This window comes from Felis catus, chromosome A3 (assembly GCF_018350175.1).
Source record: "Felis catus isolate Fca126 chromosome A3, F.catus_Fca126_mat1.0, whole genome shotgun sequence".
Classification (NCBI taxonomy): domain Eukaryota; kingdom Metazoa; phylum Chordata; class Mammalia; order Carnivora; family Felidae; genus Felis; species Felis catus.
In genome coordinates, this window is record NC_058370.1 from 27,117,583 (window position 1) to 27,184,692 (window position 67,110).

A 67,110-nucleotide genomic window follows, 5' to 3' on the forward strand; every position below is an offset into this window, starting at 1 on the left:
TTCACCTGGCTCAAATTTTTAAAAATACAAAATATACAAAAGAATACCAATACAACAGAATTTTCCTCCCAAGCTGACCAATTCCTTTTTATCTTTCTGGCCCTCAAATTTACCCCAATAATATCTCTTTTTACACATCTGGTAAATATCATCTATGGAGGACCTGTTACGTGTGCTTCCCGTGATGATTTCACTTAATCCTCACAGCCACGCACGAGGTAGATGGGGAAACAGGCTCAGAGACAAGAAGCCACTTGCTTGAAGCTATACCTCTGGTAAGCGGTGGACTCAAGGTAACGTGTGTTCGTTTATGAAGTGCCTACTATGTGTCAGGCCCCTAGGGCACTGAGTGTCCTCATCTTTCGGTTATTGGGCCAGGTTCAAATGGTGGCGAGGGCGGCTCAGCCCTCTCAGAGTTGGTATTCTAGTGGAGATGGCCCATCACCGTCAGCCCATTTCCCGGGTAAGGGAACAAAGGAACAGAAGGGCAAGAAACTGCCCCGTGTCATGTGGTGCTGAGAAAAGAGCTAGGGAAAGCAGACCCGTTCCACTGGTGGGGAAACTGAGGGCCAGAGAAAGGGAGAGGTTTGCCCAAGGGAGTTCAGGGACCACACCCGCTGACCCGACACCACGCTGGGCCGCTTGGCCCCTCCCCACAGGGGGCGGCCCCAGACCGGGCCCCGCCCCCGGCGCTCGCGGCCGCGTCCCTGGCAGCCCGGGCGGCCGTTTCCTGCCTGCGTCGCTGGGCGGGCGGCCGGCCCATCTGGCGGCCCCCAAGAGGCGGCGCGGGGAGGCGGCCCAGACTCGCTGGAGCCAGGCGCCGGCCCGCGCCCCCCGCCCGCCCGGAGAGCCCAGGTGTGGCCGCGGCGGGGGTGGGGGTGGTGCCTTCCTTCCCGCTCGGCCCTTCCTGACGCACCCGCGGGCAGGATGCGTCCGCCTCCCAAGACCCGGCCTGGAATCGCGGAGGGAATCCCAGCGGTGGGAAAGCCGGCTGGGGTCGGAGCACCCCTCCCCAGTATCCACTCCTTGTGAGACCCCGGGTAAGGCTTGCCCTTCCTTGGCGGGGTGGGGCCCAGTCTTCCCACGTGTGCAAGGACAGATGAACTCTGACCTCTTGGATCTCGAAAGCTCTCGCCTTGCCTCTAAGGGACCCCGGACAAGATTGTGGAAACCGGAGGCACCACTCCTGCCGCGTGTTGACATTATTCACTTTTTCAGCCGTTTCAAGTCTATTTCCCCATCACAGTTTCAGCTCGGGGCGGGGGGGGTGGGGGGGGGCTGACCTGTGTTCCCTGCTGTGCCCACTGACTTGACCGGTGCCCAGCTCATTCCTGGTGCTGAGCTCTGACAGGGTTATCTCAAGGCTTTAGCCCCAGAGGTTGGAGCGGCCCTGGGAGGGTCTTACCCATTTCACAGCTGAGGAAACAGGACAGAGCGGGCAGGCCCCTCCAGGCACAGGGTGGCAGCCAGCCCTGCTCCGCCAGATGCTGACCCTCTTCTCCAGCGCTGCTCCCAAGGAAGGGAACCCGGAATCCGGTATCCTGATTTATGTCAAACAGCACCTGTGGTGAACACCGTGGTCTTGGAAGCCAGACATCCTGGGTTCAGATTCCCCCCTGAGCACTTAATGTCTCTTTGCTTCAGTTCCCTTTATCTGTAAAAATGATGGTACTACCTTACAGGGTTGTTATAACGATCACATAAATGTTTTTAAAATACATAATATCTTGCTAGAAACATGTTAAGTACAAAGGAAATCGTATCAGGGCTCTCAGCAGGGCTGGTCCTCCCCATTGGAGCCCCCTGCTGCCTACTGTAGTCAGGGGAAATGGGAGGCCAGAGAGGAACACTTCCTCTATCAGGGACAGAACTTGGGGGTTTTGGAGCAGTTTGTTTCCCAAGAGTCCACCCCTACCCCAGGGTGAGGCTGGCACCAGGCCCACCCAGAGCCCTGCCCAGCCACCCGCCCACCCCCACCTCTCCCGCGTGCAGGCCCAATCCGTGCCCGGCCTGGTGCCATTTTTCCATGGGACTCTGGCGGTGGCGGTTCACATCTGGAGTCTAGACTCGGAGGCTCTGCGGGCCGGGCCTACCGCCCGGGCTGGGCCACCGCTGCCCGCTGTTTGCTCAGCTGAAGCTGGTTAATTGGAATTAGAGTGGCCTCTGCGGTGCCGGCTGGCCGGGCGGGCCCTGGATGGCCGCTGCCGAGGTCTGTGGAACATCTGGCCGGGCCAGGACGGTCATTAGGTGGCAGGCGCCCGGCGCCACTGCCACCTCAGCCTCCGCCGGGGGCCGGCGGTGACTCAATGAAGCCTTTGTGGGCCCTGGGCCGCAGAGCCAACCATGCTGTGTGCCTGGGCTGCCTGCCCCATCTGCTGCCCTCAGAGGGGCCTTGTTCCAGGACCACACGGCCTCCCCTCTGGAGGCGGCAGGAGCCGGCAGAGATCCGAGAAGCCCCTGAAAGGGACCCCATGGCTGGGAGAAACCTTTGAGATTTCCTACCCTTCCTTTCCTTCTCTGTAGGCCCAGAGAAATTGGGCGGCCGTCTCAAAGGTGCCCAGAACAGCAGTCAGTGACGCAGGCCCAGGGTCTAGAGGGGAGCTGCACAGTCCTTAGGAACTTTGGAATTCAGCGTGGATTGCTTGAGGTCATATCCACCTCCGTGGGCAACCCACCTCAATTGTCTCATTTGCACAAGGGGACTAATACTAACTAGCACCTGGAGCCTAAGACGGAAATGAAGTGAAATCCCGTATGGAGGTGTGATTATTATAGAGGTACTTCCTATTCTCTGCTCATACTTGTCTTCTGGCCACCTCCAAACTGTCTGAAAGCCACTGTTATTTCCAGCCTTTGAACCCGAAGCTTGGGCAGGAGAGCTCTGGAATGGGAGTTGGAGGCCTGAGTCTCAGACTGGTGGTCACCCCCTCCCACTTGTTTCTCCACCCAGTGACCCCGCACCAGGCAGGTGGAGAAGGGCGGTGCCCATGCCTCGCCTGGTCCACTGGAGATTCTCCTACAGGTCTGGGCTGCTTGCTGTCTTCAGCAAACTTTGGAGAAACGCTGGCTCTGAGATCTCCAGCTCTCGGGCCTGGATCACCTCCCAAAAGCACTGGGCCTCCTGGCCTCCCACTCCAGCCTCAGGGGCCCTGGCCCCTGTGCTGTGAGTGGCGTCAATGTGGGGGTGGGGTGGGGTGGGTGGCTTCTAGCAACAGCATCTTCCTGGCCTTGCACGGTCATTGTGGGAACAACCCTGGGAATGAGCAGAATAGGAATGATGGGGGCTTGATCTCCAGGGTGACCTAGAGTCCAAGTGCTCTCCAGCTGAAGCCATATGGACATCAGGCCCAGAGAAGCAGGCTCCTGCCAGCCTGGGAATAAAATTTAAACTCATCCCTGGGGTCCGTGAGGCCCTGCACATTTCACTAGCTTTGCAGATACTGGTCCCCTTGCAGAGTCAGGTCGGCTTTTTGGTACTTTCCTTGTGGACTTGCTGGGATGGGTGGGTGACACATAGAGCACCTGTCCCACAGCCTCATAGCCCCCAAATGTTGGAGGAAGTGGCAAGGAGAACTGAAAGGGTGGGGGTGGGGCGGGGGGGAAATGAAGGCAGGCTCGTGGGCCCCCTCTGCTGGCTAGAGGGTATCCATGGGAGGCTGAGCTAGCCAGGCACTGGGTGGGCATCCAGGAGTATGGAAGGACCTGGAGGTCGGGGCCTCTCCCCCAGGTTGTGAGAGTTCACAGTCCCCAGGAAGGGGCTTGCAGGGAAGTTTCTGGGTGGGAGGGTGAGAGCTAGTAAAGTCAATGCAAGATGCTGGGTGCAGAGAACCCCTCCAGGGGCACAGTGGCCTGCCCGGGCAATGGGATGAATTTTTAATGTAAGGCAAAGTCAGTCCACAATACAAAAGTCTAAAAATCAGACCCACTTTTCCCACCTGGCCTCCGGGAGGGTGGGGGAGTTTGGGGGCTTCCTTTGCCTGCAGGGGATGTGAAGGGGCAGAAGAAGGCCAGAGAAGGGGGGAAAAGGGAATCAGGCCATGGGAGGCCCTGCTGGAGGGATCCTGCTGCCCCCGCCCCTCTCCCGGAGCTGCCAGGCCTCCTGCGCCCTCTGCCCGTGCAGGCCTATGCTGGTCCGTCCCCGCCTGCCTGGTCTGGCCCTCAGAGGGTCAGGCACCAGCCGCATCATTTCTCCTTCTTCTCCAGCCCCTTCGATGCCGAGGCCTCTGTTCCCTCTTTGGATCCCTCTGTCACTGCTGCTGGATCCTTAGGATTTGACTCTTCATAACTGACCAAAAAACAAAACAATAAAAAACAACACCTTTAGAGGAGGCGGAGGGCAGAATCTCTGGACCCCGCCTCCCCACCATCCCAGGAAAATCCCTGGGCACACGAGGAACACCAGCCTGGCATCCATGGCCCAGCATCTTCCAGTACTTGGCCCTGGCCCCACTGTATGCCCTCCTCAGACAGGCTGCTCTCTCCTTTCTCTGTGCCTGGTGGTGCCACGAGGTGGCAAGGGCAGTGGCAGATGGAAGAAGGGCTGATTGGGCTTGGGTGGACTAACTTTAAGCTTCTTGAACTTTCCACTGGAGAGAGTGGGGAAAAAATGGGGCAACCAGGACGAGGCTATGGAGATGGGCTGCTTCCCAGAGCACATGGCAAGGGTCAAACAACTCAGCCCCAGGGGTGCAGGCAGGTAGGGGATTGCTCTACTGGCAAGTAGCAAGGTGCCACTCTCGAAGGCCACCACCCTGGCTTAGCTCTTGCTATGGGCCCCATTTATTGAACTGAGTTCACACCAAGGATAGTACCTGTATCTCTTTCCCAGGTGAACCCCATGAGGCAGGAATGTGCCCACTTACAGATGAACAGAGCGAGGCTCCGGGAGAGGAAAGTGATCTGCCCAGGGTTACATGTAAGAATATTTACTCCTGGACGACAAGGGCTATACTGTCCGCTCTCTCGCATGAGCCCCACGCTACCGGTGAGGACAGTGAGGTTCTAGAGCCCTGTTCTCGGCCCTAAGGCTGGGTGTAGTGACTGCCTCATGGCTGTGGAGGTGCCACTTGCTGCCTGCCCCTGGCAATGCTCCCTGCCCCGTACACTGGAGCTGGGATGTCTGCCCTACCTTGGGCCCCGGGGCAGTGGGGGGAAGCGGGCAGGTGGACACCCGCCGGGCATTACATGGCGCTGGGATTCTGCGGGCGCCGGCGGCGAGGGCCAGCTAGCTTCTGCTGCATGGAGTCGGCCAGGCTGGCTGGGGAGCCCGAGACTGTGGGGAAGTGGGTGAGTCTCGGGGTGTGAGGCAGGATTTCCGCCGAGGACTCGTAGCTGTGTGAGAGACAGAGAAGACAGAAAAAAGAGATGGAGAGGAAAAGACGGGGGAGGACAGAGACTTCTCTTGCAATGAGCAGGGAGCAGAGCCGTGTCTTAATTTTGTCTTCCTCTGCACTTTTGGACTCCGTGGAAAGAAGCCGGAATTACTAGGAGAATAAAATGATGCACCCGTACAAGGGGACACTATGCAGCTGTGCAAAAGAGCAAGGACGCTCTAGATGTGCACGTGCTGCTGCAGAAACGTCTCTGAGATCTACCGTGGTGTGAAAAACCCAGATGCAGAATGCTCGGAGAGGGCCACTGGCTGTGCAGGGGCGTGCACGCGCACACGTGCTGTTAGGAGCAAAGTGTTCTCGGAACGTCTATGCGACAGAGCTCTGAGATGGCTGGGGTGTCAGGGGGTTTTCCTTTCCATGGCTATGAAATTTGGAGCCATGTGACTGTGTTACCTATTTAAAAATAAACAAGTGAATAAAAAAAGAGAGAGCCTCGTAAGGGAAAAGTAAAATAAAAGGTAAGGTGGAGAATTAGGGAGAGATGGAGAAAGAGAGAGACCACCTGCTTTTTCACCTTAACCAGAGGATATCCTGGGGGTGGGGGCAGAAGGGGTGTAGAGTACCTAAGTGGTAGAATATTCAGGGGAGCCCAGCACCGAACAGGTGCCCTGGCTGTGGATATTCAGAGCTTGGCCCAGTGTGGACACAACAGGACTGGGACTGGCGGGAGGGGGTTACCCCAAGGCAGGCGGGTGGCTGAGAATGGATGGGCCAGAGGGTGAGGGCAGGTGCTAAGCTCAGACATCAGATCCCACTCCTGCCCCCAGATCTGCCTCCAAGTTCATCCCCCAGCCTTGCGTGAGTCCACAGGGCTTTGCCCGGCCAGGAGATTCGGGCAGGCAGGTTGGGAGCCTGGGGCTTCTAGGCAAGACAGGGAGGGCAGAGGCAGGTACGGGGGAGGGGGTGAGTCACAGGTTCCCCTGCAGGCAGCCAGGTGCACAGATGGCCCTGGCAGGCACTCGAGGGACAACTTGGAGGCCAGGCAGGTGGAGCTGGGTGGAAGGCCCCCGAGTGGGCAGCTTCAGTCGCAGCTGGCAGCTATTTCTGGGTCCCTGGCAGGCGGGGTCAGTGGTGCTGGGGAACAGACACCTGTCAGAGTCACGCAGGCCTTGGGGTATGGGTGGGGCTGTGCACAGGGCGTGGCAGGTGTGCGTATGGCCACAGGGAAGGGGTATGTGTGTGAGTGAGACATTGGCTGAGACAGAGCTGTGGGTCAGAGCCATTGAGGCGGCTCAACAGGGACTGACATTTGATTTCCAACCTGGGGCACCTCCCACCACACTAGGATCCTCCCTATTACTCACATGGGAAAGCTGAGGTCGGGGAAAGGAAGGACATGCCTGAAGTCATGTGGCAGAGTCAGGCTGGGAACCCAGGGCTCCTGACAGTGGGGCAGCCTGGGGGGAAACTCTCCCAGCCAGTCCCTTCTCAAGACCCAGCAGGCATCTGGATGTGGGGGCTGCCTTCCCCTGGCTCTCGGCCCGAGGAAAGGTGCCCGCTGGCGCCACAGGCCAGGCACCCACATGCTGGCAGAAAGGACAAGAGGTGGGCTGGTGGCAGGAACAATGTTCCCCTGGAGACGTGTACAAGCAGCCCCGGCAGGCCCCACTAGCTGCCTGCAGGTGCACCTGGGCCAATGCGGACGTCCGCCCCCTGCCCTGCCTTACCTGAACATCTCTGTCACTTCTCCCTTGGCCAGTGCCACCAGGACGGGAAAGCCGATGCAGGCGGGGACCAGGTATAGAAGGGCAGGCTATGAGAGAATAGAGGCTGGTGACAAAATGCTGTATAGGGTACCTGCTCAGGGCCACGCCCATCACTCCAACCCTCTTCTGGGAGCAACTGAGGGACAGTGACTGCCCAGGTTCCCAGAGCAAGTCAGTGGCTGGGCCCTTACCTGGGGCTCCTGGCTCTCTGACCAGGCTGCTCCTCCTTGGGAGGGAATGCAAGGAACCCAAAGAAACTCAAGCATGCAGGGCTTTAAGGGTCCCCAGGAGTCTGGCTGGCAGTATCCTAATCACCTGGGACATCAGGTTCAAACAAACAACCTCCTGGGTGGGTCCTAGTCCCAGAGACTAGGGGGGTGGCTGAGAACAGATGAGCCAGAGGGTGAGGGCAGGTGCCGAGCTCAGGCTTCGGATCTCACCCCTGCTTCCCGAGTCTGAGGGTGGAAGTCTGCGTCCTTAACAAACACTCCAGGAGCTGTTGTTACAATAACATGACCCAGGCAGTCTGGCTCCAGAGCCTGTGTGTGGAGACTCCTGCTGAAGCTGGGTTTGGAGGGCAGGATGGAGCATGTGCTGGACACACTATGCCGAGCTCAGCCTCCCAAGGAACACTTCAGCCCATCTCCAATTCCCTATGACCGTCCTCTTGTTCACAGGAGGAAGGCTGAGGCTTCGGGAGGACAGGGGACAGCACAGGCCTCAGCTATTAAATGGTAAACTGGGGACTGAACCTATTCTTTTCCCCACAGCATCCGAAAGTTGGACATTACTGCCCAGCCCTCCGTGACCACCAATGCTCCCAAGGGCCTGAAGACCCCGTGAGACGTGACCCCACTTCCTTCTCCAATGTCACCTGACCTGCCCTACTCTGGCCACAATGACCTGATTTTGGTCCTCCTTGTCCCCTCCAGCCACAGGACCTCTGCACCGGCAGTTTCTGCTGCCTGCGATGCTCTTCCCACCTTTGCCTAGACTCCTCCTCCTTGGACCTCTGCTCAGTTTTATTTCTCCGGGGAAGCCTTCCCTGGCACGGAGCCAGGCCCCCTTGTTATCCACTCTCAAGGCCCCCTGCCATGCCCTGCAGCATTCTCTGGCAATGTGGAGTGGAACACTGCTGTATCATTGCAGACTTCAGCCTCTCTGCTGCTAGGCTGTGAACTTCATGAGGGCTGGGTCCACGGCCGTCTTGGTCACTGCTCTATTCCTGGCATTTCGGGAGGAGGCCTGGTAAATCCTAAGCAAGCGGCTTCTTCATGGGTGCTCGCAAAGTTAAGAGGGTGTCTTGTAGATGTAAGGTGAGACCTCACTCCGAAGGGGGAAGCCAGCCCCTGCTCAGAGGACAGGACTCCAGAGCCCCCCAAGCCTGACCTTCAGACCATTTCTTGGCACCTGCCATGCATGGGTCATGAACCACACCGCTTCCTATGTGTTACTCTTGGAGCTAGTAACACAATCTGAGTTCTACAGACGATGCTACTGAGGTTTAGATAAGGAGAAATGACTCACCCGAGGCCACACGAGGTGTGTAAATGGCTGAGCTTTTCTCACTATATTAGGTGTTTGCTGAGTCAGGACTTGGGTGAGTTAGGCTTTAGGCCTTTTGGAGAGCGATAGAAATGACAATGACTAAAGTCCACACCAAAACCTGTGAAAGGCAGCCACAGCAGTACTCAGAGGAAAATCTGTAACTCTAGGTGCATTTATTAGAAAACACCAAAGACTTGAAATAATTTTAACTTTCAAGTCAAGAAGCCGGAAAAAGAATAAAACACCAAAAAGTAGAAAGCAAATAGTGAAGGCAAAAAGCAGAAATTTGTGAAACAGAAAATGAAATACAAACTTAATAGAATTTAATTCCTGAAAAGATCTCCTTATACTTTACAGATGAAGAGACTGAGGCTCAGAGGAGGGAAAGGACTGCCCTAATCACACAGCTGGCCAGGATGTGGCTCCAGGGGCCTCTGTCTCTAAGTCACCAGCACCAGGCTGGGCAAAGTACAGGGCTTCCCGGGGGAGGGTGGAAGAAGTGTGGCTCCCTCCAGGCCTGCCTCACTGGAGGGCCGGGGGCCACTGAGGCTCCTCTGAGAGGTGGCGACTTTGCTATCATCACAGGAATACACGCCTACTATTTTCCTTCCTCTCAAGGCACCGAGGAACCTCTCCAAAATTGGCGCTGAGGAGAGGCTAGGATGTATAGCTTGGGATGGTGAACTGGGTGCTGGGTGTCAGGCTCCCGGCTTTCCATCTGGCCTCTGCTCTACTGTGTGACCACAGCTAAACCGCTTCCCTCTCTCTGTACAATGAGGACACTTGATCATCTTGGAGGGGGCTTTTCTAGGAGGCTGCCAGACCCCTGGCTTGGAGTGGGTTTTTGGTAGAGGCTTCATGGGTTGAAAACCACTTAAGCAGCACCACTGGGACTTCCACCTAGGGAATTACTGGCACTGGGATTGCCTGTGTCATGGAGAGGAAGAGGGTCTTCAGGAAACAGGCTGCCCTTGTGTCCTGGATCCCCTTCCCAAGATTTCCGGGGGGAGGCCCACGTGGATGATGGGGCAATGGCTGGGCTGCTGCTTAGGGGGCAGCACAGGCCTAGGGCCAGGGGTCAGGAGTCCGGGGCTCCAGCCAGGGCCCAGCTTAACTTGCTGTGTAACCCAGGAAGTCTCCTTTTCTCTTTGGCCTACAGTGTCCCTGCCACAGAGGACCACCTCTCCAGCCAGTATGGGAGCTCCCAACCGGATCCTCGAGTCTAGCCCAGGCAGCAGGCTAGGCTGCCACCTGGTGGCCTCTGGGGGAATGGCTCCGGGCTTGGAATCTGGACTCTGAGTTCGTCCCCCAAGCCAGGCCCAGTCATTCTCAGAGACCTTCTTGTCAGGTGTGTGTCACTCTCGGCTTGCAGGCCATTTGGGGTAGAAGTGAATAAGACATGGCTCCTCACTGGTTCTTGGTTTCTCTACCTATAGGCTAGGGGACTCTGGTCCTTGGACATTCTGTAGAAAGAGACTACTATTGGGGCACCTGGGTGGCTCAGTCGGTTAAGCGTCCGACTTCAGCTCAGGTCACGATCTCGCGGTCCGGTCCGTGAGTTCGAGCCCCGCGTCGGGCTCTGGGCTGATGGCTCAGAGCCTGGAGCCTGCTTCCGATTCTGTGGCTCCCTCTCTCTCTGACCCTCCCCCATTCATGCTCTGTCTCTCTCTGTCTCAAAAATAAATAAACTTAAAAAAAAAAAAAAAAAGAAAGAGACTACTATTTGGTTCATAAACATCATAGGTAGTGTAGGAACTAAATGAGCTAATGAGCAAAAGGGTTTAGCACAGCGCCTGGCACAGAGTAACTGCTCAACAAACAGCTCTTATGATTAATTCAAAGGTGGCTTCTCTGTGGCTGGTGCCCTGGGGAGGGGAGAAACGGGGGAGCAGAGGGAGTGGAGGATGGAGGGGACAGTGACAACAATGACAGCTACTACTACCTGGGCCAGGCACAACTGTGAGCACTTTCCTTACGCTAACTCATTTCGTCCTCAAAAAACTCCAAGCTAGCTACAATTAACTAATCTCACTTTTTTTTTCTTAATTAACTACCACAGGAAATCAAGCAGGACTTCTGCAACCTGCCCACAGTCCTGCCCTGAACAGATGGGGGAGTCTGGACTTCCTCCCCCGAGTCCCCTTGCCCTTCATTTCACCCAGCCTCTCCCACTGCCAGGGGTTCAGAGCCTGGGCTTGGTTTCCACATGTCACAATCTGGGATCCTTGCTCTAGCACATGCTTGCCATGTGGCACCTGACTTCCAATTCCCTTACCTGCTCGTGAGGACCCTCGGGAAGAACTGAATGGAGACTGGTGTATGGGAAGGGACCTGCTTTCCAGTACTCAGCAAGCCCATCTGCTGGCGGTCTCCTCCTTGTCGCCCCCTCCTCAGGTCTCAATAAAAGCTCTCAGCCCTCATCCACCCTGCTTCACTCTGCGGCGGCTCAGTACCCATCTTGGTGGGAGGAGGAAGCAGAGGCTGGATGCTTGGGGAGTCAGGGAGGGCCCCGAACAGCTTCTCCCTCATCCGGTAGGGTGGGCACCGGGCTGAAACACTCAACACCCACCCGACACTGTTCCACTGGCCCCACTCCTGAGGCTCATAAGCTGCAGCCTCTCTTTCCCAGGCTCCCTGCAGTAGGGGCCATGTGACCCTGATCTGGCCCATGAGATTCGAGCAAAAATCTGACAAGTGTTCCGGGAGAGGTTCTGCCTTCCTGATGAAGGCCACAGGCGTGGCTGGTATCCGTGCTCCTCTCCCTTGCCACTCATGTGCCTGTGCTCCCTGGAGAAGCAGCAGCATCCTGCCATGGGGGAAAGGCCAAGGGTCACAGGCGTGCGCACTCTGACATCGCTGGGGAGCACCTACCTCTGGGTTGCTTGTGTATGCGACAGACAAGCCCCAGGTATGTAAGTCCCTACTACCTGCAGTGAGAACATTCCTGAGGCACCGAGCACGGTCCTACTCACCTGAGCGTGCTTGAAGATGTGCATGATGAAGATGGTAAGGCCCAGGCCGAAGATGTAAGCCGCGAAGCTGGTGTAGAAGTACGTGTGGGTGTTCTTCTTTAAGCTTCAAGAAGGTGCGGGGAGAAAGAGGAGGAGGGTTAGTTACAGGCATGGGAGCAGCGCCACCTCTTCCGCGGGGAGAGCCTCCATGGAGGCTGGCTGGGACGGCTGAGAGTTTGGCACTGGCTGTGTATTCAGGTGCTGCCCCAGCCGTATGTCTTTGGACAAGTCACTTTCCTTCTTTAGGCCTCAGTTTACTCATCTGCAAAACGGGAAAACCACGACCCATCTGCTCAGTGGTTGCGAATATCAAGCGCCATGACCTGTAACAGTGGCTTTAAGACTTCAGCCAACATACAAGTTCCCTAGAAAGCTTGTAAAAAATCCCTCAAAACCAAAAAAACAGCAGACTTTCAGGTCCAAATCCCAGGGAATCTGATTAAATAGGTCTAGGGCAAGGACCAGGAATCGCATTTTTATTTATTAAAAAAAATTTTTTTAATGTTTTATTTATTTTTGAGACAGAGACAGACCATGAGCGGCAGAGAGAGAAAGAGGAAACAATCCAAAGCAGCCTCCAGGCTCTGAGCTGTCAGCACAGAGCCCAATGCGGGGCTCAAACCCACTAACTGTGAGATCATGACCTGAGTCGAAGTTGGACACTTAACCAACTGAGCCACCCAGGCGCCCCCAGGAATCTGCATTTTTAAAAATTATTTTTCATATATTTTTTAAAGTTTATTTTTGAGAGAGAGAGGGAAGGAATGCGAGTGGGGGGGAGGGGCAGAGAGAGAGGGAGACATCTGATCCAAAGTGGGCTCCACACTGACAGCAGAGAGCCCCATGTAGGGCTTAAGCCCATGAACCAGGAGATCGTGACCTGAGCTGAAGTCAGGCCCTCAACCAACTGGACCACCCAGGCGCCCCTACATTAAAAAATATATATTTATTTTGAGAAAGTGAAAGCACATGCAGACGAGTCGGGGAGGGGCAGAGAGAGGAGAGAGAGAATTCCAAGCAGGTACTGTGCTGTCAGCACATAGCCCGGATGCAGGGCTCGAACTCACGAACCATGAGATCATGACCTGAGCTGAAATCAAGAGTCAGATTGCTTAACCGGCTGAGCCACCCAGGTGCCCAGGAATGTGCACTTTGAAAAACCACCCAGGAGAATCTCACATGGGGGAGTCATGCTTTGAGAAACACTGATGCAGAAGCTGCAAAGCTGAGTTATTACTTTTCAGTACAGTGGATGTAACAGTTCAGCAACCTGTTCTGTACGCTAAATAGACCCTGACTACCTTGGATAAAGTGCCAGTAGCTTCCTGGAGGCAATTCATCCAAGATCAGCCTCAGAAGGGCTGGATACATTGCCGTGACGGGACTTCCCTTTCAAATCAGCTCTATGACCTCCGTGTGTTCCCAGCACCATCTGTGGAGTGAATGAGTCCTTCCAGTCCTTTTCCTCCCTGTCCTGGCTGCTGCTGAGCCCAGAGCTGCAAGTGCTCTCGAAGCTATGCTGCCGTGGACCCTGGGGTGAAGCCGACCACTTCGGGCATGCCGCCCGGATTCTGGAACCAGCTCTGAAGGGCTAGCTGATCCTGCAAATCTAGGCTAGGAAGGAGATCCCGCCTCTGAGGGTGCTGGCAGCCGAATGTGAATCTGTGTCCCTAGCCAGTGGCCCAGGGACTCTCCTGGGGTTCTCTCTGTATTGCCTCTGAACAGCCAGGACTACAGCCAGTTGGCACAGATGTGCCTCTACTCACAAACTGGCCAGGTCCCTTCCAAAGGCCGTCTGTAAGCCCATGTTCGTGAGCTCCGAGTGGTACCACACAAATAACCCGGATGTACGTCGGCAGGGTCAAGTTTCACAGGCCAATTCGATTTCAGTGACACTAGTACAGAGTTTCTTGCTATCACTGTCAACACCATTACTGCTTTTGCAACTACTGGGCACGAGGAGATTAAGAAAAGTTCATGAACCACCTCGAAATTCAGCATACATGCTGCCAGCCTTACACAGGGAAGACCGGGCGCCACCTGCTGGTGGGAGGCCCAGGGGCCCAAGTGCTTAGTTAACAGTGCAACCTCTTCTGTTGGAAGTGGGGACTCAAGTTGGCCCCCTTCCCTCTCCCTGTGCTCACTTCCTACAATGGACTGAAAAAATCTGAGTAAAGAGAGGGCGGGAGCAGCTAGAGCAGCTGGGATGCAGTGACCCGACCCTCGGTTGATAATACATGGTGACGGCTCACTGGGCTGCAGCTGGGTTGCCCTGAGGCCCTGTGCTTACTCCCTCCAGATTTTCTTGGTGATACGCTACATTCAGAATGCGAAACCTTAGCACAGAAAGGTCAGCTCACTTGGCAAGGACGCACAGTGAAAGCACTGTGAGTACCACTAGGACCTTTCGCGTTTAAATCTCTCGGACCGTGATCCTTTTTTCTTTCTGGCCGTAGGCTCTCCGAACACTCAGACGTCAAGTGCAGACAAAATCAGAATTGCACTGGCTGCCGTGGAGGTGGAGGGTCTGATCTCCAAGTGACTCTTCTGGGCGTCTGAAAGCCTCTGGGAAGCCCCTGGAGTACCTTGCCCAGAGAAGGCCCCCCACTCATGGAGCTTGAGGGCTAGAATTTCCAGGTAGCTTACCTGATGTCAAAACGTAGCAGCAAGGCAATGAAGATCCCTGTGGGCAGAGAGCCAGGGTTAGACGGTGGCAGGGAAACTGGCACTCAGGAAGGCTCGGGGATGGAGTCCCCTGCCTGGGATGGGGAGGAGTGGGGGGTAGTAAACTAACACGCAACCGGGTCCCCAACCTCGTGTTCCCAGTCATGCAGCAATCACTGGGGAACAAGGGTGTGGCCAACACTGCCAACTGCCAGCAGAAATCCCGCTTCTCTGCCATCAGGCCACCTAGAACAATGAGAAGGTCCCAGGGGTTTGCTTTGGTCTGGGACCACACTGACCCGGCACCTCAGAGCACCACACTGTGTCACACTGGGCCCATCCACCCGTATGTGTCTTGAGGCCTCCTAAGTACCAGGCACTGTAGGCAACAGTAAGCAAGACCACTGCGCACACAGAGCTCAGCTGCAGTGGCGGGAGGTAGACAAGCTGATCAAACAGTAACAAAATGCAATGTAAGATCATACCGTGAAAGGGTGCTTTCTGTGTCATGGGAAGGTCTATCAGGAGATATGCCAGGCTAGGGGGAGTGGAGGGAAAGAGGAAGGCAGGCTTCTTTGAGGAAGTGACACTTGCCAGGGAGAGGGAACGGCACGTGCAAAGGTCCCGAGGAAAGAGGGGCTGGAGTTGTGGCAGGGGTCAAGGCGCCAGCTGAGATTGCACGCAGCCCAGAGCAGGAGATCCAGGGGCTGGACCAGCCATGCAGGGAGGGCCATGGGGCACAAGGAGGAACTGGGTCTCCATCCTGACTAAGGGACCACGTGGAAGCATTAAATTACAAGCAGGGGAAAAACCTAAACAGATTCTGAAAACAAATCATGTGGCAATTGCTTGCTTGGAGGGAGTAGGAGCAAGAAGACCACCCGGAGGCCCTGGGGGGAGCGCAGGAGAGGATTAACTCTGTCTACCCGCTGCACTCCTATTCGCACTTCAAAACCCAGCCCAGACACCCCCAAAAGCCAGAGTCCCCGAGACACAGCAGGCTAGCCCAGACTCTGTATGCTGTTCACATACCAATGTCTGTCCCCCTTACTGGTCTTTGGGCTCAGACAGGGCAAGGGTTGAATCTCGTTGAGCTGAGAGTAGGCTCTCAAGAAACAAAACATTCTGTACTGATCAGAAGCACCGAATGGCAACATACGACTCTTTTTTATTTTATTATCTTATTTTTTACTTATATTTTTAAAAGATTCTATCCTTAAGCAATCTCTACACCCAATGTGGGGCTCGAACCTACAACCCCGAGATCAAGAGTCACGTGCTCTGCTGACTGAGCCCGCCAGGCGCCCTGACACAGGACTTATTTTAAATTGGGAAATCAATTAATCCTCCCTGAAGACCATGAGGCTGTGTGTGAGAAGGAGTGGGCGGGTGCAACGAGAAGATACATGCTGCCTTTCTGGAAACAAAGCTGGGAACCCAGTGCCCTCCCCCCCCCCCCCGCCCCCCACGGCCGAATTCTACATCTGCTCTCCTACCAATCCAGGGGCCAGAGTTCTGCTAAGAGCTTTCACTCCTAGTAATGCATCTGGTCCTCAAAACAACGGTCTGCAGCAACCCGTTATCCTCTGAAGAGCATCACTGGGGCGCTGTGAGGGTGCCATCAACCTCCACCTACAGAAATTGCTCAAAGACTTAGATACACAGGGACGTGCAGTGACGCCCCGTGCACGCCTCAAGTCCAGAACTATAGCCAACAAGGATACCGGGGAAGTCTGTGGGGGTGCCTGGGGAGGTCGGTGTCCTGCACAGTGGGTTGACTGCTTTCCAGGATTTTCTTCTGTCTGACGGAACTGCGTCTCCCTGCCTCCCAGCACTGCAAATTATGGAAACTCCTGAGTTCAAGACCATACCCCCACGTGCCCAGGAACGTGAGCAAGTCTCTGAATCTCAGTTAACTCATCTGTAAAATGGAAATACCCTTTAGCTCCCTGGGCTGCTAGGAGCAGCAAAGACACTGCATGAAAAGCATCCGGCACGGTGGTGGGCACGAAACAGGTGCCTGGCGAATGGTAGCTGTGCTCATCATCCTCTTCTCACTGTAACTGCTCGTTGAGGGCAGTTCTGACAGTGAAGCCCTTCTCTGCGGACAGACAACTTGACCTGAGTCCTGGCCCTGGCCCTGAGCCAGTGTGTGAAGGTGTGCTAAGTCCATTTACTTCTGAGCCTCAGTTCCCTCACTGGTAAAAGAGAAAACCGCCGCCTTACCGCACACAAAATCCAAGTGTCACGACGGAAGTGCCTGTGCCACCTCAGGTTATTAGAACTGCTGTTACTTCTTCGAGTGAAGAATAGGTTGGCTTTTCATTTGTTCTTTCTTTCAAGCAAGCACCAGGGGTGCTTCTGATCCTTTGAGTCTGAGCCTCTGGACTACAGGAACAAGTGTCCCCTTTGGACCCCTGTCACCAGGATGTGCGTATCCCGGGCACAGTCGCTGCAGCTACGCGCAGAGCAGCAGCTCTGAGTCTTCTGACTGGTGGTTCAGGCTGCCGGCACCCCAAGGCAAGGCTGTGGGCCCCCAGAGATGCATGCCCACGGCCACAGGTGCACTGGCGCCCACATGCAGACGGTTCAAAGGTCAGCTCACGTGGACGAGCAGGCGCGTGCCACACGTCCCTCTGCCCAGAGTACAGGAGCCCACGCTCACGGCGCCGGTGTCCACACACCCGGGCACATTCTCCTGGGAGCTGGGGGAGGAGGACCACAGGGGCCTTGGCAGTTCTAGCATATTGGTAATACCTATAAACACTGGCAAGGGAAGCGTACGTGTGTAGGTGTGAGAAGGGTCATGAACTGTGTTTGCCACAGAACATGGTTCGGTCGGCCACAGACACTTTTGCAGCTCTTGAGTAAGGTGTGTTCCGTCAGATCAGAAGCTCTGTGGGGACAGTCTCACTCACTGCCGTCCCTCCAGTACCCGGCTCAGGGCCAGGCATGTGATTGGCGCTGTACAATGTGTGCTGAGACCCTGGGCTGAGCCACGGGGTGGGTGTCTGGAATCGCCCGGCCTCACCCTTCCAGGTTCCCGGCGGGCGAGACTGTCTCACAGTGCTCCTGCCCCACCTTTCAGTCCCTCCACCACTCGCCCTGCGGCCCCCACCCCATCCCCGTCACCTGGAATGACGATATCTCCAAGTCCCAGCATGGCAAAGTTGTCTGCCTCGAGGCCCTTCTCCAGCAGGTCCTGGGGAAACACCACTGTGGGGGGGGGGAGGCGGGGATGTAAGGAATCGGCGAAAGCCCAGCTCAGACCACCTCCCAGCCTCCCCACCTCTGTGACACAAAACTTGCACACCTGCGGTCAAGGGGGCAGGGGAAGTAAGAGGATGCTGACAGGTTGAACGGCAAAGCCTCCACCTGGAATCACGGCCGGTTAGAAGAGGAAGAATCGAAGCTAAGACTCACACACCATACCCTTTCGGTGACCTCTGATAGCTCTGGAACCCTTTGGTTAAGTGGGATTGACCCTAAAGCCACATGTACAAAAGAGACCAAAGAGCCCATGCGGTGCTGACATCTCAAAAGGCTTTCCGTCTCACTACAGCAGGGGTAGAGACAGGTGGTGGGCCTGGTCCGCAGCAGGGAGCGCCCCGGCTATGGGCTCCTTCTGGATATGCTGAATGGAAAAGGCCACATTCCTACACTCTCTGTACTTAAAGCCCCCCACTTGAAAACCACGCTGACCCACCTGCTTATTTATATAAACACACACTGAGATAAATGCCTCCTTCTGTGTCCAGTTACGGCAAGAGGTGGCTGTCACCGGACTTCACCCACAGCATCTTGCAAGCTATGCAGGAGAGCAATTAGGTGTGGGCTTCAGGGTCAGACTGAGAGGGTCTGAATCCTGGCTCTGCTTGTGACTTTGCACAGGTTACTTAACTGCTCTGTGCCTTAATTTTCTCATCTGTGAAACAGGTATAACAGAACTGACCCCATTGAGCTGTGTGAGGATCAGATGATTTGTACACATTGTTAACCGTCACCCCATGCCTTCTTTTTTTAAATTTAACTTTGGTATGTTTTTATTTATTTTTGAGAGAGAGAGCGAGCGAGTGAGCGAGCAGGGGAGGGGCAGAGAGAGGGAGTCACAGAATCTGGAGCAGGCCCCGGGCTCTGAGCTGGTAGCACAGACCCTGCTGTGGGGTCTAGCTCTGACCAATGATATGTAAGCAGAGGTAAACTGGGGGAGGCTTGTGCCTCCCTAGTGAACACCCAGATGCCCTTCCCCTCCTACTTCTTCCCACATTGAATGCACAGTCAGTGATTTACAGATCTCATTCAATCTTCCCAATCCTGCTACCATCCACTTCGAAGTGGCGGATGTGGAAACCAGGCCCCAGAGAGGCAAAGTCTCTTGCCTAAGGCCACACAGCCAGCAAGTGTCAGATCTGGGATTCTAGACCAGGCAGCCTGACGTAACCACTGTGCTATCCTTCCTGAGCTCTACGCGTAGCAGTGGAGGGCAATGGGGCTTCTCCCCACGCTGGAACCCAAGTATGATAGTGTCACTTCCCCCTTCAGAGTCTTCCAGTAATTCACTCACCGCCCACTGGGCAGCCCAGGCTTCCTGGCACGATACTCTTGACTTCCCCAACCTGGCCTCTTTTCTGCTGCTCCCCTAAACTCAGCCATGAGAATCCCTCCCCGATTCTCTGCTCCCGGGGCCCTCCATGCATTTCTGTGCCTCTGCCCTTCGCATACTGCTCCCGCCTGCTCCGCAAACATGTGTTCATCCTTCATGAAAGCTTTCCTGGCACCCTGGCTGGCTTCATCTATCACAGCACGTGGGGAATAGCTGCTGTTTCGGCTGGCCCAGCATCTGTTCTTCCGCTGGAGAACTGCCTTGCTTTACATCCTTAGTTCTGGGGGACGGCCAATTCAAATACTGTGCTCCCAGACACTGAGGAGGGCAGTGACCCAGGCCTGTCCATTGTGATACCCCATCTTGCCAGTGGGAGGGCCTGGCTCATGGGCTGGGTTGGGCCCCATCAGTTTATTCAAGCCCAAGCTGGCAGAAACTCCTTTCCTCGGGGTCTCTGAGCCGGGACCATAGCATCTGGGAGCAGCGTTGGCCAGGAGCCCGTCTAGCTCGTGGAGGCCAGTCTGCAGCAGTGGTGGGTATGACTGTGAGAAGGACAGTTATTTCTTGCTTCTCCAAGGCTGGCTTCACCCTGGCTGCCAAGTGCCCATGGCGCTCACTTCTCAATGACGATGCCTTCCCAACAGGACGCTATCCTCTTCCTTGCGATCGGCCTGACTCATCCCATCTTCTTCTTTGGGTCTCGTGATCCCAGGAGGTGACTGAGTGGTTTGAGCCTTAAACGTAAAGCTAATCATACTTTTCCCACCTCCTTGCTGATGACCAGTTTGGATTTGGGCCTGTGGGGGAAAAATTTCTCTCTGATGAGAGAGACACAAAGTTCCCTCTCTGCCCCTGGACACGGGCAGTTAGTGCTAGGAACTGCGGCAGCCAGCTTGGGACCACGGAGTGATGAGCTGAAGGGACAGGGGAACGTGTTGAAGACGGTGGTGTGGACACTGGAGCAAGCCAGCTCTTGGGGCCTCCACCCTGTGAGGGTCATTAACTCACTCCTGAGACGCTCTGCCATGGGCCTGCTATAGCGTGAGATAAAATTTCCACACTGCTTGGGGCGCCTGGGTGGCTCAGTCGGTCGAGCGTCTGACTTCGGCTCAGGTCATGATCTCACGGTTGACGAGTTCGGGCCCCGTGTCAGGCTCTGTGCTGACAGCTCGGAGCCTGGAGCCTGCTTCGGATTCTGTGTCTCCCTCTCTCTCTGCCCCTCCCCTGCACATGCTCTGTCTCTCTCTGTCTCAAAAATAAATAAATATTAAAAAAAAAAAATTAAAAAAAAATTTCCGCACTGCTCACTGACGCCTAGGTGCCTACAGCTAGACTTTCTCATATTTATACAACGGGTAGCTACACCAAAGAACAAAACCTGAGCAGTGGGAGGGGTCTGGGACAGACGGCGCCCATAGCTAGGCATCTAGTGAGGCTTCAGGTCTCAGCGTGGAATCTCCTTTCCTGGAGAGTCCTCGCACGCCCCACCACAGGCTGTGTCAGATGCCCCCTCTGTACGGGCTCCCCTCCAGCTCATCCCGTGTCACACTCCACTGGGCCCGAGCGGCCGGACGCCAGGACCTGGGCAGAGGGTGGCTGCGCACGAACACAGCCAGATGAGTCTAAGAGGGGAAAGAAACCAACCTGAGACACAGGGAAGCCTGGGGGAGGAGGAGGTGCGTGGGGAAGAGCCAAAGGAGAGGTACTGACCAAAACAGGACCATGAGGGGAAGGGCCATGAGGCAGAAGCAGAGGGGCTCCCCACAAGGATGTGGTCACTTACGTTTTATTGGTGCCTCAAAGGACTTGGCCACTGTCACCATCACGTTGGTGCCAAATACCTAGGAGGAGAAGACAGGAGTCTGGAGGGAGGTGAGGGCCAGGTGGGAAAGAATGGCTGTCCTAGGGGTTCTGGATGCGATGCTGCCTGAGATCCGCAGGGAGGGGCAGGGAGTGAGGAGGCGCTCCAGAGCAGATGTGAAGCTGAGATTAGGTGGCCACCGATACTGGTCACATGGACACCTCATGGGGCTCCTGGTTCTGGGCAACAAACGGACGATTCGAAGGAGCTGGAAGAGGGCCTCTGATGGCCACAGCCAGGCCTCCTGCTTGCCCAGGGCTCTGCCCCTCCCAAGAGATAAAGTCCTTCAGTACCACCCACTTAAGGTGGAGAGAGGCTGCATGAGGCCAGGGAAAGGGGGCCTAAGTCAGGCTGACCTTGATGCCTCGGCAATGCCTGTCGGGAGTGTGTGCGGCAGGTCCCTCGGCCCAGGGCTGGTGTGTGCCAGGGCGTGCTGCCAACAGCAGCCTCTGTCCTCGGATCAGTGCCCTCACTGGGCCCATTCATCATCATTAACCGCCCCTGCCTGAACTCTGAGTCTCAGTTCGCTTGCTGGGAAGACATGGGAAAGGAAGTGCCCTGCCAGGGCCACCAGCGGGAAGAGGCGAGAGTGGCTGGAAGGCACCGGGCACACCGTGGGCTCGTAGCCGAGGGGGGAGTCCGGTCCTCTCATCGTTTCACAGATGAGGGCAAGCGGACCCAGAGAGGACCCGCTCCGGGGTCTTGCCTTCCACCAGATGACTGCCACCGGGGCCAGAGAGACAGGGAGGAGGCAGCGAGGGGCCCTCTGTGTCCCTGCCCGACTCACCCAGAAGACATCGTAGATGAAGAGTCCGCCCAGCAGGATGCAGCCGGTGCTGACATTGTTCAGGTGTAGGAGCTCCACCCCGTTAAGGGAGAAGGCCAGGCCGAAGAGGTTGTTGGCAATCCAGTGCTGGGGAAAGGGGGGAGTGAGATCAGCTATCTGCCCCCTCTGCCCCCACGTCCCCTCCCCCGGGCCCTGGCTCCTTACCTTCCTCAGCAGGTACCAGACGCCCACAATGCTGCTCAGGCCCAGGCACACCAGGTCCTTGGCGTCAAACTCATAATTGATGATCTCTGGGCAGAGAGGCCGGGTAAGTCCACTCCCCGGGGCGGGGCTGCCCCTCCCACCTGTCAGCCCCTGGACGGAGGAGGGCATGGCTGTGGGCACCGTCAGAGCCTCCCCAGCACTCCCCCCCCGCCCCCCCCGATTTCCTAGCAGAGGGACTGGAGGCCCAGAGAGAACTCAGGCCTGGCACAGGGTCAGTGGGAGGTGGTCCGAGGTGCCGGAAGCACAGACACAGCACTTGTAGCTGGGTGACCTTGGGGGAGGCAGTTCCCTCTCTGAGCTTCAGTTTCCTCCTCTGTAACAAGGGGGTTGCAGCACCTCCCCGATAGAGCCGCCACGGGGACCAAGTGAGATGGTCCCTAGAAATCACTCAGCACAGTGCCTGGCACCCAGTGGGTGCTCAATGAATACTAGCTGCCACTGAGCCCCAGTCTTTAGCTAGGTCCCAGTTCATTCAGGAGTCTCTCTACTTTGCCACCAAAGGAAACCAAGAAGGTTGCTGGCAGCCCTACCTCACCAGCAAAGGAGGAAGAAGAAGTAGGTAAGAGTGGGAGGCCTGGAGAGAAAGCAGGAGGGAGTCCGAGTCTGCTCCCGTGGGGAGCCCTACGGTAGACGTCCCTTTACAGCCAATCTCTGTCACTTTCAAGTTTCCTAGTGAGGAAGCCTAGGGAGGTGGTGGGGCTTGCCCACGATCACGGAGTGCAGCCATTTCTTTCAGATTCTGGAGTGGAGTGGACTGCTGGTTGGCCCCAATTTCTGTTCTCTCCTCTGCGGTAATAGCACCCTGGCGATTTTTTTTTTTTTTAATTTTTTTTTTTAACGTTTATTTATTTTTGAGACAGAGAGAGACAGAGCATGAACGGGAGAGGGTCAGAGAGAGGGAGACACAGAATCTGAAACAGCCTCCAGGCTCTGAGCTGTCAGCACAGAGCCCGACGTGGGGCTCGAACTCACGGACCGCGAAATCATGACCTGAGCTGAAGTCAGCCGCTTAACCGACTGAGCCACCCAGGCGCCCCAGCACCCTGGCGATTTTTAACTGGACATGAGGTCAGTTAGCTCACGGCCACATCTTCTGGCTTGCCCTGTAGCTAAAACGGGCCCATGATACAGCTGCCTCTCCCTCCCTGTGAAGGGACGGTACATCATCCTGGGCCTAAGGGCCACCCGAGTGTGGCAGAGTACAAGACAGATGAAACCTGGGACCCCAAAGACTCTGTGGTGTAAGCTTAGCCTTTTTTTTTTTTTAATTTTTAAAAAATGTTTATTTATTATTAAGAGACAGAGCATGAGCATGGGAGGGACAGAGAGAGGGGGAGACAGCAGAATCCCAAGCGGGCTCCAGGCTCTGAGCTGTCAGCACAGAGCCCGAGGTGGGGCATGAACTCACGGAGTGTGAGATCACGACCTGAGCTGCAGTCGGTCGCTCAACCGACTGAGCCGCCCAGGCGCCCCTCATAGTTCTCAATTTTTTTTCAAGCCAAAGAACCCCTTTTCCAAGTCTTGGTGGGAGAGTAATCACACTAAAAGTAGGTATGACACAAGGAGCCATGACAGCCAGCTTGACTGAGTGCTCCTGTGAGCCAGGCAGGGTGCTGAGTGCTCCCCTCATCACGTACTCACAGTCCCAACAACATGCCTATGAGGGAGGTACTAGACTATCATTTTCATTTTACAGATGAAAAAAAAAAACAAAACCCAACGAAACACCCAAGGCTCGGAGAGGTAAAGGCGTTCACCCAGAGTCCTATGTGTAGGTAGCAGCAGAGTGGGGACGGGAGCCCAGGCGGTGTAATTCGAGAGCCCACCTTTTCCATCACTCGCTTTGTTGGAGAGCCCCGAATTTGGAGACAAAGGGGAACGGAGGTGGGAGATCCCCAAGGCAAGGGAAAGCGGGCAGCACTGACCTTCCTTGTTCTCCCCAGAGCCCTGTGTGAAGAGCAGCTGGTACTGTCGATTCGGGAAGTTGGCTGGAAAAAACTTATTCATGAAGGGGCTGGAAGGAAAGACAAAGCAGGTTGGCAAACTGGGCCCCCACGGGCAGTCACAGCCCCAACACCACCCCGGAGGCACCCACTCACAGCTCTTGCCCTCTGGCACCCTCACGGCTGCCCCGGAGGGGAAGAGTCATTGTCTCTATTTTACAGATGGAAACAGAGACCCTCAGAGAGTTAGTGACCGCCCGGGGTCAACAGCCGAGGGTCTCTGAGCTGAGACGCGAACCTAGGCCTCTGGACTCCTAGTGCTTCCACACTGCCTCTTGGTTATCGTCCAAGAAGCACGAAGCAGGGGCAGACTTCCATGTAAAAGGCACTTTGAGGACAGCAAGAGAGGCCAAAGCCCGGTCCGCTTACTGTCTCTGTGAGAGTCCTTTGTCAAGAATGCCTATTCTTGGACTCCCTTCCAGACCTATCAAGTCAGATGACCTGATGGCTACTGCCTACCTCTGACTCCATGACTTGTCAGGCCTGGATTTTTATAAACTCAGCTGGACTCAATTAGCTGGATGAATCACAGCCCCAAGGTGGGGGGTGGGGGGTGGGGGGAAGCACCTCACATTCACTTCTTCCATGAGGCCTCTGTTGCTCAGGATGGGCTTAGCTTCATCTCTGGAAAAACTGTCTCTGATTATCCAGTGTACTCTATGCCTTGGCCAGGCAGGCAACGGAAATTCTTTTCCGGATCACCTTCAGAGAAAGATGAGCAGATAAGGACCTCTTGGCCCAGCCTGGCCCTGGGGGTAGCCCAGCCCGGAAGACTATTCTGTCATATACCAGGCTGTGTGGCCTTGGGCGACTCACTTGAGTGGCTCATCTCCTCAGCTGTATGTCAGGGTAATAATGCCACTGTCTGAAAGGGTTGCTGTAAAGATAGAGAGAAGGCGGGGAAGAGGCTTTAGTCCAGCTCTGGACCCACAGCAGGGAGGTAAGAACTGTGAGTGTCCATCAGCGTTGGCACTTGTCCAGAGCATGAGCTCAAAAGCATTTGGCAACACCGGATCAGACTGACAATGGCAGATGAGGTGGGCAAATCCAGGATGGTGCTCCCGACTGGTAGGTAAATGGAGGCAGGCCAAGAGGTACCCAGGGCACAGCAGTAAAGGCAGGGAAAGAGAGCTCCCTTTCTAAGACCCTGGAGGTTAGAGAAAGAAGATGTGGAGTTAAGAACTATTTTAGGGCCTCAGTTTCCCCACTCATCACACAGCCAACGCCTGTCTGCAGGGCTGTGCCACGAACGAGAAGGCTTTGTGAACAGAAGCGTAGTGGGCACAAGGACGGAACCGGGAGCAGGCTTCCACAGGAGGGCTCTGAAGAGGTGGGGGGCAGAGGCTGGGACAGGTAAGGCTGGAAACTACTTTCAGCTCCGTTTGCTGAATCATTTTTGGGAGACGCTGGGCCAGAGCTTGAAGCAGAGGCCGAGAAAAGGCTGAGAAGCTAAGCCCTTCACCGCAGCTCGGTCTCTTCCTGAGGAGCTTGATGCTGAACTTGGGAACCAGCAGGGTGCAGTGGCTGAGAACACAGACTCTGGGAGCCAGACTTCCTGGCTTCAAATCCTGACCCGGCCACTGATTAATTGCGTGACCTTGGGAAAGCTACTTAACTGTTCTGTACAACGGTCTCTTCACCTGGATCATTTGGAACACTACGATAATATCTTTCTCTTAGTTATTAAGGGTATTAAATGAATGCTCGACACCCTGTAAGCTCGACTGCAGCTTCGACTTAAAGTAGGAAGTCTCTAGACTGACGACTGGGTTATCCCTAGAAAAGAAGGGCTGCTGGAGGACATGGGACAGGAGTCAAGCAACCTGGCTGGTGAGGCTGAACCTGAGAGTAGGGGTCCTGTCTCATCACCTTCACCCCCACCCACCACAGGCCTGGTGCCTGGGAGGCAGGTGGTAAGCAAACGCTTGCTGAATGCCTCTGAATGCAGACTTTGTAGCAGGCAGATTCTTTCTGGCCCTTGATGGTTCACATCAAACCTAAATAAAGGTCACCGCTTCCTGCTGGGAAACCACATCCTGGTGCCCTTCTCCCCTGGGAGTGGAAAGCAAGGGGCAGTGAAACTGGCCTTTTCCTCCCGGGGTGGCAGATTTTTGCCTTGTGGGCCCTTTTCCCTCTAAAGGTCAGCGCAGATATGATAAAAATAAGCTGAGGTTCCCTTGGCAGGAAGGGTGCTGGCAGGGGCTCGAGTTTCGGTGGCTGTACGAGGTGAAGGCAGGTGGCCGGCCAGGCGATGGCAGCGGGGGTGGAAGGATCCATGAGAATCTCCTCCCGGGGCTGACCTGGCTCGGGGCGGGCTCTTCCAGCCCTTCAGCAGGTCTGTTCCCCACCCCAGTCCTCTGGGGACCGCAGGACTGCTCCAAGGGGACAGCCAGTCACCCCCTCCAAGCTCTGCTTCCCCTTTACTCTCACCAAATTGGAAAGAACATGGGCTGCAAAGTCGGACAGACCTCGGCTCAAAACCCCGTCTGCTCCCACCAGCTGTGAATCCCGGTGGTCACACAACCCCTTGGAGCCACACCTTCCCCGAATCCCACCTTCAGACCCTCTGGTTTGGATCCCGACAGAGGTCTGACTCCAAGTCTGGATATAAACAGCTCATGGAAATGCTAACAACACTGTAGACTTTCTTCCATAGAGTATTTGAGGAAACTCAATTTGACTGAAGAAGAAAAATTAATTTTTGGCTCAGCTTTCTAAACAACGTGATTAAATTATGCCCTCCGCCCTTTTTGCTAAAATTATTTGCATCTGATCAGTTCTTTTCCCTGTAAATTTTCCAAAGCAATTTCTTTCATGCCACTGTTTTTGGTCCATATGCAATTTTTCAGAGGACAGCCCTGACCCTGTGCGGTGAACACCTTGCCTGTCCCTGGTCATCTGTTAGCCTTAGGACGTCGGATTTTCCCATGTGTCAAATACTGTGCCCTCAACTTTATCAAGAAAATGACTCCTCCGTGAAGTTTCGGTCACTGATGTAGTTTTTACTACACGCACTTCCGTTTGCTGTTGGTTCTATTCCCGTCAGCAATTTCTACCAGTCAAAATCACGAATTAGTTAAAAGACAGACAAACAAAATATACTGGGTTCTCTCATTCTGAGGTGGGGGTTGGGCCACCAAGAGGCCTGGGAATCTCAAGCCTCTCAGATGCAGGGGTGGGATGGGTGAAAGGGGGGGAGGGCGATCCTAATCATCATGGGGAAGGAGGGGCCCCAGTGCCTGCAAGTGACTGCCCCCACCCCACCCCAGACCCATCAGATAGAAAGGTCCGCCCTTTGAGACCGGGTCTGCCTCTATCTTGCTGCTAGGTCCAAGTTACCTAGGTAGGTTCTCTGAGCCTTAATTTTAAGGACGGGGCTGGACTAAAGTTCTCATAAGATGGCCAGAACAAGATTTTGTGGGTAAAGGGTAGGTATAGTTGAAGACAACAATGAACTCAGTCAAAAGACCAGAGTTCAAGTATGCGACCCTGGGCCAGAAGCACAACTCACAGTGTGCCCAGCACCGAGCTCCAGGCAGGTGATAGATGTGGCTCGCTTGCTCCTTCCCACGCCCCAATGAGGAGGTGCTGTAGTGCCTCTGTCTTCTAGGTGAAGAAACTGATGCTCAGATGGCTTGAGAAACTTACACAAATCATGCAGCCGGCAGAGCCGGCCTTGGTCCCAGGGCCAACTGTCTCTTGAACCCACGCTCTTGATTGCCAACCACACTGTCCTGCCAGTGTGCCTAGAGGAGCAAAGCCAAACTCAAATGGCTTCCAATGCCTTTGGTGAGCAGGCCCTGCGCTTCCTCTCTAGCCTTCTCTCTGACTACTGTGGAAAGATCCTGACTGTGCCTTCACTGCATACAGACCTTCCAGCTCCTGGCTTCCCCCTCTCCTTCACACCTCTTCCAGGTTTCCTACCCTTCAAAGTTGACTACAAATGGAGTTCCTTCCTTCTGGGAACTTCCTGGTCTGCTGGCCACCTCATGGTCAGTGGTTCTCAACCTGAGGCTGTACCACCCCAAGGGATCAGGTGAAAACAGCTGGGGACGCTTTTGTAGTCACGAGCTAGGGGATGGGCTGGGGACACCACTCCCATTTGGTAAGCAGGGCTAGGGATGCCAAATGTTTACAACACACGGAGAACTGGCCTGTCCGCGACGTTAACGGCAGCACCCCCTGAGGGCCTCTGGCCTAGGTCCTTCATCCCCACAGAACGGACATAAGCACGTGGCAGTCTGAGCAGGCTGGCAGTGAGAAGATGGGCTTCTGGGGTCACCCAGACCTGGATTTGAATCTTGGCTCTGCCGCTTATCCAAGGTGTGATCCTAGCCAATTCCTCAATGTCTTTGAGCTTCAGTTTCTGAAGATAACGCAGGATTAAACGCAACAGCTAACCTCATAGAGTGACCTGGCAGACGAGCACAGGTAATAACGGCAACGACAGTGAAGTCGCCGGACACATCAGGTGCCAGATGCTACGCGAAAAGCTTTCCACACGACCCACGAGGAAGGCTCCGTTACTTCCCTCCACGTTCGGGTGAGGAAATTGAGGCCGGAGAGATTAAATACCCGGCCCCAAGCCACAGGGCTATCAAGTAGCAGAGTCTGGATTCAAATTCAGGTAATCAAATTCCAGAGCCTGCACTCTTCTCACTACACTGCCTCTCTCTCATTCTGAAATAAGATCACGTGGGAGAAGCCGGGCTCAGTGCTTGGTGCACAACAGCCTACAACACCTGGCAGGTGGCACCGGTATTCCCCACCTCAGCACCGTGACGACTGACATCACGTTACTGCTCACAAATTAACTTTCCCAACAACCGTGCTGGTGGGGAACACCCACTGGATACTCTTATGACTCCTCGTAAGGAAACTGTGTCCCCCAGAGGTTAAGGTTCTTGTTCTAGGTCATCCACGGTGTAACACAGGGGAAAGGTGCCCTTGGGTTTTACAGCCAGGATTCAAACCTGGCTCTGAATGACGCCAAAGGTCATGTTCTCATCCAAGACCCTGTACTGGTTCCTGAGAAAGCTGCTTCAAATGTTGCAGAGATGCCTTCTGACCTGATGGTGTGGGACAGGGCCAGGATCCCCAGCACGAAGAAATACATGGACAGCAAGAGGTTGATGTACTCCTGGGAAAATATCTGAGGCAGAAATAAAAAAGAAACAGGAAGTCAGGGTTGCCAGTGGCTAGGAGGAAACCAGAGTCCCCACTTCTCTTCTCCAGGCTGGTCTCACCCGCTGGAGTTAGGGAACGGTGTCAGGAAGAATCTCAGGGAGTGCTAGGGGCCTTCTAGCTCCTGTGGCTATAGAGAAGAAGGGAGGAACCTCAGGTCCCCAGATGCACTCGCAAAGGAGTCTGTACTTTTGGGCTTGGTGGCCCCGCTATCGGGAGACAGGCAATAGATTTGTGCTCAGCGTCCTCGGGTGGGAATCACGGCGGAGGACGGTCTGGAGTGCAGAGTCCCAAGGCAGTCATCTGAACCTCAGGATGCCCTCTTCCAAGTTTCCTTCTCCTTGCCCAAATATCTAGGGAGCCCCCTACGGCGGCCACCAACGCCCCAAGCACACTAGTTACGAGTCACTCGTGCCTGGCTCCATCCTCTACGTTATGTGCTTCTGGATGACTCCTCCCATGGTGATGGCTGGAAGTTACGACAGCAGGCCCTGACTTCTGCTTCTCGGCCTTACTGTCAAGCTCTCTTTCACCGTGTTCCGAAGCCGGCTGTCACTGTTGTGAATTCAGGAGTCTGGGAAGCCTCTGCCATCTCACTCCATGTTCTCCGCACCCTCTGCTGAGTTTGTTTTTAGGAGGGTCTGTAGCCGTGGTATGGGGCAAAGGGGCACCAGGCACTCGCAAGGAGGCTGTTACGGAATCTGTCTAAACGCCTATCTCCCCTCGCTGCTCCCCTACTTCAAGCCTCGCTTTCATGAGCTCGAGACTCATACGCTCACTTCGGCCCTCACCACCCCCGACGGTCACTGCAGACCTTCTCAGCTGCGGCTCATGCCACACTGTTCTCCTTCTACTTGCTGTGGCCCCAGTGGCCCTTCTGCGGGGCCTTGTCGGCGCCACAGCCCCGGCACAGTTAGCCAGCCTGTGCACACGCTCTTCTCTCCTCGTCTAGGCCACTCTTCCCTCTTTAGCTCTCAGCTCGGAGCAGCTCTCCTGGGTACAACCACCCCTCATCAATTCAGCTCACATTTACTGATTGCCTACTACGCGCACGGCATCGTGAGAGCCCCTGGGGATACAGCAAGGAATGAGGCATACAAGTCCCTGCCCTCGTGGAGTTCATGAGCCAGAATCCCAAAAGAAACAAATATGCAGTATATTTGTCAGGGAGTAATGCTGCTCAGAAAAGCAGAGCCGGGCAAGGAGACAGAGAGAAGAGGGGAGAGCTGCTCCTGTAGACAAGTGGCCAGGGAAAGCCTCCCAATGGGAAGAGATTTCTGTTGTTCAGGAGGAGAACCTTAACGAAGCAAGAGAGCTGCTGTGAGGATACTGGAGGGCCGGGGGGCGGGCAGGGGAAGCATTTGGGGCAGAGGTGAGGGTGAGTGCAAAGGTCCCGAGGTGGGTACGTTGCTTATGTGTGTGGGGAACAGTGAGGGCCTGTGAGCTTGGAGCCGAAGGAGTAATGGGACGGTGTATCAGGAGATGAAGCTGGGAAGGTAAGAGGGAGAGAAACCCTGCAGTGCCACGAGAAAAACTAGATTCTTCTGGGTGAGGCAGGCTGGTATTGGAGGCTGAGGGCAGGGCTATGACTTGACCTGACGGCGTGAGAGGATCCCATGCTGCTGTGTGGGAGACGGACTCCACAGGGCGAAGGTGGAAGCAGACAGCCTGGTGAGGAGGGCACTGCATAGTCGGCGGATGGAGGATGGTGCCCTCAGCTGGGGGCCGGAGGGAAGGGACGAGCAGCAGTCAGATTCCAGATCTGCTCTGGACCGGCAGAAGCGGAGGTGCTGCTGTCTGAGATGGGGGGTGCAGGGGTGGGGTGGGGGCAGGAGCAGGTTCCCGCTAGCTAGGCTGGCTCTTCCGTGCTTCCCTGGTGCTACAGACCTTGCCCCTGCGATGCTTCCCGGGGCCGTCACTTCACATTTATCGATGTGATTGACTGGTGTCCACCTCCACCAATTAATAAGAAGCTCCTCGAGGGCAGGGATGGGTCAGCTGTTTTTCTCACTCTGGGCCTTGTACATAGCAGGCACTCAATAAATGTTTGCAGAATGAATAGATAAGCAAAGCAGTGGCCTATAATGCGACTAGGAAAAGAAAAGGCCCCACGGACATATTCCATGGCATGTGGGCCGTGTCTTAGAAGATGCGGCATAACCTCTCGGCAGCGTTCCTTTCACGTGGGCCCTGGGCGAAACCTCTCTGGCTGCAACTCTGAGCGACCCAGTGGGTTGACTGTGCGGCCTGTGAATGGTGCACCAGGTCTGGCTTTCTTTGTGCTTTAGCTGTTAGAAACTCAGAGCCGCACGGGTTTCAGAGTCACTCTGGCAAGGGTACAAGTCTTTCAAGTTTAGAGCCTGGGGTCAGGGTGTGGTCCTTACCCAAGGCTTTGTTTTCTCCTGTTTTAATTCTCTCTTTCACCCCAATTTCTTCCTTTACTTTTTTTCCTCACACTGCTGGGTATAATTTTTATAAGCTGCCTCGAATAATCAGTTTTGAATGAGGTAAGGACAAGATAAATTTTAGGATACTGAAAAACGTTACAAACTCTCTCTGTCCCACCCGGCGGGAGAGGAGGAAAGGGGCTGAGGGCTACCACCGTTTGGCAAACCACTCCACAAGCTGCCAGCCCAGAGTTTGGTGAGAATCCGCTGGCTGTGTTGTCCAGCTGCCTCTCAGAAATCTCAGTATGGACCCTCTAGAGACCTGGGCAAGAGGCATGCTGTGTCCTCTGCCACAGGGCAGGCTGGGGCTTACCTACCTGGAGAGGGGGACAGGCTGAGCATCCAGTGCTTTAAAGAAAAATGCCCATGCCTTCTGCTGCCAGAAATTTCTCTCAGAGGGAACCTGGCTGAAGGAAAGAATCCTAAGTAGTAAAAACGTTAGAAGGTCTTGAGGCAAGGGCCTGGGTATGTATCCCTGGCACTCAGCACGGCAGAGGCTTGAGAATTATCTGCCAAAAGCCAACTTGGGGGCAATGGGCTGGATGTAGAGACAGCCACAGAGCGCTCTCAAAAGTATAGGGGCTGGGGTGCCTGAGTGGTTCAGTCGGTTAGGCGTCCGACTTCGGCTCAGGTCACGATCTCACAGTTTGTGAGTTCGAGCCCCGCGTCAGGCTCTGGGCTGACAGCTCGGAGCCTGGAGCCTGCTTCGGGTTCTGTGTCTCCCTCGGTCTGCCCCTCTGCTGATTGGACTCTGTCTGTTGCATTGTCTCAAAAATAAAATAAGAACATTAAAAAAAAAAAAAAAAAAGAAGTATGGGGGGGAGAGAAAGCATACAGGGAGATGTACCACACAGTTCTATTTAGGGAAGCTAGACTCTCGACACACACAGATATACTAACACCGTACATTTTATAAGGAGACACACATCTGAGGACATAAAGCAAACGCATCAGAGCAGGTGCTGCTCGTGGAGAGGGAGATGAGGTGGGAAATGGAGGCGGGCACTAGGGGTGAAGGGGAGCCTGGCACAGACGCATGATCGTGGGCTGTGAACCAAAGCGGGGAATAAATTCAACTCTTCACCCGACGTCCAGGAAAAAAAAAAAACCATCAGTCAATACCTAACGTTATTTGATGCACTCTTATTTTTAAGAGTAAAAACTGGGATGGCCTCTTCTGTTTAAAGTGAGGGGGATGCTGGAGGTGAGCTGTGGGGAATCTGCTTGTGGGGGTATCCTGAAACCGTTAAGAAGTGCAGCTCTGATCCAACAACGAGGGAGCGATGGAACAGCAAACCGGCGTTAAAAATTATGTTTCTGACTCACTCACAGACTGGGAAAGAATTCGGATACTGCTCCGTGCAGGTGAAAGTACAGGGGAGTCAGCATACTCCTAACTGTTAGAGGCAATGTAATGAGCGCAGTCTTTTCGGAGGGATCTGGCACTATCTATTCAGATGACAAGCGGAGGTGGTATGTGACCTGCCTCTCCCGCTGCAGATACACTTGAGAATACGGGCCGGGCCAAAATACTGTGCGTGATGTTCACACGGCCCTGCGGTGATAGCCCAGCATTAGATATCCCTGGGGCCACCTCCGTAAAATACAACCACAAGCAGCTGCTAAAAAGAATGAGGCAGATGTGACTTTTGCGGATACAAAAATATCTCCGTGGTAAGAACCCTTTATCTGACACAGATCTACGCTTCTAAATTTTCGCATAAACGTAGAGCTACGCGTAGGACTCACAAGACGCTACGCTAGGGAGAAGCTTACGGCTCACTGACACCTTCCCTTAGACTGAAAACAGTGTTTTAAGTGTATTTTTAAAATGTAAGTTAGGGGCGCCTGGGTGGCTCAGTCGGTTAAGTGCCTGACTTCGGCTCAGGTCATGATCTCCCAGTCTGTGAGTTCGAGCCCCGCGTGGGGCTCTGTGCTGACCGCTCAGAGCCTGGAGCCTGCTTTGGATTCTGTGTCTCCCTCTTTCTCTGCCCCTCCCGCACTGTTCTCTCGCTCTCAAAAATAAAAACATTTAAAAATGAAAACATGTCTTAAATGTAAATTAAAAGTCCTTCTTGAGGAACTTTCAGTGACCAGGACAAAAGCGCGTGTGACGCAGCACTACCGCAAAACCAAAAGACACACTGCTTCGGTTACAAGAGGACGATTAATTACGTTAAAAGCGTGCGTGTTAAAAGCCTGGAAGGAGACCTGCCCAAATGTTAACGTCACCTCTGCGTATTCTTCCCTCTCTTGATATCTTCCCCTCCCTTTAAGTTTTCCGCAGATACCACTGCTTTCACAGTCGGGAGATATTACGTGCTGCGTTAAAAAAAACACGGAAGCGTAAGAAGAGTTTGAGGTCACGTGAGCGAATGCCCATGACGTCATTAGTGGGGCGGGGAAGCAGCAGCTACGCAAGTGAGTACGCGGGCCGCGCGGCCACAGCGACGGACAACCACGCACCGGGAAGACAGAACAAGGACACACCTCCAAAGGGAATCTGTGATTGTCTCTGGTGGTGGGGTTTTGGATGACTGCTGTTTTCCCCTTTTTACTTTTCTGTGTTTTCCAGGTTTTCAACACTGAGCCTGTGTAACTTTTATTGGGAAAATAAACCTCGGTAAATTAAAAAAAAAAAAAAAAAAAGAAAGAAAAAAAAAAAAAGAAAAAGAAGGCAATTAGTAGGGCAGAGGCGTGGCGGAGACACAAGCTACACACCCCGTCCCAGCATGAACACGACAGTGCAACCAAAACAGCGTCGTGAAAACAAAACACAAGAGCTACGTGGAGAAGAGAAATGAAGACCATGGGAATGAGTTCCAAACACCGTCAGCGGTTCTCTCTACGGAGTCGGTCTAGGGGTGAATGATTAATGGTTTTCCCCCTGCTCTTTATTTTCTACAGATGAACATGCATGTCGCCTGTGATGGGAAAAACAAAACAAAATAAAGTTATCGAAACCAAATGACACACAGGTGGCAAAGGACTTACTTTGAAAAAGAGATAGAGCCCCAAAAGCGTGCAGCTGGCGATGATGGGGAACCGGGCGGCGTCCCGGCTGGTGATAGTCTCAGGCATGTCCGAGGCGTTCTGGAGCAGACAAGAAAGGTGGCTGTGAGCAGGGGCTGTGGTTCGGGCCTCCAAAGGCCACAGCTCATTCACCTCCTTCCCCTCCACGTCTTCCGGACCCAAGGCTTGTCCGTGTGACAAAGACGGTCTGGAGCAAGATGGTCTACCCTGCCGTTTTGCCATTGGGGAGATCTGGACCCCGACAGGGATAGTCCAGGGAGGACACGGGGCACATGTGGCCCATCTGGGGAGAAGGGTGACAACAAGAGCAGTTCCAGTACATGATAACCGAGAGAAAAAACCCTGGAAACTGGTAACACTAGAGTAGTCCTGGACCTCGTGAGAACTATTCCCAATTTCCTTCTGGATTAGCTCAACAGGATGAATTTTTTATCCAATAGGTATGAGTAGAAACAAATCAACAACAGCCGCGGACACCGTATGTGAGAACACACCAACTTGTAAGAAGCAAATCTGGACAATACTTAAACTTAAAATCTGACTGGGAAAAGTGAATCTGGTAAGAGTAAAAGCCACAATTAAATCTACAATGGCAGATGCCATAGTTGGCGACAATGCGATTTGGGTGAAGAGATGACAGAGGATAAATATTTACATGAAAAAAAACCCGAATGTAGTCAAAATAACGTCAGTACTTTAAAAATGGAAAAAAATGAAAGTAGAGCAACAGTGCAGCACAGGGATTGTATCAGCTTCATAGAATTCCTGCCAGAAAACGTTCTAATGAAAATCCACCAATGGCAGTAGAATTCTGGTTTAAATTTATAGTAAAAAGACACAGAGTCAACAGCTTTCAAGATCATCACGCTCTCCATGCCCTCTCTGCTAGGCAGGATTCCTCAGTCCTCAAGGACCTGGCCAATGTCCCTGCCACCAACCTTTCCCAGATTTCCCACCATGCTAAGCCTACTCCCCCCCAAGGCAATTCCTATTATATGTGTAATTCTATTTATAACCTAGCTACCTGAAGTCCTAGCAATGCCAGATGAGACTTCTGCCCATGTCAAAGTGAAGTTCTCTCGTCACAATGCCCGAGAGTCCACCATCACCACATCTGTCCTATGAGTAAGGTACCAGCACGCCTGGGACAAGGGATCACGTTCAGCCGTAGAGTCTCATTAATTTTTTGGCTCACAGCTGCCTCTTAAAAACCAACAGGACAAAACATGCTCAAGGGGAAGTTGCCCAGAGAGGGAAGATTTTGGCTCAGGCAGGCCTTCTGCTCAAGGATGGAAGGAAAGTTGCAGGAGGGGAAGGTGAGGGGGGCAGAGAGCAGCAAGCCCGTTAAATGGTTACGAGATGGAGATGGGGGGCGGGGGAACGGGGATGCACATACGCTGTAGGTTTCAGCATACACTGGTCCAGCCTTTTGAGGAGGACGACTCAGCAGTTGCATCAAATTGTAATTTGCACATGTCCAAGGACAGAGAAGGTTCACAGAGCAGGAACCACCTAAAGCTCTTAATCGCAGGTATAAATGTTCACCCTCACTTTTTTAGTACGAGAAACTTGAAATGAAGTACACAGAGATTCCATTTTTCATCTATCAGAATGGCAAAGGTCCCCATGCTGGCTAACAGGTGGAGCTGGTAAGGCTGTGGGGAAACAGGGCCTGACCCATGGTGCCTTCAGGAGGGTAAATCGGTCTTCCTGCAGAGAGCATGTTGGCCATATTTGTCAACACCATAAATGCGGATGCCTGGGTAGCTCAGTTGCTTGGTGGTCCAACTGTGGCTTAGGTCATGATCTCACAGTTCGTGAGTTCGAGTCCCTCATCAGACTCTACACTGGCAGTGCTGAGCCTGCTTGGGATTCTCTCTCTCTTTCAAAATAAATAAACTTAAAAAAAAAAAAAAAAAAACCAACAAATGCACATACCTTTGACCAAGCAATTCCACTGCTGGGAATTTTTCCTACAGATAAGTCACACACCTGCAAATGACGCATGTAAAGCATGGCCAAGGTATGCAGTGCTCTATTAATAGCTTGCTGGGTGACTGTGGCAAGTCCTTGTTCTCTGAGCCTCAGCTTACCCATCTGTCAAACAGGAGCACAATCTCTAGCTTTATTTACCTCTAAAAGGGCCAAAAGACTTCAATGAAATGAGATGGGATGTGAAATAGCCTGGCAAACTGTAAAGTACCATGACTGCATGAGGAGCCATGATGGTCAGGGAGAGGTGAGTGGGAGGCACTTCACCAAACCCCCACACACATGACTGAGGTGGGCTAGGCACCGGGCTGGGAGGGAGACCCTCGTCTCCGGAGCCCCCGGGGGCAGCTCTGTTGGGAGGTGGGGAGTGGGGCAGATGAGTGGTACTGACAGAGAGAGGCAGGGCTCTCTCCCTCCTTCTCCCCTGGCCCTAGGTTTCTGCTTTGGGCAGCAGTGTGCTAGGGGGTGCTTGGGAAAATTCCTCCACAAATCCAGAGTATGTCCCGTGTAGCAGGAGCTGAGGCACAAACATAAATGAGACAGCTGCTGATCTCAGAGTTCACAGGCAGGTGGGCCAAGACCCTGCTGTGTAAACAGAATATCACAATACAATGTGACACGTGACAAAGTAAGATGTATATCGGTGTGATACCCAGTACGAGTGCCACATGGTTGAGAGAAGGTTCTGACGTCAGAAAGCCCAGCCCGACTTCCAGTTCTGCCTCTTCTCAGCTGTGAGACCCAGGAATGTCATTTTCTCTCTCAAAGCCTCGATTTGCTCATCCTGTATGAGCTTCAGGATTCTATGACTTTTGCATTGGAAATACTTAGTGCTGTGCCTTGAGCTATCACACAAGCTGTCTAGAGTCTCTGTAAGATGATGATGGTGATGGTGGTGGTGGTGGTGTAGAAGGGAATCGCATGAAAGCAGGGCAAGGCCCTGAAGGTCAAGCGCAGGGTCTGGTATGGGGCAGGAGCGAGATAAATGCTGAATTGAGGAATCCGCTCTGTGTACAAGGTAGGGAACAAGGCAGAGGGAGCTGCAGGTGCAGAACACATGGGACTCTGGCCTCACCTACAAACCGGTGTTATGGCTCATTTCCACATATTCCTTTTAATTCGGCCCAGTGACCTGGGTGGGGAGAGGCTTAAAATTACTTGATAACAAGCCAAGGTGGGACACATGCTCCACTATACAGAGGAACCTGGTCTCCTTGGTGGGTGACTGTGTAAATACCCATGCTGCAATGCTGGGTCTGAATGGGAGACTGGAAATGTGACAACAACAGTAATAAGCATAACATTTACAGACAGCTTTCTAGATGCCAAGCACTGTTCTAGGTGCTTTACGTGATTTCATCTTTGCAAAAACTCTATGAAGCAGGTATTTTTAAGAGCTCCACTTTACAGATGAGGAAACGGGCTCAGGGGGGTGAAGCAACTTGCTTAAGGTCACACAGCTGGTGAGTGGTAGAGCTAGGATTCAAACTGAGGCAGTCTGGTTCTAGTGTGCCAACTCTTAGCTCCTACTTCCTAGATGACCTCTACCTTCCCTACCTGGAAATTCCTGCTGGAAAGCGGTGACAGGATGCTCAGGGGGCCTGTGGCCATAAAACAGTTGACCTTCACCATTACAAAAATACAAAAGGTTATGAGGATTCTCCATCAGTTCAATGTGGATTTTTAAGCCAGACGCTCTTGTGCAAACACAATAGCTCCCGAAACGCAAAACGTAATTAGAGAATATGTGTGTGGGGGGGAAGCTGACACAAATAGGAGAAATAAATTTAGCTTCCAGTGACATTCTGGACGTTCAGTTAGCAGGGCAGAAGCAAAAGTAGTGAGGGAAGACAGATGCCCAACCTCAAGTCATTGGCTCGGCCTGAGCTCTGGGAGTACTGCTTCCAGGCCATGCCCTAGAAATGATCTGGGATTTGTGGACCATTGTGTTCCTCTGACACCCCAGCTGGAGACCCCAGGGTCTCTTCTCCTTTCCACTACACTCACTCACTCACGTCACCACAACTCTGCTTCGTAGGCGTTTCTAGCACTACCCACTCCAATCCTGTGCCCCACTTGAGTCTTCACCACGACCACCTCACCAGCCTCCTTCCTGTCCTCTCTCCCGCCCATCACTGACCCTGGCAGGAGCGCTTTCTGAAGCCTGGGCTTGACTGTATCATATACGTACCTGGCTCAGAAAGCCCTGGAGACTGGACTATCACACAGCCATCACCCAGGAATTGAGGTCACTGCTGGTGGGGGTGTAAAACTTATACAACCTCTATGGTGCAAATGTGGTAAAATCCATCTAAGTCAAACATGCACATAGCCTGTGACCCAGCAGATCAATTAAAAAAAAAAAAAAAATCATCCCACGAACACAGACAAGTGTGAAGTAACAAATGTATTAGATTAATTTCAGCATGGTTTGTAATAGCAAAAGACTGACACCCGTCTGAACGACCAGTGGAGGACTCTAAATCGCACTTGAGCACACATCAGAATTGCCAGGAGGGCTTGTGAAAACAGGCTGCCAGGCCCACCTTCGGTTCTATTTCAGAATCTGCATTTCTAGTAAGTTCCCAGGTGATGCTGCCGCTGCTGGTCTAGGAAACCACATTTTGAAAACCAGTGCTCTAAACAAACTGTGGGACACAGGTAGGCTACTATGTAGCCGTTAAACAACATGACCACTCCGTATGTACTGACGTATTTGATCTCCAGCATGTGTTTGGTGAAAAGAGCAAGGTGCAAAAAAGAGGGTACTTATAACAACACAGAAGTTATACAACAAAGACGGGGGAAAGCATATGCTTATTTATTTGTAAAGGCACGAATTTGTTGGATGGACATCCAAGAAACAGGTAAGGGGGGCTGCCTCTGGGGAGGGAAAATGGCTAGCGGGGGTGGGTGGGGGTTTTCACCATGTGCCCCTCTGCGCCTTTGGAAATCTATGCCACGAGCATGCAGTACTCACCCTCCCCACCATAAAATGAGGCAGATCTGCACGTACTGACATAGAAAAATGACCAAGACATAGGGCTAAAGCAGGAAAAAAAAAAAAAAAATCAAATTGCAGAGCAGTAAGTACTGTAAAATCCCACTGTTGTAAAAATAAACCTATGTACGTGTATACGCATAGGCACACGCATAATACATTTGTATACACACAGGACAAGTTCTGGAAGATTACACACCAAACAGCTAAGTGGGTTCCTTCGAGGAGTGGCACTGAGGAGGTTCTTCCTTTATACTTCTGCGCGGCTTTACAAGCGCCAGTGTGTGGTCGCTTTGTTAACTATGAAGATGAACCGCTGTGTTGCCTTCAGGATGCTGTCGCCCAGGAAGGCTGCAGGCTGCCTGAGCATCTTCTTGTCACGGTCTCCCAGCCCCTGCCCCGGCTCACATCACAGTGCTCACTGCCTCCCTGAACACACTCCGCGGTGCCACGCCTCCCTCTCTCCTGTTCCGCCTGCTGAACTTGCGCCCATCCGTGCAAAGGCAGCTGTGCTCTCCCCTGGAAGGCATGTCAGGATTGGGTTTAGGCGGCTGCTCACACATCTGTTTCTCTATGGGGACTAAGCTCCGGGAGGGCAGGTCCTGGCCTTCGTTGTCCCAGCACCCCTGGTACCCAGCCCGGGGCCTGGCACACAGCAGGAGCCCAGTCCAGTTGGCTGAGGGGCTCCTCTGAGTTACAGGCCAAGAGCCTCTGAAGCAATGTGATCCCCAGCTATTGCTTGGGCTGGGATCTGCTCCCTTCTGGGAGCACAGGTCTCTGACAGGGATCGGCACCCCTCTCAGGCTGCTCCTCCCATGGCTACTTCTTCCCAACACACTCCTGGATGCTCCACCTTCTTCTCCCCATGATTTCACAATTTGCTCTGCCTGTTATGGACAACTTGGCTCCCGGGAGAACTCTGTCCTCACATGCCCTCTCTCAGCTGGCTTTAAGGTCTAACACTGGTGGGAAATCAAAACTCCTGGGCCCCCACACTAACTTTTCTCTCTCCTTGCCACACGACCAGGGAAACATGAGTCAGGGTAGAAAAAGGGAGCTGTTTGGCTTGTTTTTTTTTTTTTTTTTTTGTCCCCTAGGCCCAAATGCCACTTGTGTGGGTCTTTGGAGGCACCTGGACTAGATCTAGCAACACCTAGTTCTGTCTCTAATTGGCAGAGGGATCATGAGAGGTCATTTCTCTGACTCTCAGTTTCTTTCTCTGTACCGCACGGAAAATAAAACTGGCTCCATCTGTCCCATTCAGTTGCTGGGAGAAGCAAAGATGGTGAAGGCTCTGTAACTCCCAGAATATCCTAGTTATCGGTGGTGGGTCTGGCTGCCTGCGATTTCATGCGGCTTTCTAACTCCCCTACCCTGCAGGAGACGGTGGCGGAGGTATTTAGAGGCTACGGTGGATCGAAAGCTCCCTTCTATGCACACCCTCTGTGCCTGCCACACCAGACCTTCCACCACCTCCTAAACTGCTTCACACAGCTCCTTACCTGGTTTCCTCTGCCTAGAATGTCTTCTAGCTGAAATTCTACTTCTGCATCAAGGCTCAAGCCCACCTCCAGCACAAAGCCTCTCTGCCCTGCCTCAGGTGTGCTCCAACTTTCTCCCTAAACTCTGCAGCACGACTGTACTGCAATCACATAACTAGTTATTCCTTCTCCATTCAGGCACCTAAAGCCCTTGGTGACAGAGCTCTGACCGATTCATTTTTGCAGCATGCCCCCCCCCCCCCCCCAACAACAGTGGAGGTTCAGGAAATTCTGTTGTCAGTAACGTGTTTTCTTAAGAGATTAGTGATCCTTGTGGAGAAGACACCAAGGAGAATTACTCAGTTTTGGGAGCCCCTCAGATCAGCTCACGCCATGCCACCTTCACTTTCCTTTGTCCTGGTCTATTTCAGCAACCCCGCCCCACACAAGTGTCTGCCCAAAAGGCATGGCAGGGAGGCTGAAAGCCATCTGAACTCTGCTTAGAAGAGGCAGAATGGAAAGGCAGGCAAATGGGGCCACCTAAGCCCTGCCTGACTACTCCCCTTTGTGTTTGTCCACAGAAGGAGCTAACGGCAGGTCCTCTGATCTTGGGGAAGGAAGGTGCCAGCCCTCAAGTTGGGTAATGTTTTGAGAACCCAGGCTCGAGCAGTTTCCGAAGTGGCAGCTGCTTTGTGGACCTGCCCTCTTTGGGTAAGACAGCTTCCGCTTAGGTTCAATTTCAGGTTTGGGCCAGGGAGGAGTTACAGATCAGGAGGGGAGAGGGTGCCAGGAAGTGAGAAGCCACCGGTGTAATGGGCTGGAGAGAGCTTAATATAGGGAAGAAGGGTGAGGGGAGGAAGTCAGGGGGTGGAAGGTGCCAGGGTCCTCTTAGGTATCCAGTGGGACATATATTGAGGAAGGTCAGGAGTGGATCTGGCCTAGTCTCCTAAGAGAGGCCCATAGCGGCTTAGTTCCTCAGCAGGTAAGCCAAAGTTGGTGGAGAGACTGTTTTAGGGAGCACAGGAAGAAAAGCTACTTTGAGGTAGGGTCTGGGTTCAGCCCAGGACAGGTCCAAGGTAGGAGGTGTCTACCAGTCAGGAAGAGCAAACCAGCAAAAGAAGGGTCTATGCCTGGTAAAAAAGAGAAGTGCTACGGTGTCAGGCTCTGAGGGGCTGGCAAACCCACTTCCAAGTGGTTTGAGAGGTGATGCAAAAAATTGGGGCCTCAGCTGCGGCTATATCCTTGGGTTAATTTTTTTGAGGCAGGGCAGGGGCCTGATCTGGGCGCTCTAGGAAAGCGCACTGCGGTTCACAGATTCCAGTTAGACAGGTGTCACAGCTTAGGGATGGACCTGGATCCTAGAACTTGCCCTAGGGTGGGTGAGGCAGAGTTCCTAACGGAGGAATGACAAGGGATTGTACCACCCAGTTGTCAGGACCAGCGCCCCATCAGGTACAGATTGGGGTTGACCCAGAGCCCAAGATGAGGTGTCCCATATGGGATGAGCAGCCAGAGCAGAGGGTGCGGCCGATCTTCCTGGGTCCAGTAGGCTCAGAACAATACATGCCCGAGTCGCATGTGAGGCTGACAGTGTTTGCAGCATCATGCGCGGAAAGGGAGGGATGTGTCAGGGTCCGATTGCGGGTAGAAGCCAGTCCCCTATCTGGGAAGGTGTCAGATCCCGGGACACCTAAGGCCAGCTCCCGGATGTGGTGGGGGAAGCGGTGGTGATCCAAGCTGGGAAAGGTCAGTGTCCGGGGAGAGGTAGTGTCTGTCCCGTGTAGGGCGGGTGGGGGAAGGATCCGCGTCAGTCACGTCCCGGAGAGGAGGTGGAAAGCGCGCGCGGCTTTGCCTCTGACCCGACCTACCTTGCCGCGGGCGCAGCGCACGGAGCGAAGGGCGCCGAAGAAGATGGGCAGCAGCGCCATGAGCAGGAGGCTGCCGTAGGCCAGCGCGATGCCCTCGGGCGTGGAAGGCGGCCGCGCCGTGCCGTTGGCTGCGCCGCCCGCCTCGGCGCTGCCGTTGTGCGGGTCGCTGAGGGCCGAGTCCATGGCGACGCTGCGCTCGGGGTCCGACTCCAGCTCCGGCCGCCGCAGCAGAGACGCAGACAGGAAGACAGGCGCTGCAGGGAAAAGCCACGTTCCCTTAAAGAAACAGGAAGTGACGCGCCCCGCTTGCCGGCCCGCGCCGCGCACGCGTGCGCGTTCACGTCTCCCCGCCCGCGCGCCCTCTATTGGAAGCGGAGGGCCGGGCGACCAGTTGCTAAGCAACTCGCGAGTGGTCGGGAAAGGAACACTGGACCGCTGCGGTGGGCATCCATCCGGAGAGAGAGACCTGAGGACCCCATGCCCCGGTGCTCGCCGGCTTCCTTGATCCCAGGCTGTTCTGCTCCCTACAAGTCCTCATCCGGATAACTGAGAATTTGTTTATGCACGCATCATTCATCCATTATTGAATCTTTGCATCTCTCTTTAAGTATTTGAATATCCCGTTATATGCCAGACGCCGTCCTAGGCTCTGGGCACACAGGGAGAATACGGGCAAAAGTCCGTCCCTATACTCATGAGGGTTGTTGCATTTTTAGTGCAGTGGTAGGGGGAGGTGTTGGGAAGACAATAAATAAAATGAGCAAAATAAAATATGAAGCGTGTAGGATGTTAGTGTGTAGTTGTGTGTTCCATAGCATGTTAAGGGACGTAAATAGTTCATAGATATCTCCCTCTCTAGGAATCTAGTGTACTTCTGCATATGGCTTGGGCGCTTCTGTAGAGTGATTCCCTTCAGTCAGTTCCAGCGGACAAAAGTCAGGTGGTTGGCTCTGTAGATGGACAGCCCTGTGGAGCTTCCAGTGTATGTGTGTCCAGGGCTGAGAAGGTGTGGGTAGATGTGATCTGAGTTTGGGTGCAGGCCCATGCTGTCTGGGGCTCCTGGCTATGTTATCGCTGCCCTAGTTAAAAGCTGGAGGAAGTATGTGGCAGACAAACTGAGAAATTTACACCCTGCAGAAACCTAGCACTGGAGAAACTTTGGACCAAGTGATGGAGAAAAAGTATGCTCTCCTGGAACCCAGGAAGCAAGCCAGTCTGAAACCAGGAAGGAAGATCCATTCCCCTCCAATGTCCCTTTATTATTATTATTTTAAAAAATGTTTATTTATTTTTGACAGAGAGAGAGAGACGGAGCATGAGTGGGGAGGGGCAGAGAGAGAGAGGGAGAGAGAGAGAATCAGAAACAGGCTCCAGGCTCTGAGCTGTCAGCACAGAGCCCGATGCGGGGCTTGAACTCACAGACCACGAGATCATGACCTGAGCCGAAGTCAAACGCTCAACCGACTGAGCCACCCAGGCACCCCTCCAATGTCCCTTTAGTACACGGTACTGAAAAAGCTTAACTATGTCAGCTGGAAAAGGAGAAATACAAGGCCCATCTCCATCAGCCCAGAGCAGGCAAAAAGAGTGGACTGAGAGCTGAGAGGCAATAAGTTGATAAATGACACAGAGGGTATAAAATCCCATGGCCTGGTCCAAGCTTGACAGGTGGTGAGGTGGGGTTGGAGCGTGTGGGGCTCATGGTGAAGGCAGACAAAGGCAAGGAGTCAGACTATAAGAGTTTGAATGATAGAGTTATTTGCCTAGGACATGCCAGGCACTGTACTAGTAACTTTGTGTGTGTGTGTGTGTGTGTGTGTGTGTGTGTGTGTGTGTGTGTGTTATCTCCACAATACTGGTAGGAGTTGATTGGTCCCAATTTACAGATGAGGAAACTGAGCCTCACTGAGGTAAGCTAAACTAGCCAACCCAGGACACACACTCAGCAGTGGAAAAGGAGACCCTTGAGCTCAGGTCTGTAGGACTCCAAAGCCTTTGCTCTTTGCAATATTCCAGCTACACAAGAGGCTAAGGAGTTTGGACCAGAGTAACTTAGTTTTGGGAGGATGGCGTACAGTTTCAGGCTCTGTTCTTCACTAAGCTGGACCTGACATGAATGGATGGGTGAAGGTGGTGTGCCCGATCAATTCATCCATCAATAATTCAGGCCACAGGATTTGCCCAGCAACCAGGCCTCACGGCTCTGTGCCTCCCCAGCTGAGAGTCTGTGACCGGAAGTTGGACACTCCTGTTTCCCGCCAGGCTGAGCACTTGATTTAGTTTGTTCTAAGGCGGATCCGGCCATCTCTCTTCACACTCCAGAGTGGGAGGTTGTGAATGTGACCCAGGGAACTGAGGGCTTGACCCAAGTTCAGAAAGATCCTGTCAAGGCTTCTGGAGGGTTGGATTTCTGGCTTGGAGCAGACCTGTCTTGATAGTGTCTGGAGACGGGGATGAGACACTCTGCAGGTGGGTGTCCTGAGGCTTTATCTGCTGAAGCCTGCTGTATGGGGTTACTTTCCTAATTTCTGAACTGACGTCAAGAAAGGAGCCTGTTGAGAGCCTGAGGTAGCTAAGTGACCAAATATTTGTTCCAGAGAAGGATGTAGTCCCTCTCTCTTGTTCACTTATTACTGTGTTCAGTCACCGTGAATGGGTTTCAGATTTTCCAATTTTTTCCCTCATACATGCCCACACACATACTCACTCACACTTACACACGCTATCAAATATTTAAATATTTCCAGACCCCACAAGCAAAGAGTGTGAATGGATGCTAAAGTTGTCGTGAGAAAGGTTGAAGAACTATCCATACGGTCTTAGAGTGTCACCTCACAGATTACCTGTTAGCTACAAAAGGTTTCCTTTACAATGGAGTGACAAAATGGGATGGGATGGGACAATATGACAACAGGTGATGTGATGTGTGGGACACATCATCTGGGTGGTCTTCTTGCCAAACATGTTTGACTCCCATCTACTCATGAAGGAACCTCAGAAAATGTCAGAAAAGTACAGACTGTGGAAGGTTCTACAAGACAAGTAGCCTGGACTCTTCAAAAATGTTGGTGCCATGGGGGAAAAATTCTATGGGGGGGATTGTTGCTGATGAAAGGAAACAAATGTAATGTACCATTCTTGATTGGTTCCTGGGTCACAACATTTTAAAAATGTTTATTTATTTACTTATTTATTTATTTTGAGAGAGAGGGAGAGACAGAGCGTGAGCAGGGGAGGGGCGGAGAGAGAGGAAGACACAGAATCCGAAGCAGGCTCCAGGCTCTGAGCCGTCAGCACAGAGCCCGACGCGGGGCTCGAACTCACGGACCGCGAGATCATGAACTGAGCCGAAGTCGGACGCTCAGCCGACTGAGCCACCCAGGCGCCCCTGGGTCACAACATTTTTAAAAAGGCTGGAAAGGAAAGTTTGAGAGGAGTGGGAAAATTCAAACATGGATTGTTTAGGTGTGATGATTGTCTGGTGATTGTCAGACCTCGCTAATCCAGGTGCGGTGCCCAGGTTAGCCCCATCAGCATCACCTGGGAACCTGGAAGAACTCCAGAATCTCAGCTCCACCCAGACTACTGGATCTCTACCTGATCCACATGCACATTTAGTCTGAAAAATGCCGGTGTAGGAGAAGCTCCTTATTCTTAGATGGTATACGTCTGCCCGAGGGCCCAGATAGTCCCATGTTCTTGATCCCTGTAAGAGAATGGGCAGGAAAGCAGTAAAACTCTATAAATGTTTACTGTTCTCAATATCTTCCAAGGCCATGGGGCCTTTACCTATATGTGATCCATAAATGTTTGTATATGAATGAGGGAATATATCATTCTCTGCACGTAACCTTCACTTTCTCACCCCACAATCCCTCCGAGCTTGAGTTGGACGTCAGCTCTGTGTCAGGTTCCAGTATCGGGGAACCCCGAGGAACCCCTGTATCTCTGGCAGAGTAGAGCTGGCAGAAATGCCCCTGGGGTTTCACTAAGATGAAAGAAACAGGGAGAAACACTTTTGGTGCCTCCATACCTCCTTGCCTTAGGGCTGGAATTCTCATTCAGGAAAATCTTTTTTTTTTTAATGTTTATTTATTTTTGAGAGAGAGAGAGAGAGGGAGAGAGACAGAGAGAATGAGCAGGGGAGGTCCAGAGAGAGAGAGGGGGACAGAGGATCTGAAGCAGGGTCTGCCCTGACAGCAGAGAGCCTGATGTGGGGCTCCAACCCATGAACTACGGGATCATGACCTGAGCTGAAGTTGGCCACTCAACCAACCGAACCACCCGGGTGCCCTGGAAGATCTTTTTGGAGGCCCAAATGGCTCATGTGGATTATTTTCAGCTCCATAATCCTAGAGAAGTTTTCACGCGGGTCTATCAAGGGACATGCCCAGGGATTTCCAGCAGTGTTTGTTATTTTTCTTGGTAGCAGGAAGTTAGAGCAAACTTAGGTCTGTGTCACTGGGGAAGGATTGACAAAATGTGATGGATGTGTCTATGGAACGCTAGCCAGCAACAAGAAGCAATCTCAGAGCATGCTCAGCTGGGGTGACGCTGCCTCCTGGTTTGGCGGGGAGTCATGGTATATGCCCTTTGCCCTGGCCTAATTATTATTTATTAAAAAAAAATTTAACATTTATTTAGTTTTGAGAGAGAGAGAGAGAGAGAGAGAGAGAGAGAGAGAGAGAGAGTTTGAGCAGGGGAGGGGCAGAGAGAGGCAGAGACACAGAATCTGAAGCGGGTTCTAGGCTCTGAGCTGTCAGCACAGAGTCTGACACAGGCCACAAACCCGCGAGCCGTGAGATCATGACCTGAGCCCAAGTCAGAGGCTCAACCGACTGAGCCACCCAGGCAGCCCTCCCCTGGCCTAATTATTAATAGAACCCCTTGCACTCTCAAAAGGGTACTGGTTGGGATGATAATGGTTATAGTCAAGTGGTCAAGTAGAAGCAGAACCTGAGATGAGGATTCTTACTTAATAGATTTTTTTTGAGAGAGAGAGAGAGAGAGAGAGAGAGAGAGAGAGAATGTTTGAGCAGAGCAGAGGGGCAGAGGAAGAGAGACAGAATCTTAAGCAAGATCCATACTCAGCACGGAGCCCAGCACGGGGCTTGATCCCATAACCCTGCGATTGTGACCTGAGCTGAGATTTAAGAGTTGGATGCTCGACTGACTGAGCCACCAGACACCCCATTGTTTAAGCGATTTTGAGGAAGAGTGTTTTTAGGGGGATGGGCATGAGGGAATGCAGGAAATAAAAGGCTAAGTGAGGAGGAGGTCTCAGCCAGAGACTTTGTTCTCTGTGACCCCAAGGAGAGCTCTGGGGCATCACAGAATCGTTCCTGCCTTGACCTCTTGTACCCTGTATCTGTCCGTCACTGGCCAAAGTGTAAGAGTCGGGGGTGAGGTACCCTGACTAGTTGGCCCCCGTTTGACCAAGGGCAATTCTCCAGAGAAGGTGGCCATTGCCAGTGGCTTTCAGCCAACACTCCCAACAGCTGGGGGATGGGCCACTATGTCTGTTAAAGGGGATCTGGGTGGGGCACCAAATACATCCCTTATAATCTCCCTAATCTTCATCAACATGTAGAGATCTTTAAAACGTGGAGCTGAGTATGAAGAAATTCGCAACATGATTTCCATAAATCACAAGTCCTTATCACATAGCAACATTGCAAATCTAACAGGAATATTTGCATATTAAAGAATATACATCTGGGAATGCAAACAGGTGCAGCCACTCTGGAAAGCGGTAGGGAGGTCCCTCAAACAATTAAAAATAGAACTACCCTACGACCCAGCAATTGCACTACTAGGAATTTATCCAAGGGGTATAGGTGTGCTGTTTTGAAGGGGCACATGCACCCCAATGTTTATAGCAGCGCTATCGACAATAGCCAAAGTATGGAAAGAGCCCAAATGTCCATTGAGGGATGATGAATGGATATATATACACAATGGAGTATTACTCAGCAATCAAAAAGAATGAAATCTTGCCATTTGCAACAACGTGGATGGAACTAGAGGGTATTACCCTAAGCGAAATTAGTCAGTCAGAGAAAGACCAATTTCTTGACTTCACTCACATGAAGACTTTAAGATACAAAACAGAGGGACATAAAGGAAGGGAAGCAAAAATAATATAAAAACAGGGAGGAGGACAAAACATAAGAGACTCTTAAATATGGAGAACAAACAGAGGGTTAAAGGAGGGAGTGTGTGTGTGTGGGGGATGGGCTAAATGGGTAAGGAGCATTAAGGAATCTAATCCTGAAATCATTGTTGCATTATATGCTAACTAATTTGGATGTAAATTAAAAAATAAATTATAAAAAAAAAAAAAACCAAACCGTACCCTGGGTCTGAATAAATCCTAAAAAGAAAAAAAGAAAAAAAAGAAAAAAAAAGAGTATACATCAAGCACATTAGAATGGTTCCCTATAGAGGGGTGGGAATGAAAGTGGGAACTGGGGATTAAAACAACGACAACGGGGGTGCCTGGTTGGCTCAGTTGGAAGAGCATGCGACTCTTGATCTCGGGGTTGCGAGTTCAAGCCCCACGTTGGGTGTAGAGATTACCAAAAATAAATAAACTTTAAACAACAACGGCAACAACAAAACTTACATAAGTAAAATGAAACAGGGACTTTGCCGGACAGCAGTGAAGACAGTCTGCCATGAAGGGAGGAGTATGATGAACTCACCCCTCTACTTTGGAGATTCAAGAAAGAAAATACGTGGGGCGCCTGCCTGGCTCAGTCGGGAGAGCGTGTGCCTCTTGACCTCAGGGTCATGGGTCCAAGCCCCACGTTGGCCATGGAGCCTACTTAAAAAAGAAAGAAAAGACAAGATCTCTGAAGACTTGAAGCGAAGACTCATTTCAGAGTTCTCTTTCTTCTTTGTTGGGTTGGGGACAGAGGTTGGATTTGCAAAAGGAATGAAGTGCCCTTCAGACAGTGAGTCAGGGTTCTTTGGTTTGCAAGGGCTGCAAACACTTTGGGCAACGATAGGAATGTTTGGCTCTTGAACAACAAGGAAGAGGTGAATAACTGAACCTGTGGACAGGACGACAGGGACCGAGCTGGGCCTGTTTCCCTCCCAAACCAGGGCACCTGGGCTGCCAGGATTGTCTCTCAGCTCGTCTCTGCCCCCTGTCTTTATTCTCTTTCACAGCAAACCTGTGCGTTACAAATGGCATCCCCCATGAGCTGAGTTAACATGTTATGATTTGCCTTCGGAACCCAGAGGCTCCTGGGTTCATGAACCCTCTTGGTTCAGGGTGGTCATGATGTGCCGCCCCACTGTCAGAAGGCCTCTGGGGTGGGTGAGCCTTCCATTACATGGTGGGGGTTGGGAGGGTCCGTGAGGATTTCTGTAACCATGGGCCAAGCCATAGGATGTTGGAATGATGAGACATTAGAGTCCTAGAATGTTAGCATCACACTGTACTCAGGGTGAAAGTGTTATCGCCTTGGCATTGGTATTTTTCCCAGGGAAGCAACTGTCTATATGGTTAGCATGGGAAGACCTTGACAATTCGCACCAAGGGAATGTGAGACCCCGAGAGCCCTGGCTGGCAAGTGCCAAAGAAACAGAAATAGCAAATCTGCTTTGTGGTAGACATGAACAGGAGGCAGAGAACGAGACAGACAGCAATGAAGGGGAGGATGGAGGAAGGAGAGGAGCCAACGAAAGGACATGAGTCTGGGACACCACGTAGAGAAAGGAGAATTCCCAGCGGTGGGGCGGTGTGTATGCCAGGGATTTCCCCGTTGGGCTCCACACTGAGCGGTACGAGGAGCTATGCATTGAGGAGAAAGAATTTTGGCATTAGAGGGTATCGTGAGGGCTCTGGCTGCCCAGTGGGAAATGGATTGGCCAGAACAAGGTAAGTAGACCAAAGGAGAGAGGGAAGCGGCTTTGGCTACCGTGGCCTGGTGGAGATGGGGAGCAGTGGGTGTGATTAAGATATACTTAGGAAATTTCTGATTTAGGATTCTGTTTAGGAAACGGCATCAACAAGACTCCCTGATGGGGTGTAAGGGAGGAGGAGAAACTGAGGCCTGCATTTCGGAACAGAGTCACTGGATGATAAAGGTGCTGAGATAAAGATGAACTGAGATGGGGGAGATTTGGGAGCCCAGGTGTCCTCTCTTTCGTTACTGTTTCTTCCAGAGGCAGATGCTCCCGTTGCGCTAGTGCCTCCTTCTGCCAGCAGAGGGCAGACTAGGCCAGTGAACCGACACAGCATAGGCGGTAGGAGGATATCCAGGATGGTCCCAGGGACCCTGACTCTGGAAAAGCCATTCATTGCCTGGCTTATGGAAAAGCAGTAGGTTTGCTCTCAGGCCTAAATCCAGCCTTTGACTTTGAGGCCAGTTCAGACACCGGAGTCTGGGGCTGTCCATGCCCAAAGCTGCTGGTCAATCCAGGCCACGTTGTTTCTTCTAGGCCATTTCAACAGCTTCCTCATGCAACTCCTGGAGACCCCCTCTGTATCTTATCTCTTTGCTTGAAACCCTTCAATGGTCCCCCTGCCCTCAAGATAACCTCATGCTCCTTGCTCACCATGGTCTTCAAGGCCCTGAATGCCCTGTCCCGGCCAAGATACTTAGCTCATCCATTATTGCTTTCCTCTTTTGCATTAAACTCTTTTCAGCCTCAGGTCCTTTGCATAAGCTGTTTCTCCTTTCCTGGTCTTCTCTCACTTTGATTCTCTTGGCTAAGCTAGCTCTTTCTCACGAGTCTTAGCTTAAATGTTGCCTTACTTTTTTTTTTTTTATAATTTAAATTCATGTTAGTTAACATATAGTGCAGTATGGATTTCAGGAGTAGAATTTAGCGATTCATCACTTACACATAACACCCTGTGCTCATCCCAACAAGTGCCCTCCTTCATGCCCATCACCCATTTCGTCCATTCCCCCACCCACCGCCCCTCCAGCAACCCTCAGTTTGTTCTCTATATTTAAGTGTCTCTTATGGTTTGTCTCCCTCTCCGTTTTTATCTTATTTTATTTTTCTTTCCCTTCCCCTATGTTCTTTTTTTTTAATTCCATATATGAGTGAAATCATATGATATTTATCTTTATCATCCAGTGACTTGTTTCACTTAGCGTAATACAATACTTCCATCCGTGTTGTCGCAAATGGCAAGATTTCATTCTTTTTGATCGCCGAGTAATATTCCATTGTATATATACACTGCATCTTTACCCATTCATCAGTCGATAATGTTACCTTAAATTCTTTATCTCAGCATCTTAAAAAAATCCTCATAGCACATAACACTGCAGTGGGTAATGTGCTGTGTACCAGGGTAATTTGACACATCAGTTTGTGGTTTTGTCCCTCTTTTCTCCTCCCCTTTTTGTATTTCTTGCCTAGGGAAGGTTTGGTCATAGAGTTCAAAGCTGAAGCTGCCTCCAAGACGGTTTCCTCTCTGGCTTCCATTTTGTACACGTTTAAACATCATAGAACAGATACGGAAACTCAGCTCCCTAGGTCCAGTCCTGTTCACAGATGTGTCTTGCATGACCTTCACCTTCACAGGTTCAACAACTGTTTTCACTCTGCTGCCAAAGTTCAAAAATAGAGCAATTTGGGGGTGTCTAGGTGGCTCAGTCAGTTAAGCGTCTGACTCTTGATTTCAGCTCAGGTCATGATCTCATGGTTCAGGAGACTGAGCCCCACGTCCGGCTCTGTGCTGACAGCTCGAAGCCTGCCTGGGATTCCCTCTCTCCCTCTCTCTCGGCCCCTCCCCCACTCACGCTCGTGCTCTCTTTCTCTCTCTCAAAATAAACAAATACACATTTTTTGAAAACGCGATTTCAAAGCAAAAATTTGGATCTCTAGCTTCTCTCGAACACGTAGAGGATCTGGCAATCTCACGCTTGCATTTCCACTAATATTTATTGAGTACCTACTGATGTCAGGCACCGTTCAAAGTGCTTTCTCCCCTGGAGCTGTTGTACAGGTAGGTACAAATATTCTTTTTCATGGCTAACGAAGCAGGCACAGAGGGGTTAAGTGGCTTGCCTAAGAACTCACAGGCAGTCGGGGCGCCTGGGTGGCGCAGTCGGTTAAGCGTCCGACTTCAGCCAGGTCACGATCTCGCGGTCCGTGAGTTCGAGCCCCGCGTCGGGCTCTGGGCTGATGGCTCGGAGCCTGGAGCCTGTTTCCGATTCTGTGTCTCCCTCTCTCTCTCTGCCCCTCCCCCGTTCATGCTCTGTCTCTCTCTGTCCCAAAAATAAATAAACGTTGAAAAAAAAAAAAAAACCAACTCACAGGCAGTAAACAGCAGCATCAGCATTTGAACCCAGGTAACACAGCTCTAGAATGTGGGCTCCTAACCGTTAGACCGCATGGCCTGATGGCAGTTTTGTGGGCTGAGCTGTGCTGCCCTCTCTAGGTAGAGCACGTGTTCTCTCGTGTTGCTGTTGTTAAGTGTTTGGTCTCCAGAGACTCTGAGTTTGCAAATTCTTGTTGCAGAGAGAATGCTCCTTGCTTCTGAGGGCAGGGACGGTGGGAGACACAAAGGAGCTCTAGGAAGCTGTGAAGGAAGGTCGATGGAGGCTGGCATGGGGTGGGGGGAGGGGAGGGGATCCTCCTGCCCCCTTCTTTTTTTTTTTTTTTAATTTTTTTTCAATGTTTTTATTTATTTTTGGGACAGAGAGAGACAGAGCATGAACGGGGGAGGGGCAGAGAGAGAGGGAGACACAGAATCGGAAACAGGCTCCAGGCTCCGAGCCATCAGCCCAGAGCCTGACGCGGGGCTCGAACTCCCGGACCGCGAGATCGTGACCTGGCTGAAGTCGGACGCTTAACCGACTGCGCCACCCAGGCGCCCCTCCTGCCCCCTTCTTGATAGTGCGGCAACAGGTGGCCAGATTCTGTGGGGATGGATCCAGGCCCGGAGATGCCAGACTCCAGCAAGACTTTGAGGCCCCAGGCTTGGAAGCAGGCTTGGACTTTAGGGCTTGTTGAGGCTTTGGGCACAGCCGTCAGAGGCCTCCCGTGGTCCAGTGCCAGGGAGAGCCCCCTGGCTTCCCTTCTTGTCCTCTGGCGGGGAGTAGCCTTCAGTAAGGGCAGAGATTAAATTTCTCTCTAGTCCAGAAGGATGGGGGCAGTAGGGGTAGAAATTTATTTTTTTGTTTCTTAAAAAAATTTTTTTAATGTTTTTTTAAATTTATTTTTTAATGTTTATTTATTTTTGAGACAGAGAGAGACAGAGCATGAACGGGGGGGGGGGGGGTCAGAGAGAGAGGGAGACACAGAATCCGAAATGGGCTCCAGGCTCTGAGCTGTCAGCTCTGAACCCGACTCGGGGCTCGAACTCGCGGACCGCGAGATCATGACCTGAGCCGAAGTTGGACGCTTAACCGACTGAGCCACCCAGGCGCCCCTTAATGTTTATTTTTGAGAGAGAGAGTGCGAGCAGGGGAGGGGCAGAGAGAGGGAGATGCAAAATTGGAAGCAGACTCCAGGCTCCGAGCTGTCAGCACAGAGCCCGGTGTGGGGCTCAAACTCACAAGCTGCGGTATCATGACCTGAGCCGAAGTCAAAATGCTTAACCGACTGAGCCACCCAGGCAACCCATGTTTCTTTTTTTTTTAAAGGGTAGAGACCCCTAATGTGGGGCTCAAACTCACAATCCCGAGATCAAGATTCACATAGTGTCCCGACTGAGCCAGCCAGGCATCCTGAAATTGATTTGGTTTTTGAGAAAAGAAAGAAATGAGTATTTCTTGCACACCTGAGTCTGGGGGTTAAGGTTTACATCTGATGTGACAGTCTGTAATTATTATTATTATTTTTATTATTTCCACTTTTATGAGCTTCTCTTTTTTGGTTTGTTTCTTGCATTAGACTGTGAGCCCCTCGAGGGCAGAATGACGGACAGTGTTCATCCGTGTTCACCCTGCACATCTACTGTCTAGAGAGCGCCAGGCATATGTGGATACTCAATTATCATCACGGTCATTGTCACGCACACGCATGGAGTGCTTACTTCTCGGGCACTGCGCTTGACATCTATATATAGTAACCAACCCATTTGATCCTCACACCATCCCATCTTCATTGCCCTCATTTACATGTGAGGAATCTGCAGTTCAGAAAGGCTAAATAACTTGCCCAAGGTCACACAGCCTGCGTCATGTCTAATAAGTATTCATGAATCAACGGATGAGGGACTGATTCCTGGTATGCTTTTGTCTCTCCTCCTGCATGGCTGTGTCCCAAGGCGCCTGGGAGTACAAGGGTCAGACCCAGGCGGGAGTCCCTGAGGCGATGTCCTCCCTCTAGAACTGCCGATCAATTGTTTTCACTCACCTCTGGCCTCTCCTTCTGGCCTAGTCTCTCTTCACCCCCAGCATCATACCTACACTTCAACATATTAACTACTCTTGGGTCACCAGATTCTTTCAGCCTGTCTGTTTTGGCTCCAGCTCTTGCCTGTGCCAGGACCGTCCTTCCAATCCTGAGATTCCATTCTTCTAAAAGGAGAAGCCCGGAAGGGAGGCCAGGTCTTTGAACCACATCATTCTCTGGTAACACTAAAATGCTGGATTGCATCTGGTCTCCAGCAGCCTTCGGGCGGTGGTGGTGCTGAAGAAGGCCAGTATTCTCGTGCCCGTCTCTCTGGTGGGGATACAGGGTCCCAGAGAGAAGAAGGGACTTGGGAAAAGCAACAGGGGATCAGATTCAGGACTGTGCTAGAAATCTGGGCCACTCTCCTCCCAGCCCAGGGCCCTTTCCACGATGGGGCAGCAACTCTGGTGTTACACAGAGAACAGGCCTGACCGCCCCCCCAAAGAGCTTCTCAATTCTGAGCTAAGAGTGCCTGAAGTTCCTCCAGTGGAGAGATCACTTTCTTTGGGGGGCAAAGGGTGTCGAAGACGTTTTGGCCCCCAGGGAACCCCAGCGAATGATGAAAACCCCTGTGAGGAGTCCTACACTGAGCTCATGTCAGCCTGTTCCCAGGAGGGTGATCTGGCTGACAAGCAGCCAAGGGTGAGATGCCGTGGGAAGGAGACCCTGACTGAGGGCTGGAGGAATGTGGGAAGCACCAAGGCAGGCAGAAAAATGGGTCAAGGGTGGGGGTGTCAGCCAAAGGACGGAGTGGCTGTGAGAGCCTTCACCCTCGACTTGCTGTGTGACGTCAGGCAAGTCTCTCTCCTACTCGGAGCTCCGATCTGGGTCAGTGCTATGGAAAAGACTTGCTTCTGGTTTATCTTAAGGCTCTTGGTGTCAGGAAGTTGGGGCCCTAGGTGGTGGTTGCCTTGACGACTATCTCTGTGGAGATAGTGACCGAGGAGACTGTTGCCATGACTATGATTACAAGGTCCAAGAGCCAATGGACTGGCTATCAGTCCCGCCTCGACACAGGTCCCTTGCCGTCACCTCCTTCCATCACCCACTGAAGTTCAGTGTTTGTGGGGGCCAGAGAAACTGACGCCCAAAGATGGCGTCAGGAGTCAGGGACCTGCCTTGTCATGCCTTCTCTTATCCTCACCCGCTGTGTAACCTTGGGCAAGTCTTTGCTTCTCTCTGGGCCTTTCTCCACATCCGGAAAATGAAGAGGTTGCACAAGGCCCTTTTCACTCTAGATTCCTATCAGTTTGCCTTTAAATAAGAGACAAAGTTTTAAGCCAAAGGGTAGTTTCCAGGAATGATCGGAAAAGTATTAACAACTGTTATGACTGGCCATCGCTCACGGACCCGTCCACACAGGCCTGGACTGCCCTGCAGTGGCTGGAGTTATCCCTTTAGTAGCTGTAAGTGGGGAGGTCTGGGGAGTGCCAGAGGAGGGTCCAGAGTGGCCAGTATGCTTGGGGGGTACCTGGAGGGCACTCGGGACAGGGGTTGTTAACAACAAGTAGGCAAATATCTAAGTATTTTGACCACTGGGGTGGCCATAACTCTGCATACTGGCTGAGCGCGAGCCTCTGTTGTGTCTCTGATAGTGGCATTATAGGCACTGAGTAGCGAAGGATCAAGCCAAGCCCTCATCAAGATCTCTGAGAGGAGGATCCGTCCTTCTTCCTGGTCACTGCACCTTCGGACTAGGCTGTGCATAATCCCTAGAGAGTCAGACTTGCCAGCGTCTCAATTCCGGGATGACTGATGCCCAGACTAGTGGGGAGGGCACAGCAGGAGCTGGCAGAGCAGGGGAGCGCAAGGAGGAAGCAGAGAGCTCAGGGGACGCCTGCTCCCCCTCTCCCAGGAGACTAGGCCCTGGGCGGAGGCCAGACCCTTGGCCCCCCGGGATCTGCTCCTCTCCCCCCGCCCCCAGTCCACTTGTCTCTCTCAGCGGGACTTTGCAAACAGCTTCTCCGGATGGACGGATGGACGCGGCTGCTGCCTCCTCCCTGCACACTTTCTATTCCCAGCTCTGAGCCCCCGCCAGGGTTCCTCAGGAAAATTGGCTGAAAGAGACATTTTCCATGCTCTTGACTCCTCTGCTGGGTAGCCGTCCCTGCCTCCACTCTCTCTAGCCTCTTCTCCAGCTGGTCACCAGGACCCAGAAGGAGGGGAAATACTTACCTGGTCAACTGGTTGCCTCTCTGGGACCCTTTAATTTTGCATGTCATTTTATCTTCCTGGGCCTCAGTTTCTCAATCTGTGAAATGAGCTAGCTACCTTCGGGAGCAGGCTTGAGAGTCAGACTTTTTTTTTAAGATTTTATTTTTAAGAAATCCCTGCACCCAATGTAGGGCTAGAACTCACAAGCCCGAGATCAAGAGGTGCACGCTCCACCAGCTGAGCCAGCCAGGCACTCCAGGAGTCAGACATTCTTGATTTATTCATTGGCTTAGCTGGTTAGCAAACTGTGTGACTTTGGACAAGACACGTCCTGGGGCCTCAGTTTTCCCCATCTGTAAATGGTGTTGTCTCTTACTGTTGTGAGGGTAATAAAATAAGCTGAGCACTCTGCACGTGGCAAGTGTTCAACAAATACCTATTTTTTTAAAATTAATTGTTATTAGAGCCTACTAGAGGCCAGATGCTGTATTACATGCTTTACGTATCCGATTTCTTTCTTTTTTTTTTTTTTTATGTTTTATTTATTGTTAGGAGAGTGCAAGTGGGGGAGGGGCAGAGAGCGAGAGGGACAGAGGATCTGAAGCGGGCTCTGCGCTGACAGCAGCGAGCCCGATGTGGGGCTTGAACCGTGGTATCATGACCTGAGCTGAAGTCGGACGCTCAGCCACCCAGATGCCCCTATGTATCCGATTTCTAATCCATACAACACCTGTGCAAGGTGCTGTCACCCCCTTTGTAAAGTCGAGGGTCCAAAGGTTCAGAGAAGCTAAGTAACTTGTCCAAGGTCACAGATGTCATGTGGCTGAGCCAGAGGGATTCAAACCCAGATCTGGCTGATTCCAGACTTCCTCTTCTAACCAAGGCTCTGGTAACTGGAACAAAGAACATCCCTCTGCCTCAGGCAGATAATAAAGAGCAGAATAGCTCTGGCTGAGATTTTTAATCCAGCCCTTACAAGCTGTAATTTCAAAGCTTCACTGGGGGTTTGGGCAGCTAAGGGGCACAATCACCAAGAGGAATACTGCTCAACTTGGTTATAATTAAGGAAATGCAAAGTAAGTAATGAAGCATCTTTGTTTCCAAACTTTCCTCATCCTGGCCCCAAGAAAATGTGAAACGAGAAAAAACCAGTAATACCTAATGTGGGTCATGGTATGGGGAATTGGGCACTGTTGGTCTGAATATAAAAAAAAGCAGTCCTTTTGGAATGCAATTTGGTAGTGCCTGTCAGAATGTAAAAGGTGCATGTTCTTTGACCTAGTAAATTTGCATTTGGTGATTTCTCCTATATGTGCAAAAATATTCACCGCCACCCTGTTTGTAAGGGCGGAACATTTACAGCAAACTAATGTCCTTCAATGGGTGTATGTACATCCATATTGTGGAATATCTGGCACCCATGTAAAAAGAACAAGGTGAAAACAAACAAATAGACAGAAAGAATTGACACAACACAATTATAATTGGAGGTTCCGGCATTGCTTTCTCAGCAACTGGTGAAGTGATAGGGATAAAATCAGTGAGTGTGTGGAACACTTGAACAGCATTAGTAATTACCTTGGCCTAACTGACATTTTAGAGCACCCCACCCAATCATGATATTGAACAGTATTCAATAGTATCATGGAATGAATAGTATTTTCAAGTGCACAATGGAACATGAATCGCGGTAGACCAGATGTTGTGCTATAGAACAAGTTTCAAGTTTGCAGTCGAATTAAATTAGAAATTAGTAACAAAAGAGATACGTAGAACTGCCCCCGTCAGTACTTGGAAATTAAACCACATGCCTTTGAATCACCTGTGGGAAGAAGAAATCACAGGGGAAATTAGAAAATATTTTGAACTGAGTGATCATGGAAACAACATGCTAAAATTTCTGGGCTGCATCTAGAGCAGTGCGTAGAGGGAAATTTATAGCTTTTTATAAATTATGTAGTTTTTTTCTAAAATAGCTTTATTTTTTTATTTTTAAAGGTTTTATTTTTAAGTAATCTCTACACCCAATGCGGGGCTCGAACTCACAATCCCAAGATTAAGAGTTGCATCCCTTTTAAAATAGCTTTAAGTGCTCGTACTAGAAAAGAAGAACGTTTTTAAACAAATGATATAAGTTCCTATTTTAAGAAGCTAGAAAAAGAATAACAAAAAGACCTCAAAATAATGAGGTAAATTTATGTGTACTGGCATTGATGAAAAGCCAGAGTACATTAAATGAAAAAAGCAAATTATATCTGATATGTACATTTCACGGCAGGGATTGCTTGTCACCTCTCGATGTCCATACTCCCCTTCTTTAAATATGGAATTCCTTATTTTGAGCTGACACAGAGTAAAGTACATTTCTTAGACTCCTTTGCAATCAAGATGTGACTAAGTACTGGCCGATGAGATATAATCAGAAGTAATGTGTGCATATTCTGAGAGGCTGTGCCCTTTTTTTTTTTTTTTTTTTTTTTTTTGGCTCCTTCCCATTTCCTGCTGGCTGAAATGTGGATGGGACTGTTTATAGCTTGAACAGAATACTGTACTTAGGATGGTGAACCACAAGATAGAAGGAGTCAAGGTCCCTGTTCTGTAGAATAGATCTTGTCAGAGCTGCAAAATGCTGACTACAGTTCCAGCATCGCATTCATACATTTCAATGACCAGCAGAAGAGAAAGGATGGTCTCCTCCTGCTACAGCTCAGTTTGTTTATCTACAAGCCCTTTTTAAGAAAAGTTTATTTATTTTGAGATAGACAGAGGGCATGAGTGGGGGGAAGGGCAGAGAGAAAGAGGGAGAGAGAGAATCTCAAGCAGGTTCCGCACTGTCGGTGTGGAGCCGGACTCCAGGCTCGAACTCATGAATCATGAGATCATGACCTGAGCTGAAATCAAAAGTCAGACGCTTAGCCAACTGAGCCACCCAGACACCCCTCCCAGCTCTTTTTTAAGAGCAAAGAAACTTTTTTCTAGAACCCTCCAGTAAAATCTCCCTCGTGTCTTATTGACCATAGCTGGGTTGTAGGCCCATCTTTAAACCAATCTCTGGTTCTGAGCAATCAGGATTTATTTTAGATCCCATGGAAAAGAGAACAACAGAGTAAAATTGCAACTCTGACAATGTGGAAGAGAAGAAAAATGACCAAATGTCTGCATGTATGTACCGAAACATCTGCAAGGATACACCCCAAACTGCTGCTAATGGTGGGAAAGGAGTGGTACTGGGGGAGAAGAAAGGAGTTCTGTAGCAAATCCTAAAGTTGCCTATCCAATGACCCTCCCCACTTACCCTTTGCTTGCAAAAACCATCTTGTTAGGGTAGCATAGGGATGAATCATGATTGGCCCGAGCCAGGTGTGGCAATCTCTTTCCTTTTTGCCAGATAGTTGGCTTTCTCAGCCCACCTTGCATCTGGTCGTGAGACCCAGTTTGGCCAGTGAGATATGAAGGGAAACTGCTGGGAGAACAGTTTCCTCTTTGGTAAAAAGAAAACCTCTTTCTGACCTTTCCCTTTCCATTCTTGCTTGAGATACTGGGGTGAAGATGTGATGCTTGGGGTTGTTGCAGCCATATTGCAACCATGAAGGAAACGCCGAGAGAATTATAGAGATGCAGACCCAGTGACCTGGCATTTTTAGGGCCTCTGGACACCTTGTTAGAAAATATCCTTATAAGGATTTCTATCATGTGTAGCTGAGGGCAGCTTAACAAATAAATGCATCTTTACTTTTTACCATATATTTTTCTGTTGTTTTGATCTATTCTTCTAATTAACATGTATTCTTTTTGTAATTCAAAGTTCAATTTAAAAAATATTCTACTTGGCACTGGGCACCTTTGGTATCCCAGTAGGCTTGAAGAGGCACTTTTGGAAAGGGGAGGGGAGGAGTTGAACAAAAGGGACAAGCTGTTCCTTATAATTAAGTACTAACTTCATGGTCTGAGGGTTGACCTTGCAGATGGGGGAATGGCTGAGAGTACATTCTTCTGTCACTGTTTGGGCTCAGACCAGAGGTTACAAACTATCGGCCTCTGGTCAGAATTTGGTTGGACGTGTTTTGCTTATCTTGTCCAGGCTTTTTATTATTTATTGATTCAATATAATTTATTGTCAAATTGGTTTCCATACAACACCCGGTGCTCATCCCAACAGGTGCCCTCCTCAATGCCCATGACCCACTTTCCCCTCTCCCCCAGGGTTTTTAAAAATTAAAATTAGCAAGGGCGTCTGGGTGGCTCAGTTGGTTAAGAGTCCACCTCTTGATTTCGGCTCAGGTTATGACATAGAGGTTTGTGCGATTGAGCCCCGCGTCCAGCTCTGTGTTGACGGGCTCTGTGCTGACGGCATGAAGCCTGTTTGGGATTCTCTCTCTCCTTCTCTCTCTGCCCCTCCCCTGCTCGTTCTCTCCCTCCCTCCCTCTCTCTCTCTCTCTCTCTCTCTCTCTCCCCCCCTCAAAATAAATAAGCATTAAAAAAAATAAAAATAAAAATTAGCAACTAGTATTTAAGAATTAGGATACTTTGGGGCCCCTGGGTGGTTCAGTCGGTTAAGCGATCCACTTTGGCTCAGGTCACGATCTCACAGTTCGTGAGTTCGAGCCCTGCATCGAGCTCTGTGCTGACAGCTCAGAGCCTGGAGCCTGCTTCGGATTCTGTGTCTCCCTCTCTCTCTGCCCCTCCCCTGCTTGCACTCTGTGTGTCTCTCTCTCAAAAATAAATAAACAGTCAACACCATTTGTTGAAAAAAAAAAACAAGAATTGGGATACTTCACATAAATATCTGCCTTGCTGGCTTTCTTGGAAAAACCTAAATTCAGGCAACACTGGATTCATTTCCTAACAGCAGTAATAGGCAGCTCTGATCTGTTGCTCCCCGTACACAAGGCAGGTGCTTCCAGTTGGCTGCAGACCTTGGTGCTCCCTAATGTCCTCCATTCAGTCTACTTCATGATTTATGTTACCTATCTGACTCTATGAGCATCTGTTAGTGCCCCCTGGGTTTGGGGTTTAATTTTTTTTTTTCAACGTTTATTTATTTTTGGGACAGAGAGAGACAGAGCATGAACGGGGGAGGGGCAGAGAGAAAGGGAGACACAGAATTGGAAACAGGCTCCAGGCTCTGAGCCATCAGCCCAGAGCCTGACGCGGGGCTCGAACTCCCAGACCGCGAGATGGTGACCTGGCTGAAGTCGGACGCTCAACCGACTGCGCCACCCAGGCGCCCCGGGTTTGGGGTTTAGAATTAATGCACATGTGGGTATGTAAGATTCAATGATCGCTTCCTAGACAATTGGCCGTCTACAAGGCATCTATCCTCATTCACATAGGTGGGCAGATCTCTCGAAGAACACTGGGTTTGGCGTGGGCTGTTCTCTAGGCTGTTCTGTAAGACCAGAAGAGCTCTAGCACCCTTGACTGCCCTGCTGGAGCAGCTGGGGGTCTTGATCCAGTCCCCATAACCCACTTCTGAGGACGCATTACTGCTGGGGGAGAGGGGTGATCCGGAGGCAAGACCTACATCTGTGGGTAAGGAGTAAGGTTTTCTGAAAGGTGGGTGGATATTTGCCCAGTGAAGCTCTGAAGAAGCTGGTGTTCCTGGAGAGAAACAGGAACCTGAGGAAGGCAGGCGAGGTCAGATTCTAGGAACAGTGTTCCAGGGCCTCTGACATTCCACTAGGAGGGAAGCCCTTCAGTTTAGGGTTTTCTCTATTCATTAGAACAAGACTGAGTACGTGTGTGCGTGTGTGTGTGTGTGTGTGTGTGTGTGTTGGGGGGAAAGTGAAGACCCAGTCACCACCTTCCCACACCCTTCATCCTACCCTGATGTGGTAGGCAGAAAAACAGTTCCCCAAAATGTCCACGTCCCAATCCCTGGAACCTGTGAATATGTTACGTTACATGGCAACGTGGAATTAAGGTCACAGACGGCATTGTTTGCTAATCTGCTGATTTGAAAACGGGGAAGTTATCCTGGATTATCCGGTGTGCTGCACGTAATCACAGGGGTGGAGAGGGAGGCAAAAAAGGGAGAACCAGAGGGATGGAGGCATGAGATGGACTTGGCCTGATGTTGTTGGCTTTGACGATGGAGGCAGGCAGGGGTCATGAGCCGAGGGAAGCGCCTGGCCCCTAGAAGCTGGGAAAGGCCGGAAACAGATTCTCCTCTAGAGCCTCCAGAAAAGAATTCAGCTTTGCTGACACCTTGATTTTAGCCCAGTGAGACCCACGTCGGACTTCTATACAGAACTGCGAGATAACAGATTTGCGCTGTTTTAAGCCCCTATGTTTGTGGTAACTCATTACAGTAAAAACAGGAAATAAAGACACCAGGCCACGCGTAAGTGAGATCCCTACAACTGCCAGCTTCAACCTCCAGACTCATGAGATGATTCCAGTCACTCGAGTCTTCAAGTTTCCCAGCCGAGGCCCTAGAGAGGAGTTGTATCCACTCAGCCCTGCCCGAATTCCTGACTCACAAAAATCTAGAAGCATAATAAAATGCTTGTTTTTTATGCCACTAAGCTTTGGGGTGGTTCCTTATGCAGCCTAGAAACCGGAACGGTGACCTATCCTAGCCTTGAACTTGAACCAGATGGAACTGGAGAAAATTGCACACATTGCTGAACCCAGAGCTCCCATCCCATCATCAGTATTATTTTTAACTGAACCCTGATCCGAACAGAAGGGAACGCTGCTGAAATTGAAACTGAACTTGTGTATTTTTTCAAGCTAAGGTACTAGAGTATTCCAATATTCTTGAGTCAGAGACAACCGCATGGAGAATTTTACCCTAAAGCCTTCGCTCTGTATGTTGTGATTTGCCTAAGGTTTTACGGTCGTGGCAGAACTGAGAGATTCTTGGTCTTTATGAAGCAGACAGCTGTGACGCTCTTTACCCTCCTTGCCCTCCTTCAGAACACACACCCTTGTCCAAGTTTGCTGAGTAAAGGGAGGCTTCAGCCGCCCCTAGGGGACGGGAATTTCCCACCATCCGGGGACAGGCAGTTTCAGCCTGAACCTGATAACTCGGGAGGGGGGCTCCCTGAGTGGAAGCTTTGTGCCCTTGGCTGAGAAATTGTAACTTTCCATCGAGGCCAGTGATCCTCAGTATTCAGGGAGCCTGGCTGGGGTGTGTCAAGTTCCAGGTGGCCTTCGTCTCATCTGGATCAGGCCGGCACAGTTTGTGGCCGTCTCCTACTAAGGAGGCTCGGGGGGGGGGGGGGGGGGACTGTGAAGAGACTTGGGGCCCTTTGGGAGACATTCATCTTTCCAGCGCTTTATCATTTTTTCCATAACAGTACTCTCCCTTCAAGGTGGAAAGTCCCAGCTGGTGGCTTAGAATACACTCAATGTGCTTTTGTTTTCTGCCCCCCACCCCCACCCCCCGCCCCCAGTCCGGGAAGCAGGGTGCTGGTGCCCCTTCATTTACACCAGCCTGCTCTGGACTTGCCATACTGACAGATGGTGTAACAGAGGCAAGCCCTTAACAAACCGCAGGACGACACGTCCCTGGTTCGAATCTTCACTCTGCTATTTGCTAATTGTGCAAACCTGGCAGGGCAGTGAACCTTTCCTTCTGCGATACAGTGTCTCTATCTGCAAACTGGCATGGGTGATAATATGACAGGTGTTGAGGACTGAATATACGAAAAGTACTTAGAACAGTGCCTGATACATAGTAAGAGTGATGTAGTTGCTTGCTATTATTATTACATGCCTTTGGACAATTTTCCTCCTTTCTCTGGGCCTCGGTTTCCCCAACTATACAATAAAGAAAGCAGTTCCTACCTGACCTGAGTGCAAATCCTGACTACGCTTTCTTGGACAAATTTCTTGGGTTTTCTTAGCCTCACGCTGCTAAATCTGCTCATCTGTTAAAGGGTACTTATTAAGTAGTTGGGTGTGGTGATAATTAGATAAGAAAATGTGTATCAAGCATATAACATGGGGTCTAGCACACAGAAAGAGCTAAAACAAAGTTAGCTTTTTTTTTTTTTGATGGATGAGAAAGACTTTTCTAAATTATCACGGGTCATGTCCCTGGGAGGAGTATTGTGGTTTTGTCACACGCTTTCCCAGCTATGCTTTATTCACAGACTCCTAGAGTTAGAGGGGTCAGGATTGGGAGGGCCATTTTGCAGATCAGTTCATCACTCCATTTAACAGATATTTATTGATCACCTATTATAAGCCAGGCACTGTTGTAGGTGGCTGGGGAAAGAGAAGTACTGGGGGCCCTAACCTCATGGGGCATTTATTCCCGGAGGGTGGGCAGACAATAAATGGGTTCGCACATGAATATATGATACAAGTTCACATTCAATCTCTTTTTTTTACAGATGGGAGAACTGAAGCCCAAGAGGGGAAGAGATTTTCCTAAAGTCCTCCAGTGTCACAGCAGGGCAAAGACTCCCAAGCAAATCTTTACAGTCCCAGAGTATCCCACCCTTAACGAGCCCTGGTCAGGGGGCCTGAGTGGCTCAGTCTGTTAGGTGACTGACTCTTGATTTCGGCTCTGGTCATGATCTCACGGTTCCTGAGTTCGAGCCCTGCATCGGGCTCTGCACTGACAGCACGGAGCCTGCTTGGGATTCTCTCTCTTTCTTTCTCTGCTCCTTCCCTGCTCGCAATCTCTCTCTCCCCAAATAAATAAACACTTAAAGAAGATTAAAAAAAAAAAAAACAAGCCCTGGTTTCCCCAAGGTCTTAAGATATGCTAGTGGGAACCAACAGGCACTGAATCTTCCTTGACACAGGGACTGTTTTAAGAAATTTACACATCTTTAAAAAAAATCATTTTAAGGGGCGTCTGGGTGGTTAAGCGTCCGACTTCAGCTCGGGTCATGATCTCGCGGTTCGTGAGTTCGAGCCCCGTGTCAGGCTCTGTGCTGACAGCGTGGAGCCTGGAGCCTGCTTCGGGTTCTGTCTCCATCTCTCTGTCCCTCCCCTGCTCACGCTCTGTCTCTCTCAAATATAGAATAAAACAAAAACATTTTTAATAAAAAAATTTTAATGTTTTTGATCTTTTTTTGTTTAAAAAATTTTTTTTAATGTTTATTTATTTATTTATTTTTGAGAGAAAGAGACAGAGCGTGAGGGGGAGAGGGAGACACAGAATCGGAAGCAGGCTCCAGGCTCTGAGCTGTCAGCACAGAGCCCGACGCGGGGCTTGAGCTCACGGACTGTGAGATCATGACCTGAGCTGAGGTTGGACGCTCAACCGACTGAGCCACCCAGGCGCCCCAAGAAATTTACACATCTTAGGTCATTGAATCCGATTTCACATCAATCCTGAGGAGGGAATTGTTGTGAATCCTATTTTATAGATGGGGAAACTGAGAAACAGAGAGATAGAGGATTGAACACAGACCCTCTGGTTCAGGACCCATGATCCACCTCAACCACTGAGCTGCCATGTTGGCTGCATACTTTTCCCCCTGACCCTGGTCTGCTCTTCCTCCCTCCCTCCCTCCCTTACTCCTTCCCTCCCTCCCTCCCTCCCTCCCTTCCTTTCCTCCCCTTCCATCCCTAATCCTGGTCTCAATGACTTCTTCCACACTCTGAGTAGCCTGCGGTAAGCCCGCCCCCTCTCTCCGGTTCTCAGTTTCCCCATCTGTAAATTGGCCGGATTGCACTGGATTATCCTCAGGGCCTTCCACGAACACCCTCATTAGTCCCTTATCCGTTTGTAACCATTTTATTCACTTACTTGTGTTCTAGTTTGCTTTCCCC

At 51.7% G+C, this 67,110-nt stretch overlaps 2 protein-coding genes across 13 annotated transcripts; one reads left to right on the forward strand and one right to left on the reverse strand.

Moving 5' to 3' along the window:
- Positions 1 to 206: 206 nt before the first annotated feature.
- On the forward strand, positions 207 to 11,067 carry LOC105260422 (translation initiation factor IF-2-like). Of its 6 annotated transcripts, XR_006595259.1 has the most exons (5): positions 687 to 1,040; positions 2,524 to 2,777; positions 4,829 to 4,984; positions 7,870 to 9,995; positions 10,707 to 11,067. XR_006595259.1 is itself a non-coding variant. In XM_023251361.2 (2 exons), the coding sequence occupies exons 1-2, from the start codon at positions 434 to 436 to the stop codon at positions 9,944 to 9,946; spliced, it is 747 nt and encodes a 248-aa protein (XP_023107129.1). In that variant the 5' UTR covers positions 207 to 433; the 3' UTR covers positions 9,947 to 10,251. The 6 variants fall into 6 exon arrangements, 1 of the variants encoding a protein (XP_023107129.1); XR_002741007.2 differs by lacking the exon at positions 2,524 to 2,777 and having other exon boundaries at positions 689 to 1,040; XR_002741005.2 differs by lacking the exons at positions 2,524 to 2,777; positions 4,829 to 4,984 and having other exon boundaries at positions 697 to 1,040; positions 7,870 to 8,415; positions 9,807 to 9,995.
- HM13 (histocompatibility minor 13) lies at positions 3,820 to 43,143 on the reverse strand. Of its 7 annotated transcripts, none has more exons than XR_002154585.2 (14): positions 42,847 to 43,143; positions 34,466 to 34,564; positions 33,962 to 34,090; positions 28,910 to 28,992; positions 23,763 to 23,851; positions 21,778 to 21,917; positions 21,574 to 21,699; positions 20,709 to 20,766; positions 17,455 to 17,538; positions 14,305 to 14,341; positions 11,620 to 11,722; positions 7,061 to 7,146; positions 5,129 to 5,331; positions 3,820 to 4,285 (listed from the first exon to the last, which is right to left on the reverse strand). XR_002154585.2 is itself a non-coding variant. In XM_019826689.3 (13 exons), the coding sequence occupies exons 1-13, from the start codon at positions 43,027 to 43,029 to the stop codon at positions 4,183 to 4,185; spliced, it is 1,320 nt and encodes a 439-aa protein (XP_019682248.1). In that variant the 5' UTR covers positions 43,030 to 43,139; the 3' UTR covers positions 3,820 to 4,182. The 7 variants fall into 7 exon arrangements, 3 of the variants coding, with proteins under 3 accessions (XP_019682248.1, XP_003983691.1, XP_003983690.1); XR_002154586.3 differs by having other exon boundaries at positions 21,778 to 21,863; positions 42,847 to 43,140; XM_019826689.3 differs by lacking the exon at positions 5,129 to 5,331 and having other exon boundaries at positions 42,847 to 43,139.
- Between the last annotated feature and the right edge of the window lie 23,967 nt (positions 43,144 to 67,110).

Excerpts from the sequence above, each read along its gene's own strand:
- LOC105260422 (XM_023251361.2), top strand. The coding sequence starts at position 434 with ATGGCCCATCACCGTCAGCCCATTTCCCGGGTAAGGGAACAAAGGAAC. Across the intron at positions 1,041-9,806 it reads CACTCCTTGTGAGACCCCGG|TGTCCCTGCCACAGAGGACC; the intron begins GTAAGGCTTGCC and ends TTTGGCCTACAG.
- HM13 (XM_019826689.3), bottom strand. The coding sequence starts at position 43,029 with ATGGACTCGGCCCTCAGCGACCCGCACAACGGCAGCGCCGAGGCGGGC. Across the intron at positions 28,993-33,961 it reads ATCACAGATTCCCTTTGGAG|ATATTTTCCCAGGAGTACAT; the intron begins GTGTGTCCTTGT and ends TTTCTGCCTCAG. Across the intron at positions 7,147-11,619 it reads ACATCTTCAAGCACGCTCAG|CCTGCCCTTCTATACCTGGT; the intron begins GTGAGTAGGACC and ends ATTCTCTCATAG.